Raw genomic sequence first — 72,089 nt, 5'->3', positions numbered from 1 at the left:
CTATAAGCATCTGTCTTCTCGTATGAGTGATAGTATAAATGGTGACTGGAATTAATGTGTTTTTAACTTTTAGGAACAGCTGCAGGTGGTTTTAAGGATGCTCACTTGCATGTGACTTTTTATCCTTCTCAACCACAGTTTGATCCACTGCTCACATGCTGTTAACCTTTATGAATCATTTGAATTGTTGAAGCTTCAGATCCTGGTGCAGAGCCAAAGGAACTGTTGAAATATAAGGTACATTTGAGTCATGTAGCCAAAGAATTAACTTCAGCAATTACTGTGCTGAACAATCTCAGTGTTTGATATTCATCATATGTAAGCTTTAAGTGGATGAGTGTTGTTCAGGTAAATCATCATGACCCAGGGTAGGCCTCTGCCAATCACACTTTGGAAGCTAGAGGGCAATAAAACTGCTCAGTTTTGAATTATGTAAGGTGTTGGTCTCGATTTTAATTTCCAGAGACAGTGTTGTTTGAAGTGTTCATTATCATAAAGCAAAAGATTTTGTTTTCTTCATCACACTGAAAAAAAGTTAGACAGCTTTTCCATTTCAGATACAGGGATTCAATTATCAGAAATTTGTAAATGCATCAGAAAATGTGAAATGTAAATCAGAAGGGATTCCCTTACTTGGATTTGTTTTAATCCAATAGAAGAAAAGCAGGACAATTGGGTGACTTCTTATCCAGGGCCATTTTGGACTATAACTAAGAAAATGGCAGCACCCTACTTAATTGCTCTGCTTTATGTAAGTCCATGCAGTTAGAATCTGGAAGTGTATAAAGTCAGCAGAGCAGGGATGTGTTCCTTCTGTTCTACCTGCAGAATTGCAGAGTCAGTTACAATTGCTTACAGTTACAATCAATCAGAGCTGTGTATATAAAGCCATCACAGGTAATGATGCGTTAGCAAAACACAGCTCTCGACTTGATTTGCTCTGCTTGTATACCATATTATGCTCTGCTTGCATGAGTAGCATTTAATGCAGATATCTTTTCACTTTTATACAGGTCACAGAGAATATGAAGTGCTGAAGACAACAAACACAGGGTTTTTCAGTATAGTTTTATACATCCTTAAGAGTAAATCTTGGCATTAAAATAGAATCTGCTAATGTTATTGATGCACCCTGGAGGAAGAAAGACAGATCACCCATGCAAATGGAGAAGTATAAATCATACAAACTCTGCCAAATTTAAACTGGTATAGTTAGTAAGGAAGCAGTAGTCTGCAATGGTAATAAGTCACTTATCAAACACATAGTGCAATAAGGACAGTAAATTGCTGAGTTCAGGCAGACTGTCCTGATTAATAGCAGCTGAACACGTAGCCAATACATTTCAGTCTCTGTAGTGCTGCCCCACTCACATGAGAGCTGCCAACTCATTTTATGGACGCTGTTTCACATACTACTCAAGGCAAAAGATCTTTTGAATTGCTGCTGTGTGCTGGTGCCAACTTAAAATGGTAAGATAAAATGTAAGCAGATAATCACAGTAACTTCCCATCCTGCAAATCCTGAAGAAGTCATTAATCCATTATAGGAGTTCTGTCAACTAGCTGTGTCAGGACTGATCTAGTTTTCTGAACTTTTGCCTTTGCTTTAGAGTGAGCTTTGCCCTGTGCTTAAGTATTGTCAAAGAGAAGGCTTAATTCTGGTAGCTGAATCAGATAATACTCTTGCCAGTATTACTTTTGGTGGAAGCATGATATTCTTAGTAAATGCAGTATTTATTAGTTCTGTGTCTTCACCTAGTTCTCCAGTCAATCTGCAAACTGCTTTTATATAATAGTTACCCAAGATAAGGCCATATATTGGAACTCTTCCTAAACAGAGACTTTTTTTATTATCACACATTTTTATGGGTTAGGAAAAACAGAACTAATTCACTATCCTCCTGAAAAACCTCAGATAATTTGCAGTTTATGTGTCCTTTATTACTAAATAACAAAAAAAAAATAAATCAATGTCTTTGAGAAATTTAGGAGCTAATAATTTGTGGTTTCACATTGCAATCCCAACTAAATTAATTTAAGAAAAATTGCTTCCCTGTGAAGACCCGACTGTATGTCGTGATCTCCAGAGTCCTTTCAGTGTTTTGTAGCATATTGGTTATTCTTGGAGAAAAGTTATATTTGAGCTCTTTAAAATGGAGTTGGGGCCACTGTTTTTGGTGGGTTTGGGTAGTATCTCTGACCATTTTCTTTAACAAACTTGGAAAGCTGAAGGATAAGAAGAAATAGGCAAGGTATAAACCAAATATGTGTGCTGTATGCAAAAAGACTATTTTAAATAATCTTTTAATGGAAATAACATTGTCACCCTCCTCTCCCTCAGTTATCTGTATAACAAATGCTAATAAAAGTAATATCTGGTGGAAAAGTGTATTTCCTACAGTATTAGTACTCAAGTGGGAGTTTCAACAGGTATGTAGTTATGTTGAACTCAGGTCAAATAACTTGGAATCAAGTTCTCCATGGTGGTCACATATTGTAGTCAGGGAAAGCTATGTAAGCTTTCTTTTGTAGTCACAATTATAAACTGCCTTAAAATGAACTGCCTCCTATTGTTTCCATTGCCACATCTGTAAACAGTGTGTCCACATTGATCAGAATGACAGATGGGTCTGCATTTCCAGCTGTAGATGAATGCTCACTATTAAGAGAGCTGTGCTGGTGGGAGAGGTGCTTTCTGTGAGCTGCTGCTAATCTCTTTTGCCTTTGGAAACTGGCCTGATGGATGTGCCAACAGAACTCATCTTTACTCTTTTGGTACAAAATAATCAGGATTAGACCTGATCAGCTATTTAATCAGCATCAGTTGACCCAGTGATGTGTGATGAAGTCTTCATGGAGCTACATGATCATCTGCACCACTAGATCTGGAAATCTAATTGTCTCAGGCAAAGAGGTGGTGACAAGCAGCTGAGAGCTGGATCTTATACCAGAAAAAAGCTGCCTTTGCAGAAGGCCATCTTCCCATTGCCAATTGCAGGAGCTCTGGGTTGATTCACACACTGGCAGGGAAGATTCTTCTTGCATATTCTCTGCACAATTTTTGCAAACAGGAACAGCAGACACTAAACCTTAATGAATTGTGAAGCTCATTCTGAATTTCTAATGTCACCATCAGGAATAACTAAGTGTTTTTAGATGTCTTGTAAAAATGAAACTACAGTGGAATTAGTTTCCAACACCATTTCTGTCACCACTCTTTTCTCTCTCCAGTCTTTCTGCCTCCCGTTTCCTTATTTACCTCACAATGATGCTGCCAGCATTAATTACATTATAGATACTATGAGTTTTATAAAGGAGAGGTGGAAAAGACACAAAGCTTTTAAGCACAGCCTTCTGTTGGTAAAAGTCACTTGACTGTAGTCTGGGTTATCTGTATGTAACCAGGGATTTCTCTTTCAGTCATGACAACTGAAGTGTCCCAGTGTGGTGGAGACACCCAGTCTCCATGAAAGTCAAAACATATGGAGGGAACAACAAATGAAATGGAAGTATTTCCTAAGTGCCCATGGTAACTGTCCCCTTAGCTGATAATTCTGAACCTGTTAAACTTTGCTGGAAATAGATTTTGGTCTCTGATGATCCTCCTGTTGTGCAAAAATAGGCTTTGTAATTCCACCTCCACACATGATTAGTGTTTCTTAAATTGACCAGTGATCAGCAAAAACTGACTGAAAATGACTGCTCCTAGCATTACATATTCTGTGGAAGGATTTTGGTTTTGGATGGACAAATACCTCACTAAAAATCACTCATGTACCAAATTATATAAATAACAGTACAGCATTGTACTGATGACTGGGAATGGCAGCTAATTAATGCAGATTGACCTCCCACTTAACATCAGCTTTTACTTTCCTGAAAAGCTTCTTATCCATGTCAGCATGTGCTTTTTCTGTTTCAAACAGTTACTGCCAAACCTTTCCTGACAAGCACTGCCACTACACAAAGAGGTGCTGGCTTTCTCCTGTCCCAAATTCCCCCTAACCCTGTGTGGTCAGCAGCTGACAAGTGCTCCTCATTAGTTCATGCAGGTGATCTTTGAAATCTTCTGAAGCAAAGTACCTGTCAATTAAGAACAATGATTTCATGCCCCTTCCCTCCTAAATTTGATGTAAAACACTCTCAGGGTAAATGCTGATGGGGTTAAAAACAAACACCTCATGATGGCTTACACAGTGTTCTGCAAATTGTAGATGTCTAAGGGTTTCATCTCAGACTTCATAAGGGATAGGAAGAATTGTTTTTTCTCTCTGGACCTTGTTCTCCTATTAGTGTAATGATAAAATGTTTTAAATCATTCAGCTCTTATTTCATGGGTATCTCTGTTGACCCAAATAAAGGTGGTAGGGATGACTTTGGCCTGAAAAATGCTATTTTTTTGGTCCCATTGATGATTTTTTTTCCCATTTTTCTTTCCCCGTTTTGGACTGTGAAGGATTAGTTGTCTGGCAGAAGATATTAGACACACTCAGTGATCCATCATGCTTTTGTGGGGAATGGCAGCTGTGCTAATAGCTCAGGCTGCATGAGTTGCTTTTATTCTCAGAGCTGAGACATACTCCATGAGACTGCAATTATCAGCACATATAGCTTTATTTTAAGCCCAGGTACTTACCATGACCACTGGTATAGTCAGATTCTGCTAAACTTCAGCAGAAAAGAGTCATGGCTGCCATGGTGTTTTTAAGTAAGTTTCAAGAATAAAGGCTAAACCAACAGAGTTCTCTCTTACCTCCGGTCTTCCTCAGAACAACCATGTCAAAAGTCTTGCTAGAAATACTGGGATGGAAAGGTTGATGACTGCTTGAATTGATCCCAGTGTCTCAACCTTGAGGTGATCTGAAGTTTGGGAACATGGTATACCTAGAAATGTGTGTGGGGTACAGGTGAGAGGGGGAAAATGGCAGGCACAGTGGTCTTGGGTTGGTTTAAGTTGTTAGGAAGAAGGACAGAAAGAAAATTTCATTATTTCACATTTCACTGGGCTTTAGATTAAATATAACACTTTGCAAGAATGGGGAAAGATGTGAGCATCAAAAAAGTGATATCTTGTTTTTTTTAGTCCCCTTTTGCTTGCACCCTGCAAAGAATTCCCAATGATCCTGCCCTTGAAGCTTTTTTACATGATCAATCATACTGATTCTCATTTACTTTTATGTGGCTTAAGGGAATTAAAGATTTTTGCACAGCTCCAATTAATACTGAGTTTGTGCTTATGTAATCAAAATTTGTCTCTAAGATGGCATTTATTTCTGTGAGGAAGGAGAATAAAGCTAAACAGGAGATTTTACGGGATACTGAGATCTGGGATTTCATGGAGAGCCCATGTTCCTGTGGCTGTTTTTTTCAGCTATAAAATTTTAGTGGTAGAGTAATTTAAGACTAAATAAAATCAGGAGAATAATGAAATCTGAGGACAATTAAAGCAGTGGTTTATTCCAGTAAGAAAGACTAGCACCCTGTTTGGATTCATTTAACTTTAGCATAGCACTGCATACAGCAACTTACTGAGAGCAAACACCTTCTCCCAGTTGCTGTGTAAAGCAAAGTCTCAGTCTTGTACAGGAGCCAGATTAATTCAGTTCCTAGAGCTGAATTGTGAGTGTGTCATGACATAATGAGGTCTTACCAAGCCAGACTTTTCTGAGGTTTCTCTCTCATAAATCTGCTTTCTGAGAGAGAAATTGTTCTTTATAGTTGCTCTCAAACACTTTAATTCACATTAGCTAAAGAGGCCATGAACAACACAGCCAAGAAAACCTAATTAGCTCATAGACAAGTAAGCAAGATCAGTATTTGTTAGGAGAGTGCATGTGCTGGGTAAACACTGTTAATCTTCTAAACCTAATCATTGCATTCTTTGTACAAGGGAGAGATTTTTGTTCCTCATAGTGTTGCTGTTACTTATTGCTAAGGAACCTGTAATGTGCAGTTTTGGCTGTGAGAGGAAAAACTTGCCCTTTTACTTCATTAAGGGAAGATAAGATACAGGTGAAGTGCATCTAGCCAAAGTGTCTGGTGGTTTGGGAAGCCTGTATTAGGGAAGAAATGTAATAGCTTACCTGAAGTGACCTACTCTCATTTGCATCTCTCACACTTTATCTGAATCAGTGCAGTCAATATGCATTAGGGACAAATCAACGTGTAAGCAGTGTAGGCAGTGTTCTCACTGATACCACTCATTGCATGAGGAATGGTTTGTATTGCCAGGTGCCAAAGACTGAAAAGATAGAAGGAACATGTGATGTGTGGAATGTTTTTAAAACAGTGAAGAAAAGAAATCTATCTTCATAGACTTCTGTGTAATAAGCTCTATATTAGCTAACAATGGCATGTACAATCAGTACAAAAAATAAATTAAAAAAATCTTTTTATGAGTAACGCAAAACAAAAATATACCCTGTCTATACTTGCTGAGAAATTACCTATTTATATCATGCTAATACATTATTTATATTTTACCTTGGAGACTTATGTTTTTTTACAGGCAAGCAAAATAAAACACTGCTTTAAAAGGCAAGAATTTAATCACTAAGCATAGCTAAGAGTCTCTTGGCAATTTTACCAAGTCAGAAAAATATCTAAGTCTGAAAAAGTAATTAATTTGCTTAATGGTTCTTTGTGGTATAATAAAAAATAAAACAAATGCCTAAAGTAAGTATTACTGGGCAAATCTAAGTGGTTCACCTACTGCTCCAAAATCTCGTGTATTTCATATAAAAGGCTTATCTACCAGGCCTTGCTTCAAAGAGTTTTTGTTGTAAATGTGTAGGAGATGTCAGATGAGACACCTTTTTGAAGCGTTATTATTTGTACATTGTCACACAATAGTTCTTGTTTCTTCAAAGGCTGTATACCAAAATCTGCACAATGCTGAAACCCCTTGTTTTCCTCAGTGGGAAGATGTACCAGATTCATTTCCAAGCAGGAGATGATGGTACCTTCTCAGGGCTCCTCCCCTTGCTCAGCTTGAGGATATAAAACTGTTGGGATGTTAACAGGCCCTGCAGGGATTCCATCGCTTCAGCCTTAGCAGTTCCTGTGGGAGGAACTTCCACCCTTGGCTGGGGTTTGTTCAGTAGCCTGGTTAATGACATAGCTGTGACATGGGAGCTGCACCCATGCTCTGTTCAAGTCATCTGTGACTCAGGGTGCAACTGGGCCACTCCATCATTGGATTGGTCTCCATAAAGATAGGTGTTGCAGAGTTACAGAGTTGCAGAGGAAATAAGTCCCTTCACACAAAGAGTTTAAATACAGTGGTGTGCTTATTTCTTTCCATACTAACATGGGTGTTTTAAAGATAAATTTCAACTGCCAGATCAATTTTATTCATACATTCTGACACAAGATACAGAAGTCCTGCAGTTCATTGTGAAATCTGTGCTGTGATGCTATGGGACTCACTGCAATCAACATGAGGTGTGATATCTCACAAATTGCTGTGCCAGCATAACTCATGCCTCAGCTGAGCTGAACAAAAGATCTACTTTTAATGTGTGATGCTACAAAGATAACAGGACTTAAAAGTGTTGAATTCTGGCAACCGTTTGTATATTGTTACATTTATAATGAGCTGGGACTCTCACTCAAACTTTGTGTCTTGTCTTAAGAATGGGAAGCCTTCATTGAAAGGCTTTTCTTGCAGACCAGCAATCTTTGAAAGTTTATTCCATGGATAATTCTAATTGATTTTCCATTTCTACTGTTAGAACTGGTGTGTATCTACCAGTGCTGTAGATATGTAGAATTACTAAGAATACTTAGTATTTCTTTTCAATATACATTCTGTTACAATAATGCAACTGTAACAAAATGTGAATTGAAAAGAAATACTAAGTATTTTCAATTTCCATTTTTTGTTGTGTTACTGTGTGACTTGGTACATTTTTCACTGCAATAATTGGGCATATTGCTGATACACATACACATAAATAAGGATAGTCAATCTGCTTTGAGCTTTGGCATGGCAGAACTACTTTACTACATTATAGATCACTTTTCATTTTAATATCTAATGACAGCAATAAAATAAGGATGAACGTGCATTTTCATGACTGCCATGATTTAGAGAAGGTTTGTAAGCTCAAGTTGTAACAGCCAGAAACGTTTTGCATGTTTAAGGGTAGATGGTTTAGAATACTTTTTATATTTTTAAAACTCATATTGGTTATCAAGCCTGAAGCCACCCAGAATGGAAGGCAGAAGAGAAAGAAGAAAGGTAGACCTTTTCCAGGAAAGGAAGTAAGATATGAGCAGTTTTTAAAAATCTGGCACTGTTTTCACTGGAGCTCTATTAGACTTTTGCTGCAGACAAGAAACAGTTGCTCGGTATTATATCATCTGGCCCTGTATGTTCAGTCCAGAGCTTATGGAATTTGTCTATTGAAAAGAAGTCAAGGCTTGTGGTGGAGGGATTTATGCTCCAACTTTGGAAAGGCCCAGAACAAATTCAGGGAGTTGTGCAGATGAACACCATCTCATTTCCCTAGCAACGAGCGCACTGTGAGCACTCTTCAAACACTTTTTGATAAAATAGACATAAATCAAGTTTCACATGAAAGAGTGTCCTTATGGACACTCTGGCTCCTGTGCAGTAGTTCTGCATCTTCCCTCGTGATGTTAGATTAAGTGGAGAGATGCACTTGTTCAGTAATAGTAATAAGAGGCCCATTGGAACCCATGTGACCTTAGTGAGGGTCTCCCACTTAGTACTAATTTCGTACTCTCTGACACATGCTAGGGGTCTCTAAAGATCTGTTTCTTTGCTCAAGTATGGTTTTGGCCTGAAAGGGATGCAGCATGGGGAGCCTCATGACCTTCACCTTCTTTTGTAGATCAGGCCAGAGAACATTTTGCTGCTCTTTCCTGTTACTTTCCCATGTATTCTGTAAATTATTGAGAGAATCAGATGTATCACTCTTGCCAATTCTAACAGAAAGTAAATTACAACTGGAGAATAAATTGTTTCAAATGTGTAAATTGGCTTTCTCTGCAGCCTTTTATTCTTGGAAAGGGAGGCAATCACTTATCTTGCCTAACCTTAAAACCTGCTTGGTCAGGTATCTGCGGGTCTGGGAGCCACCATGGGTCAAGGAGCTGGGAGACAGCCAGAGGAATGCAAATACTTTGTGGCACAATAAACAGCAAAACTGTATTAAAACCCACAAGGCAAAACCAAAACACAAACAAAAACAAAAAAGGAAACTATTTTAATTCACTCTATGCTGTCACTAAACCTACTGGAAACCTTATTGATGTGGCTTGTCAGTGGAAGGACAGCTGCTGATGCTCTAGCCTGATGTGTGTGTATAACTAAGGCTCTTGGCAGTGGCTGAAAGGTGTTTTTCAAGGCTTTTCCCAGTTTTTGTGGTCTTGTTTGATGTAAACTTGAGGACCCATTACATCTATGGAAGCAAGGAGGCAACTACTTTTCTCCAATACATTTGACTGGGAGGGCATACGTATGTGACCCACTGCCAGTGCACTTAGCAAAGCACATCTGCACCCAGTCAGTGATTGATTACAGTGTGCAAAACTGCACAAGGATAGATAGTGTTCATCCTTAAGGCAAAGGCATTGTTGGTGCATGAAAGTGTAAAGAGTTATTGCAAATACCTTGTAATTAATTTCCCACAAAAGACAGTAATGGCTTAAAGGAGCCCTCACAGGCTGTAAAATAAATAAACTGAGTGTTAATAGCTCCCAGGTAGGTCTGCTTAGCACCACTCAGAGTGTATTTTTCAGGAAAGGTTCCATGTGGCTGTCACTATTTAATACTTCCTCATGGCAGGAAGAATATTTGCTCTGAAAGACCGTGGACTATGAATGTGGAAGTGTTTGTGTGTGTATTTCACTTTTTATTTTAAAGGACATAGCCTTTCCTTCAGTTTAAAGGTATTTTAAAGAATAGATTATTATAGGAATAGAAAATGCTTAAACTAGGACAAATGAAAAAGTTTTTAGAGACCCAGCATATTTCAGGTTAAGATGTGAGTGCATAATAACAGAGAAAGCATTTTAATGATCTGTTGATCAAATATTCAGAGTCCAAGGTTATATACTTTTCAGTGTGTACAGGGGCAGAATTTGACCCACTCCTGTAAAATCTCCTTCCTCCTTATGTAATTGGTACAAGGCCATGGAGTCACAGCAGTCCCTGGTTGCTTCCTGTTAAGGGAGAAAATCCCTAGAAAGGTGCTGTGATCTCTTCCTCAGCTTGAGTACCTGGCTGATCCATTCTGGTGAGCAACTGTCATTAGGAATGCATCTCACAGCCCTGTAAAGTTAACTGCGAAATCATCACAGAATTATTCTCAGGTTTCTAATATACTTATCAATGCTTATATAAGAGGTTGTTTATTTTCTATTTTTGAAGGATTTACATCTATGCTTCAAACTACCTTAATCTAAAATCCTGATAGTTTGATCAAGTGTTTTTCTGGTGCCATCAAGTGGCAAAATGTTGGATTGCAAAACTCCCACAGCACCCAAATTAACTGAAATACCTCTTTAACAGCACCAGTGAGGAAAATAATCCCTGACAAGTCTCCAAAAATACATATATAAAAATATATATGAGAAAAATGGATGGAAATACATATGATATAATGATTACTTCTGTTATTTCCAGTTACTTAGATCCAGTTTGATTTGGATTCTAACAAGTAGAAAGGCTAATATTTTTGAGTATTACTCAAAAAAGTATTATTTGAGTTGATAAATATAGGCAACCTATAAAGCAAACTCGGAGATCCTTGTTGAAGAGCTACTTGAACTGAAGAGGCACAGTGCTGTATTCTGAATTTCTTTCCCAACTGTGTCTGCTGTCCTTTGTTACTAGCTAATCCCTTTTTACAGAACATAGCCATTTGATTTCACATCATAGCTGCACTTCACATAATCAGAGTAGAATGAATATTCAGTTTTCTGCTCTATTTACTAACTTCACAATATGGTCAGCTGAAAATTTAAACTTACAGCTCATCATTCATACACATGTTTTTTCCAGCTGAGTGACAGCATAGTGTTGTTCATTAGGAAGCCTCTGTGCAAAGAAAACACATAAATTTATAAAGTTTATTCTCTATTTCCTTATAAAAATCCAAATAAATTGGTATGGTTTTGTCTTGATTTCACAGGGGACTTCTAATATCAAAACTCCTAGATGCTGCTAGTGTGGAAATTATCCTGTTTCAAAATCTACATCATGCAGGGCTGAATTTCGAGAAGTGCTGAGCACCCATGCCTGACTTTAAAGTTTCTGAGAATGCTGAGCATTTCACCCTGTGAAAGCCTGGCTCCTACAGGTCCTTACCACACACACCTAACACTCTACAGGAGCTATGGGAATGCCTCAAATAGGTACAGGCACCAACTTTTTACCCTAAACTAAGTATTTCTACACTCTGGGGACCACTTTCAGCTCCTTCTGATACCAAAGGGCTCACAGAATCCAACCAAACTGCATGGTGCTTTTCACTGACAAGAATCTGAAAACAGCTCCACACCAAAAAAGTAAAACCAAAAACAGAGAGCAAATGAGACTGTGAAACTGATGGAAATGCAGGTGGAAAGATCAGCCATAATCAGTAAGATTTTCAAGGCATTAGAAAAAAGGCCTTACAGTTTAATTAATTCTCGCTGTGGATACTTCCTAAAGTTTTATTTACAGATCCTATTATAAGCATATTTATTTAGGCTTCTTATACTTTTCCCACTGAAATTTGTGCCAGTACTATCAGAGGCACAAACACAAAAACACTTCATTTGAATTTTGCCCACTCCAGCTTTTCACTCTGTAATTATTTGCACTAGATTAAGCTTTTTATTAACATCTAGCCTGTATCTCTGGTACATTTTGAGATCAGTGAAACTGTTACTGTTGGGGTTACTGTAGCTTTGTTGCTTGCCTGTTTTCTGTGTTTTACAGAAAGTTAGTATGGAGAGAAGGTTACTCTCCTTTGCCCAAGAGTAGCACCTTCAGGACTGTGGGTACCTGTGTATGCTTTGAACAACTCTCCTGCAGTAACATTTTACTGTGAGAGTTGTCCAGAACAAACAACAAATAGATGTCATTAACATAGGTTTATGAAGTACTTGCTAGCCTCTTCTCCCTTTCTGACTGCTACACTGGTTTTCTGAGATGGGACATATAGTTGCTATGACTCATCTACTTTCTCATGAGGTACTATGCCTGAGTTGGCCAAAATCTCTCCTGGCTTGCAATGTGAGTGTAGGAATGTAGAGACATAGACTATATTCCACCTAGGCAATTTCCACCTTGTGGAATAGGAAAGATTTGTTTCTGGACCTCTTTTTTCCTCCAGGGTGGGATTCACTTGGATTAGTTAGGGGCTCTACACTTGTGTGCCTGGAGAACAAATAATCCATGCATATTCAGAAAAGACAAACACAAGAGCAATGAAAATTCTTGTTTCAAGCTCATTATACATTCTTGTGCCTGTTCTATCACTGTGAGATCACAGCACCTTGCAATGGTTCTGGGATGGAAATCATGCATCATTTAACAAGTGCAAGTGCTGGACTCTCCCCTGGGATGGGGTAACCCTGGTTATGTGTGCAGACTGGGCAATGAGAGGCTGGAAAGCAGGCCTGAGGAAAGAGATCTGGTGTTTGGGTTGATGGCAAGCTGTACAAGACTCAACAGAGTGCCCTGGCAGCTGAAAGGGCCAGCTGTACCCTGGGCTGCATCCAGCAGAGTGCAGTGAGCCGAGCGAGGGGGCAGTGACTGTCCCCCTCTGCTCTGCACTGGTGCAGCCCCACCTCGAGCACTCTGTGCTGGTTTGGGTGCCTTAATGTGAGAAGCACAACAAACTGTTAGAGAGTGTCCAGAGGAGGGGAGCAAGATGATGAAAGGTCTCCAGAGAAGGACTTACAGGGAGCAGCTGAGGGCACTTGGTTTGTTCAGCTGGGAGAAGAGAAGGCTGAGAGGTGACCTCCATGCAGTCTACACCTTTCTCAAGGGAGGCAGTGGAGGGACAGATGCTGATCTCCTCTGTCTGGTGACCAGAGATGGTAGGATGTGAGAGAACGGCATGAAAGTCCATCAGAGAAAGTTCAGGACAGGTTCTCCACTGGTAAGTGACCAGTCACTGGGAGAGACACCCCAGGGAATGATCATGGTACCAAGTCTGTCAGAGTTCAAGGAGCACCTGGACAATGCTCTTGGTCATGGTTTAGTGTTAGACAGTCCTGTGAGGAGCAGGAGTTGGACTTGGTGATGCATACAGGTTCCTTCCAAATGGAGATATTCTACGATCATTTCACATGAAAGTTAGCTCATGATAACAGAGAGGAGAACAAGGACAGAAAGGCAAGTTTCCAGCCTGAATCATGTTTTTACTCTTTGAGTTCTAGTCTGCATCTTCCATTACTGTTGTTCAGGAAAGGCTGCAGGATGGAGGGCTATCCTTGGACTTTTCTGAGTCAGCCCTAAGCAGTATGCAGTGCTTTCAAAGCTTTCCTGTAAGTCAGTAATGGTGATTGAATCCTACAGGAGCCTCTGAAAAACCGAGATTTGGCATCACTATTTGCTTTTCAGTTAGTCTTTTTTTTTTTTTTTTTTTTAAGTTATGCTGTCATGAAGAAAAAGAAGACTTGGAACTGGTTTCAATGGAGGCCACACCAACCTCAGTATATTTTAAAGAGCAAAGTGGTTGTGGTTACCATCTAGGAAAGGGAACCCTAATTCCAAAAGTATTCCCCAACAGCTCCTCAGCAGCTTCTCAGCACAGTTTTCTAGACATACCTCTTCTTTTATAACAACCTCCTGAAAAAGCTGAGCAGTGACTTTTCATGTGTATGCCTACGGTATGTGTGGATGCTGTAAATTAGGCCAAAAGTTAAATCTTTACGTTTGGGAAGGGTGTTTGGGACAATAGGCAACAGTAAATTGTTATCAGATGATGGGCAAACAATAAATATGGAAATTTGGAAGTTCAAGTGTTTCAGCAAAATACTGTGTAGAGATTTATGAGTACCAATATATTTCCATATTAATATTTAGGGCATTGTAGAAAAAAATTAAACGCTTGAAGTGCCCATGCAGATATTTGTACATCTCAGTCTCAATTGCTGTCCAACAATTTCTCTGCCTGGTGCTTATCTTGGTGAAAGCACTTCACTTAAACATTTTGACTGTGAGAAGTGTGTCTAGCCTGTGTTGGCTGAGGGTCTTCTCAGCTACCATGAGGAGTACATCCTTAACAAATGTACATGGAGATCCTTTTCCCTTGCTCAGTTGTCTTCTGGCAGTACATGTAGAGTAATTCCTCCGTGTTCCTTTCTGCTCTTCAGGGAAGCTTGCAGCAATGAAGGAATTTCCTGAACTCTTTATATCTGAAAGAAAATAAAAACAAAACCAAAATGTCTTTTGATAGCGGCAACACTGATGGTTACCTGAAGTCTTTAAAACAATGACAACTTGGCTCTATTTTCATGACTGACTTTTCAGCTTATTCTGACTAATGCTATTAGGATGAACTGTCACCAGGAGAAGTTAGTACAAGAATGACTGGCAATTGTTTAATGAAGGTTGGGTCAAGTCGATTATGTTTTGGTCAGTGAGAGGAAGAAAGAAGGTGATAGATAATGTGCAGCACGTGCATCTTGCAGTGTAATTGAGTATCAGCTGCCAGCACATACATACCTGCACTCTCAGTGCTACATAAGTAGCATATGGACAGCAAATATATGCAGTAGCACAGATGGAAACTTTAGCATCTCATTCCCACTGATTTCAGAATTTGTTATTTATGCATTTGAATACTTCCCCTCTCCATCTCTAGAGAGGGGTGAGAAATGTTATTGTTTAGTAGCTGTAGCTCATACTGAAGGAAAGCTGTGTTGGGCACTCACATGTATGTGCTAGAGGCTGAGGATAGTCTGTACATTTCCATACATTGGTGTAATTTGAAATCAAGCAATTTGATGTGTATGATGAGCCAAAATAAGAATCTGATGTGCCATAGAGTATCAGGAAACTTTTCTGTTTCTCAGTTTCTGAAGGAACTCAAGCATTCAATTACAAGTTCTATCTAAAATTTTGCCCCCAATCTGAAAGTAGTCAGGTAATGCCAAGTCACCTGTGTGGCTGTGACGTTTGTATTCATTAAGCCAACTCACACTGGAAACATTAATAAATCGTTCCTGTTGACTGCTGTCTATAGGCAACTAAGCTGCAGAACAATCACTTTACCTTAGACATAAAAGAGAAGCGTTGCATACAAAGGTCTAATCATCTATTCGGTTCAAACAGGACTGTGTTAAACTTAAAATATTTATAAGTCTCCTTCTCCCAAAGAAACATTTATAGCCAATGCTGATCCAGTGATATTTGAGATCTCAATCACACATTAAAAAATGTGTCAGCCCAGAGAGTATCAAAAAGGGGCTAAGGTGAACATATTTTTAAAGTGTCTATTGTGACAATCCTTAAGAGTCTCAGTACTATAGACAATGATTTAATAGAGACTATTAGAATTTCTAACTTCCACAATAGTAGATTTATTCTGAATTCTGACAGACAACTTCCAGCTTTCTGTCTCTTTTCTTCTGAGAAAAAACTCACACCACCAAAAAACTAATGTTCTGGGATCAGAACATCAGTTTTCTAGTATCTTCTTTATTATTAAAAAGTTGCATTTTCCCCTTCAGATTTGTTTTGTGTGTCATGTGGATCTCAAACTAGAGTGTAAAAATACAGTGTCTTAAATTATGAGCTTGTGAAAGCCTCCAGTAACTGTTTTATCAGTGCATGAAGCCAACACAATTGAGGATGTGTGCTGTGAACAGCTTCCAGCAGGTCTTGGAAGGAGAGTTCTTATTCCTACTGGCATTTTAATCCAGGACTCCGCTTTTGACATGAATCTTCCAATGGTCTTTGTTTTGCAATACCTTGGTCTTGGAGTACATGAACTGGGTTCCTTATGGATGTAATTATCTGAGAGCTGTGTTCCAGAAATATACCAAGAGGGTACCACAGCCACAAATGAACCCTTAATAGTAAAGAGCATCTGAAATGTATTTTTTCTTCACCTCAGATCCTCAGCGCCCACTGTTTCACTCTACACAGTGTTCACAAAACATGCCAAGAGCCACAGTCACTGAGCAGCATAAAGATTTGAAATTAATTCAAGTTTATTTTGGAGTGGGATTGTCTGAATTTGTTTTTATTAACTGTTTCCCAATAAAGCTATAAATAACTATACACATAATCTTAGGATATCAATGCTGAATCTGACTATCTGATGATAGGGTAAAATACATAGGATACCTTCTTTGTATATATATACACAACCTAACATTATTCAAATAAATGTACATGCTTCTGGTTATTCAGGGGCACTGTCTAGCTAGACAAATGTTGGTAACTAATGCTCCAGTCCAAGAAAATATTGTAATAAAATTAATGGATTAATTATTTTTAAAAGCTGAGAACAACTGTTTTATTTATTTGTTTGTTTATTTGTTTATTTGTATTTATGTGTATGTGTATTTATGTTATATTTATATGTATTTATGTGACTAGGAAAAAAATGCAACATTTTAAAAATATATGATATTATAAAACATGCAGCATCTTCCTTTCAGGTATGGATTGGTGAGTTCATGAGTGTGTTTACAGTAGCAGAAAAATGTAGCTTATAACCTGTGTTACAATACAGATTTTCATGGTCACAGAGAAAAAAAATATTACAGCCTTGCTTTGTATATTTAATGTTTGCGTTTCAGAGTTGGGTCTAACAGTTGTCATCTGAAAGGTGCTTTGCTGTTACATTGCTTAATTTTTCCTTTTACTGGGTATCCTGTGTATCTAACATGATTCTTTCCTGGATTTTCATTAAAATTTAGATCAGGTCTATAATTCAGTAAACTTTCAAGCCTATTAATAATTAAAAGAGTGCAGGTGGAAATCCACCAAATTCCTGCAATGCAAGAAATACCCAAAAACTTGCCTCAGGGCAGATATGTAAGTGGGAGGCATCAAGACAGTCTGACAAGCTTGATAATCCAATAATATCAAAGTATTCTGACTGGAATTCAGATGTTGGATAGGAGACATTACAAATAATGAAAGAATTTATCAATAGTAGTAAACTAGAAGGCTGCCAGAAAGATGGAAATTAAGAACTGATTTTGATAACAATAGAGATAAAATCTCATATGAAAGAACACTGGATGACTTGAGGCTCACTCTGACATTTCTAAGGTATGAAAAAAATACAAATTTAGATTAAAAAATAAAAATAAAAATTCATCAGTAACAAGCAGCATGGAAATTCAGCTTTCCAGACCTTTAAAAATTACAGGATTTCTGCCATATCCTGCCTCCCAGCTAGTAGTATAATTGAGCCTGTAAAATACAGTTAAACACATTGATTCCTGAAACTTCCTGATTACAAGCTGATGATAAAAAAGCTGAATGTAAGCTTCCTTTAATTTTAAACTTCAATTTAAAAGTTCATTTCAGTAATTCTAGGTCAAACTGTAATCTAGGGAAAAAAAGGGTTTAAAACAGGAGTTGAGACTGTGATAAATGTTGGTGATTGATTTGTGAAATATGCTCATTTTTCCCAAATTAGAAATGAAATATACATGTTAATTTTATTCTTTATGAAATTTATTTCAGGAGATTTTGAATGCTAAAGCCACAGTATCATTTATTTTAGCAGTCCTTTTTTCAGCTGTAATGAACATATTTCCCAGGGAACTGACAGACTATTGCACAAAGCAGAAGATACTCTGTTTCATTTGAGCAAAAAGAAAAACATGTGTCTTGCCAGAAAAACATAACCATGAGTAAACACTCTCAGTAACAGTAAATTGATATCAAATACTTCTAATGGAATAATTTTCCTTTGCAAGGTCTGTTCTTACCTGTCTTTTGAGACAGTTGGACAAGCAAGGAATTTGAAATGGAGTTTGCACTACATTCAAATTGAAGGCTCTTAATAGGACTTCAGGTCCCTCATTTTCTTGGTAGTGTTGGGGCACATTATGCAGTAGCATCATGTTTCATATTTGAACTTTTAGGGGAAGATGCAGGATAAAATACCAAATACCAGAGAATTTGTTACTGCATCTGGATACTAAGGAGAAAACAGATGAGTTCTGCCTAATTCTGGAAAGTGTAAACAAGAAACAATGGTTGCTTTTACTACTGCTACTGGTTATTTTTACCAGCTTACAAAATAAACATAAAAGCAAAATGAAAAGAAGCAGATTAAAGAGGTATGATACTATTGCTTTGTGTTACTGATGAACAGAAGCTGGAAATAAGCTTTCAAGTATGAGCAGAAAGTTTGGACTTGCACAGAAAAGGACTTATGCACAGAAAGTCTCACTTGGTGAGTTCAGTTCCACTGTAAAGTTCCAATCTGACTCTGAAAAGGACATTAAACTCATGATACTTTTAACAGAAAGTACTTTTTTCCTTAATTGTGTGGTTTTTGTCTCTACATCTGTGCTTAGGGAAATGCTTCAGTCCTCAAATTGATCAAATTTGCATTTCAATGCTGGTTGATCAGCTGTTCGTGAGGAGAGGAGCTGTATTAGGTCACTATAAACCCCTGAGCTCTCCAGCATTTCATGCAGGCATTTATATCTAAAGAAGTTGCCTCTGTTTTGAGCTGCTCTCTTGTGCAAGACAAAAGCACCAGGACTTTTACTTTCTATCAGATGACGATTTGGTTCACAAATAATCTTCTCAAAAAAACATGAACTACTTAGACAAAGTAGACAAGCACTACTGCTTCCTTTCCCGTCCACCAAGAGCCCGCAGAGCACTCCTTTGTATCTGTGCTTGCTTCTTCTGGGACAATCCTGAGGAAGCCCTCAGGAACCTGTTTGCTCCATGACAATCACCCTGTGTAATAGGGTACCTAGGTGTGACCTAGGTAAGGTCACAAAGGGAAGCACTAAATTCACTTTCCTTTCCACATGCTGTGACAAGACTCCTTTTGACTAAAAACCAATGGCTCATCATGTGAAGAAGGCTGAGAGACCTTTGTTTCAACTCCTTACATTTTGGGAGGAGGAGTCTGAGAAGAGTCTCAAGGAGGAAGAGCCATTTATATTCATCTGACTGGTACATGTTTGCTATCCTGACTTTGGCAAAGCTTTGACAAAAAGGATATTTTAAACAAGTCTTGTTCTCTGGCATATTAGTAAAATGCAAAAGATTTTGCTTTGCTGAATTAAAATAGGGAACTTATTTGAAAATATTTGAAATATGTTATTCTTCCAGGAAGTCTGGGAGTTTTGGCCATATGTTTTTGAAGAAAATAACTTGATATAGCATATTCAAGTGAAAAATCCTAAACTAATTCTATCATGCTGGCAGTTTATAGAGTATTGGGTGAGTCTGCTATAGTATCTATGTGAACACCACAGGAATCTTGCACTGATGACTCAGACTCAAGTACAACTGGCTTGCAATGAGAAAAATGTTCTGAGTTGTTGATCCATAATCTGCAAGTGGGTAAGAAACAGAAATCAGATTTTCCTTCCAGCAGAACTGCTGTGGCTCTATAATGCAATGCAGTTCTGAGTCCACATTGCTCAGACCCCAGTGGAATTCCCTTTCTTTCTGCTTTATTAGCCTTTTATTTCTGGCTGCCAGAATTATGGATGGAGCCTGTGACTAGTAGTTTTTTTGCCCCTGCTTGTTGCACATAGAGGCAGGTACCACATTTCATGTGTTTTCTTTGCAACTCCATGACAGCAGCTGCCCACTGAGGCAGGAATCTATGCCATCAATTTTACTTCATCAGTCTCCTAGCATTCAACAATCATCCATGGCACCAGATCAGGATTTGACTGCACTCATCTTCGAATTTACAGTGTACATACAGACTTAAACCCATCTGCAGTCTTACCCAGTGTACCAGCACCAGGACCACTGATTCACAGTAATCCACACCCCCTCATGAAAAGGGTTCTGAACATATATGTCCCATGTTCCTCCTGCAAAACCACTATTCAAATCCTAAAACTTGCCTTCAGCTTCAGAAAGTTATTTCCTTGCACAGAACTTCCAGGTGGCTGGCTCGGGGACCTCAACTTGTAGTCATTGACACCTCCCTTTAGGTGCAGGACCCAGACCAAGGGTCAGGACATCCTTAAGAGCTGTGCTCTCTGGACACATTCCAGTGCATACAGAGGAGCCCACACTGCCTGTCCAGTTCTGTTCCCTGGCAAACTGGCCCAATTCCTTGGCAGAAGAATCAAAGGGGATTTTAGCTCAGTGACCAGGGTCACAAGTCCTGATTGATCCAGAGGAAATCACCCACAGAGCAAATCAGAAGTTTCAAGGGTGATATCTCTCCAAAGCAGGAGCAACCATCATACACATTTCAGCCGCAGAGCTTTCAGAAATCCATGGTCAAGAGAATGAATTATCTCATTGGGAGGCTTTGCTGAGGAAAAGCTCCCAGTGGGAGTAAGTAGGAAGGTATAGGAAAATGATACATGACTATTTTGAGAAATGATACCTAAGTAAAAATTGATTTCTTAATGTAACAAATATCATGCTTACAGACCCTAAAGAAATACTATTCCAGGAGACAGGAGGAAACAATACTTGGAGACAATCAGCCCCTCTCTTCCCAACCTTCATTGTCTGTTTCTTTGGAAGAAAAGTCTTAATAGGAGATTGTGTAGGGCTGAACTCTGAACTAAGCTTACCTTCTTATTCAGTGCACTGCACTGTGTGTGTGCTTTGGTCTGTGTTCTGGTTGTATTTGACATCACAGCAAGAGCGTATTGGGGGTCTTTTGCCTCATAGGATGAGGCAGCTGCTGATGTCAGCAGGTGTTTGTTGAATGGGGTGGAAGGATGTTAGAGCACACCTGAGAGCTGGGATCCAAGACACACGTAGGTCATGTGCAGTTTTACCTCTCCTGAATGAAGCAATAAATACAGCCACAAATGAGGACAGTTTGTTACAGAAAATTTGTTTGGGAAGAATTGAGCGAAGTCACGTGGATGTTGGTTCATTCCTTAATAAATTGGCTGAGCCTAGTGGATTTCAAGTAAGGCAGGCAGCACAGCAGCAAGACTTCTGTGGAGTGCCAATTTTTATTCCTATTCTTGGAGATATCAATATTCTTTACTAAGGTCTTGTGTGGGATGTTCACACCATCCTTCAAAACAGTTGGAGCTGGCCACCACTGGTGAAGTTTGGATTCTGGTTAGCTGGTTTGCTGGATGTTTTTGCCTTCCTGTGTTTGACAGACATGGTGATAGATTTTGATCTGTTTTACTTTCTTCTGCTGACCTTTTCTTTTCTCTCAATGTTTTTTTTTTTTTTGTTTGGCTTGAATTGGCATCAAATAAAGGGATGCATTTGGAAAGAGTGATTTTTTTTCACCAGTGAGAGCAAAACTAGTTGGAGGTCCTACTTTTCTTGGAAAAGTAGTGGAAAAAAAAGCTGGGAGCATGTCTTTTGGCAGGTGATAATACATAAAGGGCTTTCCTGAATACCTATCAAATGCACTATTGTGTTATTAATAGCCATTTTTAGCCAGTAATTGGTTTATTATGGTTTTGAACCACTGATTTGTTTTTAACCTGGATGTCTTGGCCATCATATTAAAGTGAGCTAAGCTTTAATGTTTGTCCATATGCAAGTGATACAGCTGTATCAATGATTTCCAGAGTTCACAAGTTTAATATATTCTGAAAAAAAATTATTTCAGTATGTCTTTTTCATGCTCCATCTTACTGTAGAACTGAATGTTTGGAAAGGCTCAGCAGAATATTTTCCTTCGTTTCATTAATTACTCAACTGTTGAAAAATGTCTGTTATTTCCTTCCAAAAATATACTGTGGAAGAATTAAGAGTTGTGGTTTCAAGATACAATGAGAATGAGCTACCTCAGCTGTTATAATAGACTGGAGGAAAAAGGCTTAGGACATCAGTTCTGTGCTCCAAATCTTCACACAAAAAGGTCATGTAAACCTATCTATCGCACATATAAATCTATCAGTATCTAAGTTGTGTGTTTTGCTGGCACCTGTATCTCCACATTACTGAATTTCTTTGGAAAAAACTAACTGGGGTGATGAAGGTCCTCGATACATCTCTGTATAGCTTCCTGACCAGGCTGAAGTGGATGTCCTGTGCTGACGGAGCAATGGTGTCAGGGAAAGATGGATATCATAAAATCACAGAATGCTTGAGGTTGGAGGGGATTTCTGATGGTCATCTGCTGCAACCCCTACTCAGGCAAGGCCTCCATGTATCCAAGGAGAGAGACTTCACACCCTGTCTGGGCTCAGTCCTCTTCATGGTCTAAAGTGCTTCCTTATGTTCAGATGGACTATCCTCTGTTTCAGTTGGTGCACATTGCCTCTGGTCTTCTCACTGGGCACAAATGAAAAGAGCCTGGCTCCATCTTCTTCGCAAGCTCCCTTCAGGTGTTTGTGCATGCTGATGAGATCCTCTCTGAGCCTTTTCTTCTCCATGCCTCATAGTTCCTGCTCAGCATTTCATCATATGAGAAATGTGTGACCCTTCATTACCTCAGTGGCTTTTCACTGGACTTGCTCCAGTAGCTCCATCTCCTTTGTTCTGGGCGGTTCTGAACTGGACACAGTACTCCAGATGTGGTCCCACCAGGGCTGAGTAGAGCAGGACCACTTCCCTCTTCACTCCTCCTCATGCAGTCCTGGATACTGTTTCCCTTCCTTCTAGTAAAGGCAGTTTGTTGGCCCCTGTCCCACTTGGTGTCCCACCAGCACCCCCAGTCCTTCCTGCAGAGCTGCTTTCCATCTGCTCAGCTGCAGCATGTGCGGGTCCTCCTCCCAGCATGGGACTGTTCCTCCCTACGTGCAAGACTTTCCATTTACCTTTGTTGACCTGCATGAGTTGTTGAATTGCATGTCAGTCCATTTTTGCAGCCTGTTCAGATCCCCTTGGTTGGCATCATGAACCTCACAATTTTTATCATCAGCTAACTTGCTGAGGATACACCCTGCCCCATCACCCAGATAATTATGACAATATTGAGCAGGTCTGTCCCCAGTATTGGTTCCTGGGGTACACTGCTCATTATTGGCCTCCAATTAGACTTTGTAGCACTGATCATCACCCTCTGGGCCAAGAAATTCAGCCAGTTTTCATTCTCATTCAGGCCATAATTCATCATCTCCCCTGTTTGTGGGTCTTATGGGGAACAGTGTCAAAAGAGTGACTTAAATCAAGGTAGGCAATGTCCATTGTCCTGACCATGTCTGTCATTCATGGTAGAATATCATCAGGTTGGTCAACCATTGCTTTCCCTTGGTGAGTCCATGCTCCTGGTCGTCTTGTCCTTCATGTGCCTGGAAGTGGTTTCCAGCATGAGTGGCTCTGTACCTCCTTAGGGCTGGAAATGAGTCTGACCAGGCTGTAGTTCTGTGGCTCCTTTTTCCTGCCCTTTGCAAAGATACAAATGGCATTTGCTTTCTTCCAGTCCTCAGACATGTCTCCCAGTTGCTGTGATTGTTCAAGATTTAGAGTGGCCTCAAGATATCAGCCAGATTCTTCAGCACTCACTCCAGTAGGGCCCACAGACTCATGTATGTGTGTTTTAAAAGCTTTACAAAGACTCCTAAGTAAAAAAAATTCTTGTGCTTTTGGTCCCGTCTTGTGTCATGAAGAATACAGAGAATAAACTTGTCACGGCTGCTTCTGCTTCTAAAATGCTGTGAAGGTCAGAAGTTAAAAGCAGAAATGAGATGGTATCAAGAAGTATGATCATTCAAGAATTCTTCCCAGGCTATTCAGGAAACCTAAGAAAATGTGACTTCCACCCAGTCCTAAAAATGACAGTTACAAGCCAGACAGCTTTACTACTCCAGCTATCTACCTAAGGATATTAAAAATGTCCTGCAGTGAGTTGTCCTTGTAGTGCTTCCATTTCTACCTCTTTATGGTTTTCCTTGAGTGCTTGCCCACTGCTTTCCTCTCTTACTCCACTGCCCTGCTGATTGCTTGCTCCTATAATCCCAAATTTAAGGCCTGCCCAAGGTTGTTCCCATGCTCTTGCAGTTGTGTGGAAAGTGGGATAAGGAAAATTATCCTTTTTGCTGGGGCAAAGAGAGGAAGGAGCTTTACAATAAGGAACTGAAAGCATAATCCACCTTCTTAAGCAAAATATTCTGCTCCAAGGGATTAAAAATCCCTTGATGGTTCTCACAGACAGGTAAAATATTAATTTGTGTTTAGCTGTGGTATACATATGATCTCAGGGCAGGGATCTTATAACCTTCCCCTTCACTAATGCAGAAAAGGTGAAGATTGCTGAGGTAAGCCAATAGCTCCTCCATGCTGAAATTCAGTATGCTTCAGATGGTGAAATGGGACAGAGCCAGTGGAAACCAAAAATTGAAGCATCGTTTCTAAGTGAAAAAAGTTTTGTTACCTACATAGTAGTGGGTCAAGAAAAGGTGAGGCCAGTTCAGCTAAATAGGGAGAAAAGTAATTTATCTTATTATTTTTGCTTTCCCCCATAATTTTGGTGGAAAAAAAATAGAGGGATGTGAGCATTTCATCACTCTCTCACTGATGGACTTTTCACCGATTTTGATAGCAACAATATTGTGAGGGCTACAGACGCATTCAGATCCAAAAAGAGCTAAAGCAAGCTGTTCACTGAAGTGAGAAATGATGCATATTATTATCCTTAAGCTGGTGTTAAAAGGCAAAAGCTAGAAAGCATTAGTAGGCAGATTAATACACACTGCAACAAATCCTCTCTTCAGGCTTTCTGTCAAATGTCACTGTAATTTATTTTTTTAAAAATTTGTTCTAAGAATGGTTATTAAAAGACTGAAAGTTGAGATGACCAGACTTGTTAAGGTTTAAAGTTCACGAGATAGATTTTGTAAAGCTAATGCTGTAGTTTCCATTTTCCCAACTCCTCCAGGAGTTTGTGGTGCTAATTTACATCCCAGGTTCTAGAAGGGAATGCACGCCTCTCCCCAAAATCCGGCTTCATAAGGAATGTTATTTCTGCCCTCTCGTGGCCACGGAACATTTTGCAGTTTTGCATCGAAGAGAATTCCAGACTTGAATCACATTTCGGTAATTGCAAATTGCTTTTACTTTAGAGAACAGACATAAGTTTTGTATCTCCGAGTCAGTTTTCCTGTATAAAATATATTTATATGTATCTTTAATTTGAATACAATGATTATTTAGATTATCAAATTAATTACATAAAATTCTTCTAGTTTATGTCATAACCCAGAACGTGAATATCGTGACTTGCATGTTAAAAGAAATAGTTAAACAGCTTTTATTTTCTAGTGACTGAAATTATTTTAGTTTTAGGGCCTGTGCCCCACTTTTTGTCTGTTCACATGAAAAATGTTGTATAATTGCATGTGGCAGCTTCTTTAAACTTCAGTGAATCTTTAACTTATTTATAAATTAAATTGCACTCAGTTTCCATGTCATGTCAATCAATCAATCAATCAATCAACTCACTAATTCCACTGGAGTTACTTTAAATTTATCCCAGACTGTTGTCAGGATCAGAGTACAAGGTCAACTTATATTTTAGAAAGATCCTATACAGTGTCAGGGTGACCATGTATCCCATGTATGAATAATGCTGTCCACTACATGATTATAGAGGGTTGAATTGCTTCAGTTAAGGCTGCTCTTATCACATTTTCTAGTAGACAAGTATCCAGAGACAGAATAGGTACCTATTCATTCACAGTGATTTCTCTTGTGCTTATTAGCTGGTGAAGGTCTGAACAAGAAATTTTGTAGCACACATGTAAGACCATATAAAGCAACAGTGACTTAAGAGAAAAGTATTACAAAAAAACAAGAATAGATTATTCACTGTCAAATAATACTAATAGCTGAGAATATTTTTCTGTTACATGTTGGAAAATGGGAAAAAACCCCCATGACTTTATACGTTACCTGCAAACTTTTTCCTATGTGCTCCTTTTCAGTCAATCCAGTTTACTGTATCCACATCTTGGTGATTTCTGGGGTAACTAAGAAAATTGCTACTGCACATGTGTCAGTGCCAAGCTGTGCACCATCTGCAGTTAGCAGCAGAGGGAAATAAGACCCAGAAAGAATTTATCACTAGTTACACATTTGAGGCAGGGGTGGGCTCTGAAATCCTCCAGCTCCCCATGATTCATAAAATCATATGCAATATAAATATGGACAAGAACATATTTGGTAGGAAATGTCTTGAAATGCAGAGCTTCCAGAAACATGTGGTGGTGACTGAGCAGACACAGCAATAACCTTCTGAAAACTGTCTGCTCTTTTCCCCTCCCTTGCTCTTTCCTCAGACTGACACACCAAAAGCAATTCTGAATCACCTGGGTTCACACTTCTTTCAAGATTCCATAAGCCATGTGTGATCCCAGTATAACTAAACTATAGGCTTCTCTGGAGTATCTCCACTGGTATTTAATTTCTTCACAGGAATCTAAATTAAACTTCTGACTTTTCTTTCATAGCTGCCAAAAGAAATCAGCTGCAGAATCAGGCTGTACAATTTCATTTGAAATGCGTCTTGAGGCACAAGCAAACCTGCACCTCTCAGAATGGATGATGGTCTCTAAAAGCAAGTAGGTACTTAGTCAAGATGGTAACTACACTCAAAGACAAGCTCAGCACCAAACATGCTTTTATGTTTTTCTTGAGCCGCTGTCTTCAATGGCAGAGTTCAAAGAAAGTTTGTCTCCATTCTTTTACAAATAAATTTCTCCATATTGGCCATAGAATAAATTCCAAACACTTTTATTGCCCCAAGATGTGGATGTATTTTAAGTACCCACAGAGTTAAGCAGCTAAGAGAAGCAGATGATCTTTCAAAGTTCCCCTCTATTCTCCTTCAGTAATTCATCCAAATAGGAAGTGCTCCAGGATTTGGAGCAGAGATCCCCCTGCATCCTGCAGACCCAGGTGAGGCAGGCTGTCCCCCTACACCCCATGAAGGACCCCATGCCAGAGCAAGTGGATGCCAGGAAGAGGCTGTGACCCACATAAGAAGCCTGTGCTGGAGTGGGTTTGCCGGCAGGACTGACCCACACTGGACATTCTGTTCCTGAAGGACAGCACCCCATGGGAGGGACTCACACTGTGGCAGTTTGTGAAGATGCTCAGCCCATGCATTTATACTGGAGAAGCCCATGGAAGGGTGTCTCCAGGAAAAGGGACTCCACTTTGGAGCAGAAGAATAGTGTGAGGAGTCTTCCCCCTGAAGGGGAAGGAATGGCAGAAACATCACTCGATTAACTGTGGGTTGATTGAGTGATGTGCACCACTGCAGGGGTGGAGAAGGTAGAGGTAGAGAATTTGGGAGTGATATTCCTTATCTTCACCCATGAGGCTTTTGTTAGATTTTTTCCTTAACTGTCCAGCTGGAGATGAAAGTGATATGGTGGTTTTGGTAGGCTCCTTGTGTCCAGCCTGGGTCAGCCCACCACAAGCATCTCCATGAACTGTAAATCTGTTTTCATCTGATAACTTTGATATAAAGCTCCTCAGAGATACAATATGTACTTTGAACCTCAGTGATGCAAACTAATTTAATGTTTTCTTTCATGTGAGCTGGGGTGGCTTTAGGAATTAAGGGTCAAAACCCAAGTAAAATTTTGGTTTACAGTATTCCTAATAGTTGCCTCTGGTTTTGAACCACTTTTCATCTATTACTTGTTACCTGTACATGCACAAATGTGGTATTTGCAAAGATAGCTACATGGCTCTGTGTGCCCTACAAAACTCAGATTGCATTGCTGCATGTCTGTGCATTTGTGCTACAGTATGCAGCATGTGAAGTTTAGCCCCAGTTTCTATTATTTAAACATTTCTTTCAGTGTGGCTGAGGTATCAAATACATGTGAGGAGAGAGGAGGGCACGTTGTCCAACCTCCTGTCGAAAGCATGGCCAACCTCCTTTTGAAAGCATTGCCTTAAAAGAAATAATTATCTGCTGATGTATTGCTGTGTGAGACAAAGCAGTACTTGTGTGCCTCTGAAAATTTGGGATGTAGAAAAATGAATTTTCCTGTGCAAGGTTTTTCTGACCTATGTCTGTCTTAATCACCTGACTCCTTTTTTAAGATCTGCAAACAACGGAAATACCCTTCTGTTTTTCATTTCCCTTTATGCACAATCAGCATGTTGGAGGATGGTAATAAAATAATGGAATGAACTTGAATAGCATTTAAAAAGTTCTAGGTTTAGAAATTTGTCATAACTGTATACTTTTTTCTCAATATTTCAAGTACAGTGGTAGCCTAGAGAGGTATCTGAGTTTTTTGAAAGCCAATCTAGAATATTTCTTCTACCAGTTAATTCTGGGGATCTAAGTGGATAATTTGTATTATCCACTTAGACCACTGTAAGAGAAACCTATTTTTTGTTGGTTTTCACTGTAATTTTAATTGGATACAGTTCTGACTAAGGCCTTAGGACTGACCTTCTGGTTAATCACTGGATAGGATACACTGTGCACAGATATGAAAAGATGAAAAAATATTTTTTTTCCTATCCATTTTTCATGAGATAAAGTACACATAAAGCTACTGTGAGCCTCTCTTTTCTTTCCTAGTAGCACAAATTTTTCTCATCCAAACTCTGTGCTACAAAAGATCTGAGTGGCACAACTGAGGCCCATCTGCGTTATGTCGTCAGGAGAGCATCACAAATGCAAATCAGATATCTATGGCTGTCAATGTAGTGTCAATGTCATCTACCTGTGCCAGATGTACTTCTGTGGGTGGCACTACTGAAAGCACTTCCAATTCCTGCTAGCCCTTGCTCTTAAACTTGGGGACATTTTTAAAATGTCTTGCTTAAAGTTTGGAAATTTCTAGAAGTCTGTCATGACTAAGGGTAGCCCAGTTGTCATATTTTAAAGAAAATGCTAAAGGCAGTTGCAAAATCAATTGAAAGGAAAGTAAGACTGACAGGTTTCAAACATAATTCCTAAGTCTGGCTCTTTCTGATGGTAAACCAAATGTGTCACTTTACACTCCACTAAATCTGTCTAAATGATATATTGAAATCAACCCCATGATGAGCCTTTGGACTTAAAATTAATCAGTACATTGTCAGCTGTCTTCTCTATAAGCTTAAGTCAGAACCTAAAATAAGCCTGGTGTTTTTTGCACAGAGACTTTAGTAATAGGCATAAATATTACTTATTTGGCAAGGAAGGCTGGGAGCTCCTGAACCCTGCAAGAATTCATGCCAGGAAGTCTCAATAGTCTGTCAAATGATTTACTTGTGTCCTTTCCTTGCTTTTTCCCAATTCATGAATAATATCTGTATGTGGATAATAAATAATCCAGTGAGTGATAGCTAGAGCAATGTATGTTGCCTGTTGTCTCCCTTCTCCTCCTGTTGCACTATCCAGTGATTGTTTTCTTGGCTCATGTACTCTCCAGCCAAACTGAAATTTTGCAAAGCATAGCATAATTCCTACTTTATGTACTTTTCACCTAGCAGTTCCCCTGCTGAGGAAAAATAAATCAATAGCCATCTCCAGTATCCATGCTATGAAGCTTGCAATAAGAGGACAACTTAATTGTACCTGCTGCTGGGCCAATGTTTGGGCTTTTGCTTTCCTCCCACAGCAGCTATCATTAATGCCAATTGATATGCACCTTTTCCTTGTTGCTAGGTGATATGTGCCTTAAAAAGGCAGCTTCTATTGAATTCTCACAGGGATTCTCACAAATCTTGTTTGGTTTTGGTTCACATGATGTGCAGTGAGGTTTGCAGGACCAGAAACACAGCTCAAAGTTCAGGGCATTTCCTTTTGCTGTCCATTTGACTGTAAATCACTTAAAGATCCTGATCTTCCTGACTGAAGAATGAATGACACCTGTTCTGGTGGTAGGCAATGGCAAGACTTCTACTTCATAGCCTGGATCTTTGCCTTCCCCACACACAATTTTTTGACCAGTGTCCTTCAGCATGGACTTGGCTGCTGTACCCAAGTGTTATACTGCAAAACTGGTCTTTCAACATCACTTGTTAAGTGAAGTGTTTTCTGTGGCTCAGAGAAAAACCCAAAGATTAGTTTGGGACTCAAACATGCAGAAAATGTAATCTCATTGGTTTTTATCTGTTTAGAATTTCCTATCTCTTTGTTATTTCAGGTATGAGTGAGTAGAGAGAGTAGATCTTCTCTGGACTATAGTCTGATTCATTTAGATTAAATTAGATTCACCAGGTACAGGCTGAATAGAGTTGTGTTTTCTGTAACCTCATTAACTTTGTGGAGGAATGGTAACTCAGCCTCTGTCATATCTATGAATTTATCTGATCAATTTGATAGGGTTTTTTCCAGGTCCTTCTAAAGATATGTGGAATGTAAGGATATGTGGTTACTGGTTTTTCAGCATAAAAACTAAGACAACAGACAGGAGAAGTAATAAACTCTCAGATACCCAAACCTTGGGGAAAGGAGGCAACAGGACAGTAACAAAAAGAGCTCCTGGACCACTTCTTGATGGGACTCGAACAGAACCACTCAATGCCTTGAGGAAGTTCAGCCAGACTCTGAAGGGACACTGTGAACATGTGTGTGTATGATCTGATAGCAAATTTCAAGCCAGGCTAGCTGGAGAGTAGAGTGAGTGGTCTGATTGCCAGCAACCGAGGAGTCACAGGGACCTGGAGGCCTGCGGGCTAGGAACTGGAGAGAGACAGATTGTCTGGTTCCAGGCTATAGAACAGACAGAGCATCAAAGGGCTGCTGATGAAGGAACCCATTTGAGTGTGAGATTCTAATGTCTATTTAAATCTGGACTAGCAGGTGAGCAGAAGAGGTGTAAGAGCCATCTGCCAGAGAGACGAGCTCTAAGATCAATATCTAAGATGACCCATAAAAAACAGGAAAAGTGTTTCTCAATGCTTTCTTTTCTTTGGCAGCTTATCACACAAAGGCTATCCACAGTTTTGATTCTGCTTCTGATTGTTATTCACATCGTAGGCTTCTTTTCACTTGAACCATGCATCTTTATTAATTTTATGCTTCTTTTAATTTGGTTTAAAACACTTTAAATTATATAGCCATTGTTCTGAAATTTGGTTTTACAACCAGTAATTATCACAGAAATAAATAAAATTTATACTACACTGCCACTGAAGTAAACTATTACAACAATCACTACAATTATCATTGCCTTATATGTCAAGGGTTTGTACAGAAAAAAATACATTATGCATACATGAAGGCAGGTTTGCATTTCAATTCACACATGTTTCCTTTACATGGCCTTTAGTTTTGAAAACACATTGCAGCTTTTCCAAGTCTTTCAGATTCTGTCTTCAAAATTTCATTCCAGTATTAACGTAACTGTTGGAATTCATATCCCTAAAAATACCAGACAAATAAAACAAAAGCTGTTATAATTAGGTGAGACAGTGAGAAAGGAATGGAAGGAATCAAATTAAATGAGAGAGAACCTTGGCTTCTAATAGATCTGTTATCTTTTCTGGCCTGAACTTCTACTTTATGCATGTGTCAGATGGAGGTCAGGGGTACGCAACCGAAACTCGGTTACAAGACAAATGGGCAGTTCCAGTAAGGCAGCAGTTATGATAGAAGGACTGTTATTGAAGAACTGGTTAAAATTAATTGTAGTAGTAGCAGGAAATAGTTTTGCTATCCGGAAAAAAATTCTGAGACGTCATAAAATTTTTTTCAAGGTAACATGGAATGAAAAATCAAAATCTCAAACATTGTCGCAGTAAGAAAATATAGAAAAAAAAATAGGATCAGATAAAAAAAAGTTCAGAATGCTGCTGTTCAGCTTGGAATTTTGTCTTTTTTTAACTCTAATTTGTATAAATTTAGAAAATGGAAGAGTAATTTTTATGTAAGTTTGCGATTTTATAGTGCTGAAATGGGATATTTTAATGATTCTGAACCTTCTTCATCAAAGATATAACTTTTCAAAATGTAACCTGATCTAAAAAAGCATCAAACCTAATCCTGTCATGTGAACATTTTCAGATTTGACTATTTGGCACCTTCTCATTAGAAAAGGTTTTATAAAAAGATTACTACTTTTGATGAGACTTTTTGATTTGATGAACTGTAATCTTTCTTTTGGCAAATGGAGCTCATATTGAAATGCTTAAGAATATTCCTAGAGGAATTCTAGCTGTATTTAATCATCTATGCCTATGATTTAATATGCGTTTTAATATGTGGCTTGAACACTTGTGTAGCATTACCTGGTTCAGATTCCTGAATTTCTTGAGGCAGATTGACAGCCAGTGACTTCCCAAATCTCTGTGGCAAATTTAGAAGTGATTGACTAAAACCTTTAACAAGTGGAGATCTCCCAAGCCTGTGTGATACCTTTGAAGCATGATTAGGTATGTTCTCTCCAAAAGCTCTTCCAAATCTCAGGGGCAAATTAGCAAATGGTTTAATGCTTCTTTCTTCTGGATAATTTCTTCCAAATCTAAGAGGTAAATTAGAAACTGAATTTGGCATCTTGCTTGCTGTAAAAGGGTTCATTTTAATAATATCTTTTGATCCCCAGTCTTCCATTTCTTCAAAATTGAGACTCCTCTGCTTTTCTTCCAAAATATTATCCTTTATCTAAAGAAAAATAATTTAAAAAAAGGATATGAACATTTTATAGGGCATTACTCCAGCTACCAGTGACACAAAGTACTCAATTTCATACCTTCTTAGAAAGATGCTGGGTAATCTTATTTTTTTTAATATGTAATATTTTTTGATTCCATTTGCTAAACTCCGTTGTAACTTGAGATCTTTCATATGGATTACCTCATATGCTGACATTGTCCTTCTCACCTTTTCATTACTCGGACCACAAGGGTGTATCTCCATATCAATATCAGCAAATGGCTCAGCTGAAATGGTGTCAGTCAGAAATATTTCTGGGCACAGATGTCAGTACCTGTGCAATCAGTTAAGGTAGGACAGCAGTTGCTGTCAGTTCCACATTTGTAAGTATCACCACCTGAAGTTCTTTAGAGGGGAAGATGCTGAACATATTTAGTGACTTCACACAGACCCAGACTCTTACTCATCTGGTCTGGACTAGAAGAAGGATGGACCAAGCTACCTGAAGGTATAGCTCATTTCTTCCTCAGCATCAGGTGGATGCTTTGGACCCAATATCCATCCAGGCTAACAGACAGGGAAGTGAATGGAAAGCTTTTGGGTCAAGTTCACATTATTCCAGTTCTGGCCTTGCAGCATAGATGTTGCCTGAGCTTTAAATGGCTTTAGTCCTTCACTAGTACACAGGATGCATTGGGAGCTCCTGGACTTCTAATTTTTGTGCAACCAGCACAAAATATACTTTCTGTATCTACGCTGTCATATAGTGAAGAATTGAGACTAGTATATAACTGTCTCATGATGTAAAGAGCAGCTGTTGCCTGAAAAATACCTTTATTAGTATGACCCTTCTTACAGAGCAGTGTACTTCCCTTGGCATATTGAAAATTACTTACTTTTGTGACAAAAATTAGGTTTCCAGGACTTAACAGCAAATATGTACAAATACGGATTTAAATTTCAGTTAAAGGCACAAATGCTACTAATTCTAATTTCAGTTCCTTATCCCTATTTGTCTTCCCTGTGAGCTTCTCCATTTACTAGCAGAGAATGGGAATGAGCCATTCTAGTTCATACTTCATGATTAAAGTTTAAATAAACTATCCCTCTGATTGCACCTGTGCACTGCTTCTGGAAGTATATAAAAGATAATGAGCTAAAGTTCGGAGGATTTGACTAGCATAATTGAAATTGTATTTTGTTTTGAAGGATGTTTATTATACTGATGATGATAAGTTAAAAAGTGAGGTTGGCTCCCATTTCCTAGGGAGTATTTGCAGGGAAGACATGAAAAATAATACAGATGAAATGTGCAAATTTCATTTGGCACCTATTGGGACATAATAAATGTGCAACCCTGCAAATAAATTTTTATAGACAATTTCCAGAGTAAAATGTTAAGACCATTAACTATATTAGATTTAAAATGTTCTCTGTTTATCATTATTCTTTGAGTATTACAAGCATGCCTTTATTAATTTTGGATTAATAATCTATCTGTTATGTGCAAAAAATGCCTGATAGGAATGCTAATTGAGGACTCACTGTGTAAGTAAGAAACATTTCAGAAAAAGTCGCAGCCTAATCACAAAGCTGTACTGCAAGAAAATCAAAACATGAGTTGATTTACACAGGATGTGTGTTTGAGCAAATTAATTTCTTGAAAATTCTTTCAGCAAGCTTTTTTCATGCTGCTAGTGCTGTAATGCTGAATGCTGTGGAATGAGTTTAGGACAGCCTGTGCCAAAACACCCAGTGTGCTCAGGATCTGACCCACAGTTCCCCCAGATAATGTCATAGTAATACAGATCTTACCTCATAATATTTATCATCACTGTCTTCTCTGCTCTGCAGCCTGGACTTCATTGGTTCATTTAGGCACTTGCTGTTTGATGTGAGAAAGACCACTGTAGCTAAAGCAAACAGAATAAACTTCTTGGTTGAAATGGCTTTCATTTTTCCCAAGTTAAGCTTACTTAGAGAGCTCAGAGTCTGTACAGAATATAAAACTGCCATCTTTTTATATAATCAGAAAACAAAACAAAATTTTTTCACCATGACATCAGTCTCTAAAGCTCCAATTCCCAGTATTAATTAGGGAAGTAATTTGAATATATTTGAAGAATGTTGGGAATTTCTTTTGTGAAGCTTTTTACACAACATAACTTCTTGTTAAGGACACTCTGACTTTACAAGTATTTTCTTCTGGTGAAGCATGTCTTAATTAGATAATTTTGAGAGCCACAACAGTGGGGATATACAATAGCTGCAATGCTCCATCACCAGTAGACAAAAGCACCGTGTTTCTTTTTTTGTATCAGTGTCCTCAGAAGGATTATGAAAGGAAGCTTTCCCCCATGTAAGCATTCTTCTGCTCAAACAATCCTTTTGGACCTCAGAATACTTGTTTATACTTATGTACACCTAGGAACATTTGTCCCATTGAAATCAAGTGCTGTCTACTGGAGTTGTTGATCAGATCCTATGAGATGTTATGCATCAGTGTGGTCTATTGATGTACAAAGTGTCTATGCTTTAAATTTGATGCGTTAATTTGCACTGAGAATGGATTAGGTGCATGCTTTTAAAACTCTGCCCACAAGGTAAATTTTTAGAAATTCCAGAGATTATGTTACATCTATATTTTTAAGGCCAAATTTCCAACAGTGGTTTTTAAAAAGGAATCTTCCACTTAGCTGAACACAATGAAAGCACTGGACTTCTCATGCATGTTCTGTCCCTGAAGGAGATTCAGGATGCAGACTAAACCTACCCATAAAGCACACATTGAATTTGTTGCTAGATAGGCTGGTGAGACAGACTGATATTAGAAAAAATGCACATTGTGTTGTTCTTCCATTTGTTATTACTGAATTCTTGAACTGATTTAAATTAGTACTTAAAAACTTTCCATATGGAGGAAATTTGATTGCTCACATTAAGCACTCACACTGAAAACTGGACTCTAGGCATGTTATTTTGCAATTCAACGCCAGAGTTGTAAAATGCCCATTCCATCACAGCACTAGCGATATTGTCCCAAGAGAACATGTTTTATGCTGTGGCCAGCATGGATGCTATGGACTGTTTATTTGTTGACAGTATGTTACTGTCTTTGCTGCACAGCGAAGCTGAAGGATTTGCAAGTAAACTCATTTTTAATTAAGATGGATGTTTTGATGGGTGCACGTATGCAGTCGTTTCTACCTTAGATTCTCTGAAAATGAGATCCTGAAAGCCATAAGCAGCCTTCAGAGGGAAATCCCACTGACAGAGTTGGAAGTGAAAAAGGGACAGTTTCTCTTAGATGAACTTCCCCAGGTGGAGAGGATGTCAAAGATTCTGCTCATTTTTTATGTGACAGAGACCATCAAATTGCTAAAATAGATGAGAATGGTATCAGTAAGAGAATTAAGAGCTCCTGTGAGAAAAGAGTGTATTTTAATAATTTACTGGCTTTTGTGTGTCACTTTGTTGTTATACATTTACATTTACATTTTTACATTTTCATTTTTGTACTCCTTCTTTATTTGTGGTGTGCAATCCTTCTGGCCCTGGTTGACAGCAAAAAAGGTTGGATTTGAGGAGCATAGAATCATAGATGATTTTGAGTTGGAAGGGACCTTAAAGAACATCTAGTTCCAACCCCCCCATGCCATAGTCAGGGGTGCTTTCCCCTAGATCAGGCTGCTCTGAGCCCCATCCAAGCTGACCATGCACTTCCAGGGATGGGACATCCACAACTTTTCGTGGCAATCTGTTCCAGTGCCTCACCATCCTCACAGTGAAGAATTTCTTCCCTGTATCTAATCCAAATCCACTCTCTTTAAGTTTAAAGCTATCCCCTCTTTCACTAGAGGCCCTAGAGGCCCTTGTAAAAAGTCTCTTTCCAGCTTTGTTGCAGGCCCCCTTTAGGTACTGAAAGGTGCTTCAGGTCTCCCTGGAGCCTTCCTTTCTTCAGGCTGAACAACCCCAACTCTCTCAGCCTGTCTTCACAGGAGAGGTTCTCCAGCCCTCTGATGATCTTCATTGCCCTCCTCTGGACACAATCCAGCAGGCCCACGTACTTATTATGTCAACGGGCCCAGAGCTGGATGCCATGATTCAGGTGGAATCTCATGAGAGTGGAGTAGGGGGCAAAGTCACCTCCCCAGCCTTCGGGACACACTTCCTTTAATGCAGCCCAGGTTATGGTTGGTTTTCTGGGCTGCAAGATCACTTTTGTTGCTCATGTGATGAGAATAAGTGCAGTTCTGTATAGCCTCAAGGGGCAGTGGTTCCCATTGCATTCTCTGAGTCTGTACTACAAGGTGCTTTAGAGTAGGGTGTGATGGGACACCTCCTTTAGGGAGGGTAAAGATACTGTTCCAGCAGTGATTCATGAAGAGGGCTTGCATGAGCACACATAAACCATGTAGGCAGCGAAGTAAGAATGCATGATGATGCATTTGTCCTCAGAGTACCTTGCTATGAGCCCTCTTCTCAGAGTAGGTGACTTGTCTTCTGTTTTTAAATAATATTTATGGCAGGGAAATTAAATTCTGGGGGGGATATAAAAATTTTTGTATTTGCAAATCTGAGCCAAATTCTTTGGAAAACAGAAGGAATAAAATGTCAGTGGAAAAGACCTCTAGAAGGAGCCCGTGTCCTTTTAGTGCTCTGGCAGGTCAGGGGCAGCAATTGTTTCTTTTCACCAAGGGCTGAATGTGGATTCCTGACTCTCTGGAGCCTCAATCTGTGGGAGCAGACAGATTTTCCAAGTTCCTTTACTTTATAGTAACAATAAGGACATATAATAATAATAAAGAGTGCAATTAATACTCTAATATCCGCCTATTCTGAAAATGTGATCATTTACCATTGGGCCTTCCTTTTATCTAACTGCTGCTTTATGAACCTCTCTTGATCAATGATCTCACAGTTAACTCTGTGAAGATATTTGCCTTCTAAATTAAATAGTATTGGTAAGATCCAAAAATTCTCTCTTACATTGTTTGGCATAAATACAAATTGTGCTTTTCCTGGACAGAAAATGTATTGCTGTTGTCCAAGCCAAACCAGGCTTTCTTGACATTTAGCTTGTCTCCTATGCATGTTGATTTTCTAATCAACATAAAGGGAAGTTTTCAGGTGTTTTGTAGGCCAGGGAGTTGTGTATCCTTGTACTTTCTAATGAATTAATTTGTCTTTGATGGCTCTACAGCAGGAACTCCTTGGAAGTTTCAAGTTAAGAAATTACAATGATTATTCATTATCTTCCTGAGGAAGGACTTGTCAGACCCTACTGCTAAAGTACTGGAATGGATAACATAAGTACTCTTCATCAATGTGATCATGATTTCAGTAGCAGCATAAGCTGGCCCAGCTGACTTCCAACTGAGGCAGCTGAGGCATCCTGTCATAATCTATTAAAATTATTTATTTGCAGAGGGAAGACACATTTGTTGGTGACACATTGTGTTGTAGAAGTGGGCTATTTATTCTTTAATTGCTTCTGCTTGATCCACAAAGGGTCTGATGAAGGCACATGGAAGGGAAACAGATCTGGGTATTGTTGAAAATAATTTTTGAGTTCTTAACCTTTGGTCCTACACTTATTTTTTTCTTGCCATATTGCATCACTCATTGGTCAAGCTATTCAGAGGACTTTAACATAAATGGACTTCTGTTTTGAAAATTCCCCAGTTCAATAGGAATGGAGCTGTGCCATCTACATGTGAAACAAACCTCACAGGCAGTGACAATTTTAAGAGTTTTTCCACTGCTGCATACTAGAGACCAGGGCAAGATAGTGTTTGCTTCTGGTTTTCCCTGCATTTAATGTAGGTAGGTACATTTTGGCACATAAATATAAGTATTTTGGCTTAGTGGTATAAGAGTAAGGTGGATCTGATCTGTGACAAGTTGATGGATATCTACTTAAAAAATTTGACATTAATATATAATTAGTAGTAATGGTAAAATAGCTCAATTTCAAAAGCAACTCCATGCACCGTTATTTGATTCTGGTGAAAGAACAAGTTTTAATATTGCTCTTTTTTCATATGAGAATATACCAATAAATTCTTATCCATTATTAACAACATATTGTATGAAAATTGCATGTTATATGACTCATGACACCAATAAGCATCTGTGCATTTCCATAATGATAAATCATTCATAATATATTCATTTTGCCATTATGCATTGTATGACCTATCCTATGGCTCATTTTGAAGTAAGAAGATATAAAAATTTGTAAAACTTTTCATTGGCAAGCAATTCTATTAATTTTTTACCCGTTCCTATGGCATGCAGGGCATTGTGTCGGTTTTGCTGTGTTGTGCTCCAGTTCTGGTGCACAATTCAAGGAATATTTGCCTGGAATATATATGACTCTAAGTAGATAGATATAGCTCCACTTCACTCAGTATCCTGACTCTGTATGCAGATGTAGGTCTGGTGTCCCTCTCATACTGGTGATAAATATTTCAGTGATCAGGGGAACCAGTGAAGCTTGCTTTCCCGTAACTTACTGATTGAATATTAAATGACAGTGGGTAATCTCTGAGATCCAGTAGGGTCTAACCTTACTGTAGGATCTCTCAGTGAGCGGTATCACTATCCTCTCTTGCTGTGCCTGTTATTTCAGAGAGATTTTTGCCTGCAATATTCCACTGAACTTGATGTCTAGAATTGAAAGTTATCAGGGGTGACTGACAGACACACAGGCACAGAGAAACAGACTTGCCACATTTCATTAGAAAACCGATACCAAATCAGGAATGTCTCTGCTGAAACATCACAGATATAAAGCATCAACATCTGTAAATTTACTGTGGACACAGTGAGAATTTTGATCTTTATTAATGAGGCATTAGCTCAGCTTTTGGGGTTTTGCAGAATAGGAGAACTTACTCTACTGTGAAAGCCCCATTCTTTGTGTACTGTAGCTTGGTATGGAAAAATAACTTTTATGAAACAGTCCTCTCTGTTTTGCAGAATCAGACCTTTAGTTTTAAACCATATTGTCCCCTACATGTACCTCTGAGCTTTCCTGTTAGCTGAAAAAAAGACAAATGCATGCAAATATCAAGGTACAAATAATCTTAGTTTTAGGTTAACCCTTATGAATTACCCACCAATGTTAGAAGATATTTTCCCTCTTGATTCCCTGAATCCAGACTATAGATGCATAACTTTACATTTTAATTTTTCTTTTCCTTGAGCTTTTGGAGCAGCAGGACAGCATGAGAGACAGGAAAACAATGAGAGGATTGAGCTGTTATGGTAACAAGCTGAAAACTACTTTGTCTTCTTGGTAAATAAGGTGTGAACAATAATTCCAGATTAGACAGGTTCTTCAATTATACATTTGTGTTAGTAATGAAATAAACATGTTTTCAATAACATTTAAGATATAAATATGTCCCTTTTTACTAACTGCTCTGCAGAGTGTAATACCATACTTACCAATCTACTATAGCTTGTAGCACTCTTGCCCATTCTTGTCTATTAAAAATTAAACCCTTTTACCATACATTATTAAAAGTGCTTTGGTTGGCTGCAAATCAAGAAAGACTTCATAAAGTCTTACAAGAACAAGAAATCTGATTAAATACAGAGTCCACAGGCAGCAATGGAAAGTGCATGAGAAAAAATACGACATTAAATTATGCCTTAAAAACTCCTTCAGGACTTTAAAAAATCATTAGTAGATTTTATTCAAGTTAACAATTAACCAAGGGACTTCTAATAGATTCATTATTCCATGTTTTCCCTTCACTTTTTTAGTTTGGAACTTCTGTTAGTTATAGATACAAATACCTTCATTCCTTGTTCTCCTCTTATTCAGAATGGTTTTTGTTCTTAGAAATATTACGCTTTTTTTAATAGTTGCTCTGTGCCTTGTATATAAACACAGGAATTTGAAGATTAAATTATGTTAGCTGAATTGGGGGTTGCAGGCACTGCTTTTCACTTTAGGAAAAAAATGTAAACAATTCAGGAGAGGAAAAAAATTAAGGGAAAACACCTGTGTTTTGTGGAGTAAGAAAAAGAGTGCAAGCACTTTACTGACAAAGCTGGAGATGCAAGTCCAGCTTATTTGAGCAAGCCTTTTGCCAGGGCCACCTCCCAGGAAGAGGGTCAAGAGCTTCTCAGCTGGTTGATATAGGGCTGGGGAAGGGAGATACCAACTTGATGGAAAAGAGACAAGATTAACAGTGCAGACAGTGCCCCAGTTAATGCTGATTTTGTGTGGCTTTCTTTGACACTTATCAAAGAGTTATCAGTTATCTTGTACTAGATATTCCTGGACAGTTTGGCTGCTTTAGTACTGCAATTTTTATTGTCTCACGAAAAGAAAAAAAAAAAAGTATTTTTTCCCCTGCATTCTCTCCCTCTTAATTTATGCTTTTTTGTTGGTGGTTTTTTTTTGTTTGTTTTTGTTTTTTTTTTTTTTTCTGTAATTGTGCTTCCCTCTTCATCTGAAATACAGATGATTGATTCTTGTGAAGATCTGATCCTTATGGAGTGACTATGGGATCAGGCTTCTCATGGGAAGACTGGGAATGGTAAGGTGCAAGTCAGTACTGGAACCTGTGCACTGGCTGTTCTATGGTATCTCAGGGCAGTTGAAGCCCATGAAGAAATAAATAAGAAAAAAAACCACTGAGATGACAAACCTAAAACCTGAATACAGGATAGGGCATTTCATTTTCAAATAAAAGGATCTAGAGGAAAACACCAGGATTACTCAGTTTAAATTCCTGTGGTAGTTTGGGCCCATGTGTGCTGAGACAGCTGTGTTCAACCTCACTCTGTTTTGAAGGTGAGCACTTCAAAACTGTTACAGAGGTGTCCCTAATTTATTTTATTGTCTGATGAATTGGAAGAAACTCATCACTATCACTGAGTCCAACTCCTGGCCCCTTGAAGGACATACTAAGTTACACTATGTACCTGAGAGCATTGTCTAAACATTTAGGAGTAAAAAACATTTTTTGGTCCTTCTAGGAGTTATCAGTGGCATCCAGCATTTCTGGGTTCAGCTGACAATGGCCTGGAAGTGTCAGTCCTAAATGCTTGACATATTAGTTTGGGCATCAAGAACTTTTAATAGAATGCTGTTCCTCAAAATCCTTATCAAATGCCAAGTCAGCTCATTTGCTACTCAGTTCCCCGAACCTTGCATGGATTTTCTTAAAAGACAAAACCAAGGAGTTTTAGTCCCAAAAGCAAAGGAGCTCTGGTGGTGGTTGCTGCATTGTAAGGGAAGTACTAGGAGCAATGAGAGCTGTGTGTGGTGCCAGGACAGTAAAAGACTAAAAGGCAGAAAGCACAGGAAGAGAAGAGCAAATCTGGACAGTCTGTGCAGGCTGTCAACCTAAAGCTTAGTTTTTTTTGCTCTTGAGTATGAGAACTAAGTAAATTTTGAGTTATAGGGCTATAATTCCATTGCTGCATTGTGGAGAGTGTATAAGGCCACTTGAGCTCTGCTCTTATAGTTTATGATTTCACCGCAATCCCCTGGTGAAATACAGCCCTGTAATTTTTTACAGTAGTGAGCTGCTTATTTTCCTGTTTACAACAATATATCACTGGAGAGGTTGGTAATGGTCACCTAGTCCTATCATATAGTCCCTTATACTCTTGTATTTGTTTTTGAAGAAAAAATTAAAATTGTTCTTTAGAAGCAGCCTGACAGGCTGGGCACAGAGGAAGGAAGCTCCTTTTCTGCCTCTCTATCTCTTTAAAGATTGTTTAATTTAGCAACTATTTGTCTAGATGCAGGAGAGCATAATGACTACGAATTTCACATCTCTGTATGGCAAACAGCTGTAAGACTCCTGCTTTCACATATTTTCCTTTCTCTTTCTTGCCCTCCTGCTGTATAATAATTTCTCAATTAAAGCTCATCCCACCAGCCTCTTGCAACCATGGATGTCACCATAATAGAAGGCTGAGGGGAGGTCAGTGTGAATCACTGCAGCTGCATGCCAGGACTGAGGAAGAAACAGTTCTTGGGCTGGATTCCACCCTAGCACCATGCCATGCATTTTGGTCCAGAACAGATGGACGTAACCATTAATTTGATTAGTTGTGAATGTGGAAGGGAGGGAGTCACAGCAAAAGGGGATGGGCACAGTAGGCAGGTAATTTAAGTGTCATATGCTTGTTTGCTGTAGCGTCACAGCCATATTCTGCTCCACAGGTAGTGGTGCCAATTGCTTAGGGCACATAAATAAATAGAAGCATTTAACAATAAGCACGGCTGGCCAATCTACCCACTGTACCCTGAGTACTGGGAGAGAAGGCATCACAGTCTTGCCAACACATTTGGGGAGCTGCTTAGGAGAGTTAAGTGTTTGAATAGAGAGGTAGGGGATACCCAGAAGCTTTTGATTTTGATAGAAATACTGACCTTGGCATTTAGAAAACCTTGGTGTCTCTATTAACAACTTTCAGTACAACTTTCATTAATTTTGCGGGAGGTCAAAACCCATGTCTGTGGCCAGAAGGCACCGAACCTGTCTCCACATGCAGACTAAGGGGTGTATAATAGACATGTCTGCAGGACTGAATTTTAGATGAATACAAATTATTGAAATGTGTTTGATTACAATTACTGAATTACCACTAACTCTAATCTAGAAAATTACCATTGTATTGTCATAGGACCAGTTACATGTGGAGACTCCTTTGTTTATTTTCATTGTAGACAACAAAGTACTGGATGTGACACACGATAATAATTCTTTTTCTTGAGTGTGGGATGTGAAGAAGTATACTAAAAAATCTATCTTGATATCTGCTTTGCCAAGACTCATAAGATTGGACATTTGCTTTGGGAAAAAGCTCACACATCCACCTCCTTGGCACTGAATCTACTGATTTATAACATGAGCTGGTATTTACAGGCCATATTTTTGATTAAACTATAGATATATTTTTAATTAAACTATAGATATAGAATGTCTAAGATACCTAGACATTAAGAAGTGGGTTGTAGGTGGTGCCCTCCAAGCACTGGTCAATGCAATACATGCTGCAATTTCAGGTGAGGCATTTTTAGTGAGATTTTAATACAGTCTATCATAGGTTGTCCATGGTAGTTCCTAAAACAGCTCAGAATTTTCTATATTGTGTTTATTTGTAGATGTTCATTATAGGTATAATATCTAAATTAGGATCTTACACAGTTTGGCCACCTTCTTCCTTTGGGCACACTCTGCTGTGTGCAAATAAAGGGAAGGAGAAAAGCCATGCTGAAGGATTTACTCAGTAGTGTTTCCATTTAACCACATGGGGGCATGAGATATTTATTTAAGAGAGCTTTTTAGGCATATGATTGGGAAATGTGGGGAGAGGAAGCCTTCCTGGTAATCAAAATTGTCACTTGCTTTTTCAGATCTTTGTTAGCAATCAAAATACTTCGTAAACAGTTATTGCAAATGACATTAACCTAAAATATAGTAGCAAACAAAAATGTAACATGGGCAGTAAAGAATATCAAAATAGATTTTCAATATCCCCATTAGTCAATCTGGCCTCTAAATATATTTTTATGGTGCTATTTTGGGGCCTCAGTGAGCAAAATCTGAAATCTTCCAAGTAACACTGCCTGTGTGACTTAAATAGCCTAAGTATTTATATTAGATGAGAAGGAGGCTGCTCTGAAATATAGCAACCTATATCTGGAGTAAATCCATTTCATTAATTGCCTAGATGACATTAGTTTTTGTCATTCACTTGCAAGATGAGTACTGCTCTATACTTTACGGCCCAGATCCAGCAAAGCACATGAAATCATAGCTTGAATAGATCTCCTTGAGCACATGCCTTAAGCTGAGTATGTATTGAAGTGCATTCCAACACAGAGAAAGTAGCACAATCAACCTTTAATTAGTTTTAAAATGGAGTTCAAAATTCAATGCAATTCTTTGTACTTTACATTGAAAAAAAAAATGCATGCTTTGAGACTCTCTCGGGACAGACATGACTAAACCTATTTATCCACTTTGGTTTCTGAAGGGAATGAATGCTCATTGTTTTCTGCTGCTTTTCTCCCCTAAATTAATAAATTTATTTTGCTCAGTCAACTGGTTTGTTTACAGCAGAATATTTATATGACTATTTCCAAGACTTTTTTTATGTGGATTTTTTTATTTGTAAGATAATTCACACATTTTATTGGTATTTAAAAGGCTAGAATATTTTTGCTTCTGCTCCTGTAGTTTTAAATCAAAGCAAAAATGAGCAGCAGTAACACTGTATAAGCAAGTGCTCACAAGCTTGTTTATTTTCAAAATGGGTAGAAAATCAGGATTTTGTTCTGCACGTTTCTGTCCCAGATATTTTATGCTCACACAGGTCAAAGGAGCCATAAATCTGGGTCTTGTATTTTGAGCCATTCTGCAGTGTTCAGCATGTGCTTTTGACATACTGATGTCTGTCTAAACAAGATTGCTGCACACAGGTGAATTCCAGGTCTGAGAGGGAATGCTGTCCTCCTGTTCCTCTCAGAGAGAACTGAGAAAAGGACCCCAAATTCAAGCCATACTTCAACAAAACTTGGAGTACTTGTTTTCTTTAGCTTTGTATTGAACCCTTTTTTGTGGTAAATATATTTCTACAGAAAGCCTAAATATTTCCCAGCATCAGCAGACAGAGGTAAAACCATTTCAGAACATAATGTGGGTTGTACAACACAGCAGAATTTATTCTAGCAGACTACAGCTGCTGGGTACTTTTCCTAAGATATGAAACTTTCTTATGTCAATGGCTAGGCTTGGGTCCATTCAGCTTGCTCCAAAGTTTAATCTTGACATCTTGCATTTTTAAGTGCTCTGTAGAAGCTTGCCTGAAAATCCTTCCCCAAAAATGCTGACATAACTTGAGCCTGCTGATCCAGTTGTACAACAAAGGAGCTCGCGTGTCTCCTGACTGTGCTCTAGGAACACAAGCACATGAGAGGAATTGTGACAAGCAGAGGATGAGTCCACATTGCACACTCTTAACCTGACAAAATGCCCACTGACACTAACTGTGCACCTTCTGTCCCCAAAAGAGTCCGTAGTAGGTTTGACTGCATTCCTTTTATGTTCACTAAAATGTCTGTTCCTTGCTAACAACGAAGCACTTGTGTGTATTAATCTCTAAAGCTATCAGCTCATCTCTATCCTCTCTAAAATGAATGAGGCAATGAATGTGGTGTCAAATGCTTTTTTCCAGTAAGCTTTTCTGATCCACTAATGCATCAAATATATTTGAATTTACTATTCACATAACTTTTTATGGAACACTATTAAGCCAATTTGGTTGATAACCACTGTAACCTTTTTAGTAAGTTACAGCACAGTGAGGTCACTATTCCTGGATGTGGTTTGCTGTATCATGCACTACGTACTGATGCCATGACATCCTTGTATGAAGCAGGTGAGCACAGTTAGTTGGTTTTGTTTGTGGGTTTTTTTTTAAGATTGCTTGTTCTTAAATCAATAACTGATTAGAGAGAATGATTTAATACTGCTTTTCCTCAAAAGCAACATTTCCTTTCTCAGGAAAGGATCAAACAGTTCCCTCTAAGCTGGCTACCACCTTCCTGACTTCATGTTGTTTTTAAATGAAACATCTGACACATTCTCCAACTGGGATGTCATTTTGTTCTTCTTGACAAAGCAATTCAAGATTCACTGAAAAACAAGCTGAATGGAAGGGGGATTTTTTAATTTTTTTTTTTTCCATAGACATCTGTAGCTTTCTTTCAAAGCTGATGTGATCTTTCATCCGGACAAGAAAGGCTTTGATCCAAACTCTAAGATCCCCATATCTCCCCGTTAATTGGTGTTAGTGAGGTAGGTTTGACAGTCCTTAACACAGTCTGTGGAATTCTTTACTGCGTTAAGACCTGTCTATTGTGGCTCAGTCAGCTCAAAGACATCAGCTTTCTCTTGTTTGACTTCTGTTCCACTGGGGATGTTTACAGGTTTTATGTGCTTTCATTATTTTCTCTTGTAAAACCACTGAATGCCAACAAAGCAAAACTCTTGTGAAACTGAACAAAAACAATGTCCTACAGACATTCCTGTAACCTTTGGTTTTCACATAAACTCACAGATGAGAGGAGAGGGGCCTCACACTAAAAATGGAGCTCTTCATTTTTTAATAACTTGCTTGCTTTTGGGGATAACCATGTCTGTAATATATTTGTTAATTGAAACGACAGAAGCAAGCATCATAGCTCCTACCATGTATATATGAGATGAACACTGTGCATAATAAAGTATTATTCTCTAATGAAAAGTGCTCATTTTAAAGTCCACATTTTAGTGTGATTAATTTAAACAAAATCTGTGCCCTTACTTTGTGGTATGACACAGCAGAATAAAGAAAATCTTCTCCACTGTGTAGCATTTGGCATTGAGGGTAATAACTTGGCAAATAATTCTTACTGTATAGGGCTCTTTCACAGGCTCCTGTGTTAATGTGGGCTGTACACAGTGACTGGACACAGCCTCACAGCCACACTGGTATTGGAATTAGAGAGGAGACAGGAAAAAATGCATAAAAATAATTTCCCTTTCTGGTTCAGGGCAGGGGCACTACAAAAACCCTTGTCACTTCTCCCTCAGGGTGCACTGCAACTTCATGTTCCCATACTTAGACTTCAAGAAATATCACAACTAAAAAGGAAAAGAACACTAATAATTACAATAGCAGAGCATTAATATTATGACTAAAGAGCACTTAGAATTTCCTGAGTAGATAGTCCAGTTTTCTACAGATTAAAAACTTGATGCTTTGTAATCCATCTGTTTTCCAATGGAGCTTTTACTCTCAGACAGTCTAATAATTACAATTATCCAGCTAAACTTCATATTTGAAAAAATATGTACCCAAAAATGCACCAATTTTTTCCCTACAACAACTGTTAATATCATAAATTATATTATGCTTTTGCTTAGAGCCTACTCAGTTCTTCACCTTTGCAACTAAGTGCTTCTGGTGAAGCTAAAATTTCACTAGAAAATACAACTTCCTCACTTGTCTGTGAGACAGTGGGAGTGGACATCCTCTCATGAAAAATAATATGTGAAAAGTATTGTTAAGTAGGTGACCTAATCAAATACTATCAGAACATTCAGCTGTCATATTCCTGAGGATCTCTGGGCAGTGACAATTTGCCAGCTATTCTTTAAACTACAGTAAGCAATGTAATAGAGAACAATTCCCTTTTAAGTATCACGCTGAGCTGTAGCAGCATTGTTTTGGGTGCTGGCAGACAAACCAAAAGCTATTCACCATACTGAAAATACCAGTACTGAAAAGTCTCTGACTTCAAATTACCTCAGCATTCCAGAACTACATTTTGGAAGGAGTGGAGGATCTTTGTTGTGTGTTTATTGTCTGTTAAGCTAGAGGGTAAGCTTCCTCAGGTCCTGATACCTGATCATGACAGCATAATATGAATTTCAATATTGAAAATATTAAAGATGAAAGTAGAGATTCTTCATCCACCAGGCATAAAAAGCACAAAGCAAAAATCATTATTAGCTGATATGTTTGAGAAACTATGCGACAGCTATGACCCTGCAGCTGTTATTGATTTTGGCAGTTAGAGGTTTAATATTGATTAGAAACTGATATACCACTGACATGCACATATCCATTTCTTTCTGAATATATGTCTCATCCTTTTTTCTTCAGGTTCATCTCTAGAGCAAAGATCTCAGAGTTCAATGCACTACTCAATAGTAGCTTCTGCATCCCACAGTTATATTTTTTTTTTTAGTGCAGACTATTTCTAAAAGTTGTTAGGAAGGCAGTGCCTTTGAACTACAGTGAATGTGGATATCTGCAGATGATAAGGTTTGATTTTAAGTAGGAAACTCAGGTTTGCGGGAAAAAAAGGAAGAAAAATTAAATGAGGCTGTAAAAAAATGATTTTTACATTGATGAAAATAGTCCAATTCACCATTGTAAATAGGAAGAGAAGGCAGCATATAAATGGAGACACAGAATTATGATTGGTTTTTAATCAGGGCTGTGACAGAAGACTGTTAAAAGAGCTGTTCCTATGCTCAGAGAAGAAGAGATATTTCAGGATAAAAACTCTTTTCACGAGTAATGCTGACATGCCCACACTGTAACTCTCTGTGGCAAATGCATCAGGGGACAATGAGATTGTTCAGGTGTGGGTGACTTGCTGGTTTTGAGGAGAAAGGGAGAGACATACAGATGGAGTGGTTGGCTCCTTAGGTGAGAAGGTCACTTAGTCCATGCTGAGATCCATGACCCTGTGAGTGCTGTACCTCAGAGGGCTTGGCCTGCCATGGTCTGATCTGTTGTCCACACCAGCAGCTTCTGCCTCCTGTGGGATGGAGCACCTATGTGAGATTTGCAGCCTTTAAGCCATGCTGCTCCAAGGGCTTCCTGGCTCTTTCAAACAGCCACAGACTGCCTTTTTCAGAAATCATGGTAGCAAATGTAGGACACGAGAATCATTACTCCAGTCTTGTAGCTGTGAGAGGCTGCTCTAGAGTCTGTAGAAGAAAACATACTTAACAAAGTGCATTAAGCAACCACTGCAGGAGTTGCCACCCGTTTTGGACTGAGGATTTTTGTTTGTTTGATTGTATTTAAGAGGTGCAATAATTTATTTTTAGCACAGTAGTGTGTAATTTTTCCATTGGCTGACTTCTTTAGGAAAGTGTAACAAATGTAGTGATTATTCTCTGGTATCCTGAGACTGGTGCCTGGCTGTTTCCATATCACTACTGAAATCTGAAACCAATGAGAGATTTGGGGCAGTTGTTAAGTTACATACATAAAATCTCCTACATGAGCTTAGGGTTTTTCACATGTTTAAGCACCTAGGGTTGATTCAAAGTGACTGATGGAATAACCAGGCTTTATGCATTAGACATGAAAGGCATTTGAATAAATTCCAGTTCGGCATTTACGTCTGGCATTTTCAAGATTTACTCTTATCTCACTTCCTTTCAAGAAAATTGGGATTGTGCTTTACCCAGCTTTTCAAGCATTTCCAGATAAATACCTTTGGTGAAAAGAAATCTGGCTAAAGAATGTACTTGCTTCCTTTACTTATTCACAATTTCAGCGACAAACCCAGGCAGCTTTTTATTTTTAACCTCTTCAGGGCTGAATGTGTCAGAAAGTTCAGTCACAGTCCAAGGAGTTTCATTTACTTATTGCTAACATTTTGGATTGGCATAGATGTAATCTCATTAGGGTATCCGTGGAGAATGACATGCAGAGGGAAGTAGTTTCTATTGTTTACTTGTACTCTATGTTGGGATAAACTGTGAAGCCTTAGTGGAGCTGTAACTCTGAACATGCTGATCAGAAGCATTAAGGAAATTAACATAAAGCTCTATTAATGGCTTAAGGGAATCTGACTAAACAAACAAGGCCACACTGAGCAATAAATGTGAGTCTCAGACTGCATGACTTTCCTCATAACTGCTCTAATTAATTGCTACAAAAGATTAATTTTATAATACAGCATGCATATCAAAGGGAATAGCTTTGTGATTTAAGTGTTACATGTCTCCCTGGGAGATTCAGGTTCAGTTCTTCATGCAGCTGTTGTCAGCCTTCCAAAATATAATAGCTAAAATGAATTTCTTGGATTTTACTGCTGGAGTTTCTATGGAATAAAGACCTCAGACCATCTTCCGTTGAAGTCAGTGGCAGGTTGCTATTAATTTCAGTGGAAGCAGAAGCAGGTACAAAAATACTAAAACCAAATTCTGCTTTGAATTTGCTCTGTGTTTGTATGTTTTCATAAATTTAAAACCATGTTATCTCACACAAAATATCCCTGCCAAAACCCTACTTTCCAGTAGTGGTTCAACTATACATGGTGACATGAGCTCTGTACACCTCCTTTACAAGTTGGATGCATAATTAGCTGAAATTGATTGCATTGGTTTCTGAATCACAATGTGGCAGAATTGTGATTTAGTGTGTTTGGAAATGCAGCAGAGCTATGCTATAAAATTTCTTGTGAAATATGTTAGAGGAGATGACTGTTATGGACTGCCTTTGCATGACCTCTTCTTTGGTCAGTAGTTAAATTCTGCCTTGTCCAGAAAAAAAGAGAGGTGGAGTTCCTTGGAGGAGTTTAAGCCCAGTGTGTGCTTTCTTTTTGGACTGGAGCAAAGGACATCCATGACACTTTTTTATATGCTGCTCTACTGCTGTATCTTAACCTGTACATAGAAGTAAAAAATGGAAATTTCAGGTTATTAGAAGAGCAGTTGTCTAAGAACTCAGGCACACACATGAGGACTCCTACCAGATAAAGATATTTTCTTCCAATCTAGTTATCTTACTGATATCTACCTTCATGGTCCATAGAGAAAAATATGCACTTTTCAAGTGCAATTCCTCTGACTTCAAGACTTTTAGGATTATAGGAGAATGTGGATGGCACCCAGACTGACTCACTAACTCTGATTTTGGTTCTATGAATCCCAGCTGCAACCAATCTGTTGCTTGAAATAGCTGCCAGTGTTGTCTTTCCGTGCCACAACTGAGCTTGTGGTACCTATACAAATGGTTTAAGTGACAGCAAATGTAAGACAACATGGCTTTGATTAGTCCCAGTGAAGAGGGTGAAGCCAAGTCACATAATTTTATATTTGCAAGGCCATGCACATAGGAAGTGTGCTGATAGCTCAGCTGATGTGTGATACCCCAACTGTACATCTCAGCCCAAAGGGGCATCAGCCAGGCTTGTTAATCACCTCAGTTAAGAACTGTCAAGCAGAACAATGACCCTCTACTTGTAGATCTTGGCTGAAGCTGTTATTTGATGGTTGGCCTGATCTTTCCTCTCCAAAAACTTGTGAATGGAATCCAATAATTATTCTTGGTTTATTTTGACAAGTGTTTCCATTGCTTCCCCCTCACTTAATATTTATCTCCATGAGCCAAGTTGGAGGCTTATGTTTTAAAGAAAATTAATGGTGAAATAGGACTCTGCATTCAGAATAAGCAGCCTGACTAGGTGACCTGATTTTCAAAAATGCCAATTGCCCAGAAAAGACTTCCAGCCCTAGAGACCATTAAAAAAAAATCTTAGCTTTGTAACTGTTATTACAATTATTATTTATGGTATGTATTGCAGTAGTATTCTGGCAGCGCACAAAGACCCATTGTGTGAGGCACTGTACGACCACAGAGACGAAAGTTACACAGATTAAAATTCCAACTGCCTGTTCCATGGTGGAAACAAACTCAGAATATGCCATCCCCTCCTTGGAAAATGTCTGTCAGCTATTCAAATGCTCTACTTTTTAAATGAATCAGTCAGCCAGTAGCCTTTGCAAGGAAGAAGAGGAGCCAGGAAACTTTGTCCTGTGCACCCCATAATTTCTGAGACCCCTCTGAACACCGGTGAAGGGCCCTCTCTGCTGCTCTCCATCCCTGGGCATGTCACAGTCACTCAGTATGAGCCCAGCCAGTTTACTCCATGCAGCACTAATGGCTTTGGCTAAAGTGACAGGTCCCCTTATTTGTGGCTGCTTCTGTGCCTTTCACGCCCAATCAAAAATGTTTACAAAAGTGCAGTCAGGGAATGAAGGAGAGGGGAGCAGAAGAAAAGAAATCCAATTTTGTTTGGAAACAGTTTCAGAGCTTAATTAGTAAAGAGGGGGGTGGGAAGGGGGGCTGAACAGGTGGTGTATTATTCTGCCAGGGATCTTCAAAAGCGAGGGAGTGCATATTGTTAGTTTTCTGCAGAATGAAAAATGAGAAGGTCGACAGTACCTGGATACCAAAGAGCAGGTGAGCTGCTGAAGTAAGGTCAGAGTTATACACACATACACACTCAAAAAATCTGCATAGAAAAAAAATTTCCTTTTTACCCACAAGGGGACAGATCCCAGCTCCGCATCGGAGATTTACATGGATTCATATTCATTACATTAGCAGTAGCCACATTTAGCAGCGATTCCCAAAGGAGCAGGAAAATGATGGCCTTGAAGAAAGCTGCCACATTTCAAACTCTCCAGCTGTGCCTTGCCACCATTGCTACATTCCACTGCCAAATGCAGTAATTTATGAATTTGTCTTTTTTATCTGAAAAAAATGTTAATTTACAGAATGAAGAGAAGAATAGGAAAGCACTAACATGTCTGGAAAAGAAATGTCTGTATTTTCCTTTAACTGCTTTATAACTATTTCTCTGATGCTGTAAATGTTATTTGTGTTCATAATGTCATTATTATCTTGCATTAGATGTGTAAGAGAAAGCAGGGGTGCCAGCAGATAGAGCATTCCAGCTTACAAAAGAGTCATTCTAAAGACATGGTAGCCTACCACAGAGTTTGAAAACATAGAGAATGAATTATGAGCAGTAATGATTTTTTGCTTTGTTTATGTAAGTACTGAGCATGTGCCATAAAAGAATAATAGATATTGCAGTTGTTTCAAAAAAGCTATTTTATGTTGTATCAGATGGAACTACATACACATACATCTGTTCTGGTAGGGCAGACTAGGACTTATACTTTTTTTAAAAATCAAATTATTAGTAAAGAAAAGTCTTTGTAATTTGTCTGACACCTAAAGGAAAAAAAGATTATTCCTAATTAAATTTCTGTCCTTCCCTTAGCATTGTTGCTGAAAGCATCAAGCAGAGCTGTCTACAGGATCACTGAAAGAGTTTGCAGGCTGAAAAATATATGCATAATAGTCTTTGTTGTGGGTTGATTCTATTTTGCAGTGTTTCAGTTTTCAGTCTAAGGGAATTAAATTGCACTGTATACATTTTTTGATTTTGTGGAGTATCTTCAGGCAGGAGATCCAAAGTATGGCTTTCTGTAAAAGTTTCTGTACCTTGTGAGGCACCTTGGTAGAGCTTGTTAGAGTCCAAGAGCAGCTCTGCTAAGACTTTCATATACTGCAGTTTAATAAGTTCAGCACTATCACTGAGACCCAGGATAGAACCTTTCTAATTCAAAGAGTTTTGCTACTGAAAGGAATGAAGATCCTGTTTAAGTGAGAGTAGTTCACATCCAGGGATGTCTGACAGCAGATCAGCAAGTAGAGCTGTATCAAAACCTTTATGTGCTCCTTTGTGAAACCAGGCATTTATAATGTTGACTAATTACACTGTCTTCCCCCTGGTGCTCAATTATTCCCAGTATTATGTGCTACTTAATGAAGCAAAATTCTCCACTAGTTTTTAAAATATCTTTACCATCTAATGCTAGGGACTGTCTTCTCAAAATGATGTCTACCTGGACCAAAGCCTCTTGCTTTATTGACAAAATGGAGGCAAGACATTGATAGAATGAAATAATCAGCTCAAGACTCCAGGAAGGAAAGGTACACTTTTTACCTGGCTGGTGAAAAAGAAACTGGGGTGAAAAATACCTCTTTATGGTGACTCAGCCCATCTTGCTCTGCACCAAGGTAACAAGTAAGACTAATAGCTCAAGTGGAGACAGGACCCCTCCAGTGGTCTCTATCCTGAAACCCTGTAGGTGAGAAAAGCCTGCTGCATGCTGCACGTGGCACAGCAACCAGGTGGCATCTATGAGCAAGGTCCTCAAGTGCCCTTGAGAGCAGGCAGAAAGTGTTTTGCTATGAGTCAAGAGGCAGGCTGGCACTGTGGCCCGTCTCATGGGGCTTAGTCAACACTGAATTCTCTAAATATCTCTAGACATCTCCTAGGTTCCCTGGCCAGTGAAGAAAGGAACAAAACAGATCGTGGTTTTGTCTTCTACCTCAAAAGGTCATTCTAATACATCACTGATCCTTCTCATTGAACATGGTTCCCTTTATTTCACTTCAGGGTTTCACCTGTTCACTTTGTGCTATTCCTTTACCTTGCTCCCATACTGAAAATAACAATCTCCTGAGCTTTCAAGTTTGTTTGCTGCTAGTGATTAGGAACTGTGAATCAAAGTCTTCTTTCACTTTTAAGCCTTTCATAATGCCTCTGATTTTGGTCATGGTATGTAGGATTTACACCCATGTAAATGAAATCAGTACATGACCCATGACAGGGGCTCCTTAGCGGTCTTTTTTTTTAGGCTGTGTAAATTAATTTTTCTTGAGTTTCCTCTCAGGATAGCATAAATTATGAGACAAAACCCCATAATTCACTGCTAGGCGAGCAGCAGTTACTCCCCCTCTACCACTTTCCTGCCAAAATTATAGGAGAATAGCTGGTGATCTCAGCTCATATTTGCATGGCATGAACAAGAAAAAGACAGAAATGTGCTTGCTCAAGGTGTCATGAAGACATGAACCCATTGTTTCTGCTGCTTTTTTTCCAGTGGGAAAAACATGGGAGAGCAGAGGCATTGTGCCCTCTTGCTTCTTGGTTTCTCTTAATATGCAAAGGAGAAGAGATTATTGTCACATAGAAATTGTGTGCTGATAAATGCACAAAATATTATACTGGATGTTCCTGGTTGCTGAAATTTCTTCATCAAGGTTTCTTTTTTTCTTTCTTCTTATTTGATTCAAGAGCTCACTCTGTAAATATTAACTATCAAGAGCTATCAAGAGACAGAGGAGAGTTTCAGGAGACCTGGCTATTAGATGTCAGCCCTTTAAATCATGTTTCTTCTTGCACTGTGTACTAAAGGTTATGCCCTGCATTTGGCCCACACGGAGACTGCTACGTGATGGAAGTCCTAAAAAATGCAAGGCTCATCATTCCACCTGGTCTGAGGGCTACATCTGCAGATATTGAGAGTGGCTGTGAGTGCCTCTGATGGCTCACCAGCCATGCATCAGCCACCCCCACAGAAGAGCTGGAGTGGCTCAGGTGTCAAAGAGCAGAGCTTGAGAGACAAGAAGCTCTGCAAACCCCCCATTTCACAGAAGCAATGTCACTGCACAGGCTGCTGAATCAGGTGGTAAAAGGGAAGGAGCAGATTACTGTGTTGGCTGACACAGTCCCTGTTGTACTGAAGTCAGAACTACCCAGCTCGCTGAAGATGTTCCTGGCTTCTAGCATAAATCCAGTAGTTCCTTGCATTATGCAGGTGGAGATCTCATCAGCTTGGATTTTTTTGGTGACTTCTCTGCTTCATTTCTATTTGCTAATGTATCATCATGCTTCTGAAATATGTTTAAGTTTCTTTATTGACTTCCCAATGTAAAAGTATTATTATAAGCCCACTTATATTTAGCAACAACTGAATTTTTTCATCTTGAGATTCATCCCTTACTCACTGCTGAACTGTGGGAGTGAGTTACTACCTTGTAAGTGACTCACAGGTATTTATTATTCTGTGTATAAAGGTCAGGTTTTAATGTTCCAAGTGATATACGGACATGGCTCAAGATCAGGCAGTCTTGAATGATAGGTCTTAAATTATGATCCTGTGGAAGAGGAAAGAAATAAGAAATCACAGCTTTTGTTAAACAAGCCTGAAAAAACACTTGTACGTATGTGAGCTGGTGGTGGAAACCCGCCAATTTCAGAGGCCAATTTGCTAAGCCATGGTATTGTGGGTCATGGAGCCCAGCTCAGAGAACTGAGATTAAATTTTTAAAAGCCATATCCATGTCTATCTATGCTTGCTTTCTTCTAGTCTCTCAAAGTGGAAAGATTCAGTATTAATAGATAGCAGGGCTGATAACAGATTGTAGAAGGAGAATCCCCAAATACCCTTCTGAGTATGTCTTGACACTCTCACATCTGCCAGGGACCTCTAGGTGACCTTGCCTACACCATGCAACAGAGTTGACCTCAGGTATCTTGCTTCCTTATGCATGTGCATGGCTTTTAGGCATCTTTCTGTTGAGTGGATCAAAAACTAAAGTACCTTTGTGGGTCCTCCTGTGAATGCACGTACCCTGTGATACAATTTTCAAGAATTCAGATTTTGGTCTCCAGGGTGTGTAGGGGATAGAAACTCAGCAGTGGCACTTCTCTGCTTTCTGTCTTCCTGCAGGAGGGAAGAACAGTGGTTACAAGAGGGCACTTGTAACCACTTTTTGCATAAATATTATGTTGCACAAATAGTGTGACTTTCAAAGGTAGAGGCAGCACCAAAGTGTAACACAACTCCTGGTGCTCCAAGAGGTTGGCAGTCCATGTGAGCTCTGCCAACAGTGTAATACAAAACAGTCCAGGCCACTGTATGGAAAAAACGTTGAAAACTGGTACAAAGGTGCCTTCTTATCTCTCCTCCTGAGCTCCTCTAAGGCAGAGTTTCTTGTAGTGGAAGATTTAGCCACAAGCCTTACATTTTAAAATTGTTTTACACTGGCAGCGTTCTCGCCCTCAAGAGACTCTAGAATTAAAAGTAAAAAAAATTATGTGGTTTTATATCTGGTACAGCTGAAGAATTCTTCTATTCTATTAATCTGCTTTTAATGTTGGTGCCAGGAGGTCAAACCTTGCTCACAAAGTGATAGTTTTGGCTGTCAGCACCAATATGGCCTGACTTTATTTAGAAATCAAGCATCTAAGAGATATTCCTTACGTATAGCTGTTGTGGGTTTGGCTGTCTGAAAGAAAATATGGAATTGGAGGAGAATGTAATCCATGAGCTCTTTTAACCTTCAGCTCTATGTATCTTCATGTCTTTTACTACCTGAGAACAGGAATTTTATGTGGGTTTTTATACCAAGGCTGTGATAAACTAAGTGCAGAAATGCATAATGAAACTAAGATTACTCAAAATCTTGAATTTGGGAGCTGGGACTTATACAAAAAACTGAGTGGAAATTATTTTAATGACTTTCAATTCTTTATGTAGATTTTTGTTACTGCACTTTCTCTGTCCTGTCAGTAGCAATGGGATTATTCTGCGTTCATACAGCCATGAGGGAGAATAGAATTTCATGCAACTCCGTCTACTTTTGGGAAAGTATTCTCCTTAGAAAAATAATAATAATATAATTAAATGTGGGATCAGTGTTTGACTGGAATAGTCCAGAAGCTGTTATTCTTATTAATAGAAAAAATCCTACTTACTCTGTCATGTGTATGGAAATATGATTTCCTTTTAAACTAGGTAAGGAAATTACAATAATGAGATTGGTTATTTAGAAAGGGAAATGTTAGCTGCTTGTAGAATATGGGGGCTTCCTGCTCCTTTCATTTTGGATGCATTCTACAGACGTGGTCCTTGTTGTTTTTAGTCTCAAGTATAATTATTTAGATTTGATTTACAGTTATGATACTTCTGAGACGGTAAAGAAATCAGAAGTGAAAATTCTTAAAAAGCAATTTCTTACAGGTTCTTAAGCAAAAAGAAACATCTTTTGTGAGAAACCTGGTAATTAAGTACACCATAGGAATGATTTTTTTTTGCCTTAAGTTATCTTTCTATAACTATGACTGCTGTATACATGAGTTCCAAACCAGTATCTTTGTCTAAGTAGTGATTTCTTGTATCTCATCACTGTCTAGCCAACTTTGGTTATGTTCTTAATTTCAGCTTAATGAATAATTTTTTTTTTGTGCACTCAGTTTACAAAAAAATACTACTATTTCTTCTTAATAAGTCTGAGAATTCAAAATAAGAAAGTGTTTAAAATAGCCCCCAAGTGTCAAAATCAGACTATATTTGATGAAGACAAAACAATGAGCACTCCTGTGTCGCAACATTTTGATTTTGCCTTTAAATCAGATTGAATCTGTTTTTTTTCTGTTTCCATTGCATGGCATCTTGCAAATCTTATTCAGCATTTCATCAGGGCTGTAGCATAGATTTCTATGAGAGAGGCCAGACCTGTCATTATATACTGGGGGCATCTGAATCCTTTGATGCCTATCAGTAGGTAGAAGGGTTACCCAGGAAAGATAATTTAGCAAAAGTATTCAGCCTTCAGAGAAAAGAAAGAACATGGAAAACTCAAATGAGAGCTCTGATCTAGCACTGTGGCAATCAGCTGAGCCCCCACTAATTTCAAGGAATCATAGAATGGTCTGGGTTGGAAGGGACCTTAAAGATCATCTTGTTCCGGCCCCTCTGCCATAGTCAGGGACACCTTCCACTAGACCAGGCTGCTTAGGGCCCCATCCAGCTTTTCCTTGAGCACCTCCAGGGATGGGACACTCACAGCTTCCCTGGGCAACCTGTGCCAGTGCCTCACCACCCTCATAGTAAGGAATTTTTTTCCTAATACTTAGCCTAAACCTACTATTGTTCAGCTTGAATCCATTCCTCCTTGTCTTGTCACTATGTGCTCTTGTAAATAGTCTCTGTCCATTTTTCTTGTAGGCACCCTTCAGATACTGGAAGGTACTGGGCAATTAGGGCACCCTGAAGCCTTCTCTTTTAAACTGATCCAAAATATTTTCTTTTGATTTGGAGAAAAAACCAAACCTGCCATCATTCCATGCAAACTGCGCTTGCCAAACTGCACTTTGCTTGCATTTTTTCTATCAAAATGTTGTAGACATATTAAAATAAATTTGGACATAATTGTTATCTTTCTCCTCCCAGATTCCTCATGAACAGATAAAACTCAATCACTTCTAATAAAAATGTTATGGGTCTGATCTGCTAATCCTGGTTGAAAAAAATTGCAATCCTTATAACTACACTGGCAGCTGTGTTTAATGCACAAAACTTAGTGAACACATGCACTCTGCCTGGATTTGTCAGATGTCAGATAGGCCTGAGTAGCTGAGATTTCTGTGCTTGTGGGTGGTGTAATGCAGCAGGGCCATGTGCAGCAGGCTTTGTCAGGGCTAGCCTAGCTGGTGGCTCCATGGTCTCCATGGACCAGCTCTGCACTTTATAGAACCTGAGCAGATCTCACACAGAAAAGGTCTTCATGGGAACAGCATACCAAGGGCTGGGAAACGTCCTTCCACCTCCCCTGCCAGCCCTAGCCCAGTTGCCAGAACCTGACTCATTGTTTATTTATTGGCATCAAAACTGTCTCTGCAGAGTGACATGCATAATGGAGACAGCCTTGAAAGTAAATAGCTCTCTGCCCTTGCTGATATACCTAGGCAACATCATAAGATGATGTTTATAGGATTTATTCATTGTAATCTATTATGCAAAACAGAGAAATAGTTGGGTCAAATGGATATAAAGGGGTTTGGAATCATCAAAAACATATTCTCTCATCAGTACTATTTACAGAAACAGAAAATGATTTAAAAATCCCAATGTCTTACTTCCAAAATTAATTGCAATTTCTTTTCTATATTACCAAGATTCCAGAAGCCTTTTTTAGTTCCATACATTTCAGGTTTTAAGGACTGTTGCATTAGCTTGGAAATGAAATCTCAAACCTCAACTGTGCTCTCATTTTATTAGAGTGATACAGTGATAATCTCACAAGGATCCTAATAAGTACATGAGAAAAAAAAAAAGAATCAGCTAAATGGGAGATGTGAAAATTTTCTAGCCCAGTGCTATTTACATAGGTCTTATACTTTTTTCTGCCTGCTCCATAATAGGATATTTGCAAATTCTTCTCTCAGCAGGTTTTGAACATGAACTTGCATTATTGTTCTTACAAAATAATAAACAGCTCTGGGCTATAAAATCTCTCAAATTGTTTTCCACAGAAGGGATTTGCATGCTGACTCATTCCTACTATATTTATCACCTATCGCCAAAGCACTGCAACTGCAGGATTTCTAATAAAGCTATGGAAATTACATGCATTGCAATGGGAGTTGAATACATTTACATTTGTAGTATTTTACCATTTCAAAATTTATGGCAGATTACCTTGTTTGTGCATGTCTGGACTTTAATGGTTATTTTTTATAGCAGAAAATAGTAGTTTATGGTGATATTCCCAGTAGAAGGCTTTTACGGATCTACCATATGGAATATTACATAAAACTAAACTTGTATCAGCGGTGATTTTATGTAGAGTAAGACAGTGAACATTATCAAGAATTAGTGATTACAGAACATGTCTGAAAACTTGAAATTTTATGAACATGGGGTTGTTTGGTTTTTGGTTGTTTAGTGGTTGTTTTTTTATTTTGTTTTGTTTTGGTTTTTTTGTTGTTGTTTGTTTGTTTGTTTGGGTTTTTTAAAATGTATTTTAACTTCTATTAATAGCAGCCCAAATCCCTCCTTCTTCATACAGAAGAAATCTTCATTGTCTGCAGCAAATCCTGGGCAACTCAAAGCAAACAATATTTACTGTTGCTGACCATCTCTCCCTACTGCCTCCCTTTAAGGTGCCCTTCATGGAGTCTGGCAAAAGAGAGATGTGGTGATTTATGCAGAAGAAATACATAAAGTCTTCCCATTTTTCCAAACACCCCTGTCAGTTCATATATTTCAACCACAGCTACTTTCTTCAGCAGTGATAGCAGAAAACAGTTTTTTTCCCTGTGGCTTCCTACTAAAGGAAGGAAAAACTTTTGCTAGCAAAAGCTGCATCCAGGAAAAGTATCACAATTCCATAGGAAAAAATAGAGATTAGCAAGGCTATTCTCATGGAAATATGTGTTTGCATAAGTATTGACATCAGGAGACGTTACACAGCTTTGTCAAAGAGGACCTCATGGATTTGGGAGCCATTTGGCCAGGAAAAAAGAAATGTACCATGAAAAGTAGGTAACCAGTCACACCGAGAGAGCAGCAGATGGTGCATGCGTGAAGCAATTGTCACTGCCAAGAGCCTGGCATGTTCTGCAGGCTGGAATGTATCTGCCTCATTAATGGAGCAAGCACTTGGGCAGGGAATGTCTATGGGAATCTATATATGGTTGCAAGTACAAGCTGTGAAGTTTGTATCTGAGCTGTAAAGAAAGAGAATGGGAAGGAGAAGCAGCTGTAGATATCCAATCCTGCTTCTTTTACTGGTCCCAATCCTGGCAGAAACTCCTGGGCAGCACACAGCAGGTTCTGATTCCCAGGCACAGTGCAATAGGGATGGTGACCCAGGTAACCACTGATTTTCTACATTTTTCTATATACTTTCTACACTTTCCCACTCCCTGTGTGGCAACTTCCTTGTTACATCAAATTTATTTAGGAATGAGGGTGTAAGGCCAGCTTTGCTCACTGTGGGGAATTAATACATAAAGGCAATTGTGCATTTTCTAGCAGTAGAAAAGGCCTAAATCTTAAAGGCCGGTCAGTCCTTAGGACTTGGTAATCATATCTGTAGAATAGCACCAAAACCATATGGTCTGCTGTATATCTTTGGGACAATCTGTGTGACCTGTGCAAAATTTCCTCTTCTTCATTGTTTTCCTGCAGAAATCCTCCTTGCTTGAGACAGTCTTGAAATCAGAGAGGCTGGTGCATATCTATCAACATATCCTGGGTAGCTGTCAAGGCTACATCTGAAACATTTTAAGGTCACATAGAGGGTCATTTTATAATCTTGTCTGACATTTTAGAAACCTGGTGCCTCTGTGACTCAGAAATCTTGCCGTTTATGCCCATGGGAAGGATATTGCATTAGAGAGGTCCCTCAGCCCTATGCTCTAGGAGAAATCCTCAACTGGGTTCTGGGCTCAGGAACCCAGGAGTGTGTGCTACTATCCCTGTTCCCATCAGCTAAGAAGCTGCCTCTTAGCCTCTCTACTGATTTGAATCACACCCTCTCTGCTTTTTCATTAGCTGATGTATCATAGTCTTACAGCTGTCTTCTCTCAGTCTAAATTGCACACTAATACTGTACATTATTGATTAAATGAGTCTACAAATGTCTTTTTAATACTGTATGGGTTGATCAGTTTTCTCAGTTAATGTGCAGCACCTCCAGTGGGCTTTAAAATCTGGTGAAGCAGCTTTTAACCAGATCTTACTGGGAAAGAAAAAACTGCCTGAGACGCTGTGCTCACACGCAGGCTGAGGTATGTGTTTTGGCAGTGGGGAATTAGTAATGATTTCACTTACTATGCTAAAAAGCTCCCTGTGTTCACAGATTCTTAATATGATAATCACAACTGCTGATCTTTCTCTTTGCAACTAAAACAATTCACAGGAGATTGTTGTTATACACGCCAGTGGCAAGGCTGCGCTGTAACAGTTGAGTTACTTAGCAACTAATTTGGCTTTTTTGTGTAACGTTTTTGGAGGAAAGATTTCAAAGTTTTTTTAGCCTTTTTTCAGCCTTTCAAAAATTTTATATACACAGCACTGTAATAACTACATTGCCCATGTTTGATATTTGATAGAAAAAATAGTAGTATTCTGTCTGTTTCAAGTGTTAACATTACATAAGCAGCATTCAGGAATGACTCTAGTTTCTACCTCTAATTAATTATCATAATTTTCCTTTTGCTTTCATTTCTTGAATTTAAATTCCTCTTTATCACCTTCACAATCCAATCTACAGGCAAGTACTGCTCCTTTTATTACACAGTAGGAGAAGCATGTTTGCGTTTTTGGGTAGGTATCATGCATATCTGGTTTCATAGTATTATAGAGCTGAAAGAGATATCACCTAAATCCACACCATTTTATTTTGAACAGGGAGACAAAAATGAGGTTTTCTATGCACATATTTGCTGAAATATTAACTTTACCTCAAATCTGTGTGCCGAAGGCATTGCACAAATAGCAACAGAGCTCTAGTCCAATGGACGAGGTCTTGTGGGGGTATTTGTGCTTTCTGTGTACGCTTCTCATGAGGGGCTTTGCCATACGGGTGTAGTCAAAATCAACCCAAAATATTTACCCTCCTTTGTCATTATTCAGATAGACATCTGCATTACTACCAAAAAAGCCCCAAACCTCTATGCAAAATGGTCAGTATGGATACATTTAGTCTGTACAAAGTTTTGAAAAGCAAAGAAGTGGTTTCAATTCTTAAATGGTAACTGTGCTGGGAAGTGGCAGCTGCCTGGTGACTGGTGGCTGAGCCTTATGGTGTCCTTCTTTGGGATGCTGGACACAGCTTTGTGGTGTTTAGAAAAACAATGCAAAAATAAACAGTGAGAAAAAGAATCCTCAAGGCAGAGCAGCAGATCTGGATTAAATGCAAAGGCAGCAGCTAGACTGAAGAGACTGGGCTATGCACAGCAGCAGGAATAATACTGCAAAGGTGGTTGGTTCCTGCCCCTACTCCTGGATGATGGGCAGCTCCAGAATTCATGTAAGTCTTAAAAGATGGAAAATTTTACTTTCGTCTCAGTAAAGTAGCTTCTCCCAGGGAATCAAACATTTAGTTCCTTGTCAGATCCTTTGAGCCATACATTAGCAATGAAAGAGTGATATTGCCACTGTCTTCCTGATGATTCAGCAAAGAGCAAAACATGATAGCCTTTCTAACAAGGCTGTTATTCAGATATATCACTTGGCATCCCCACTCCAACTGCTCACTGGTTCAGAGTGTTAATGCTCTGCATATTGTGCTTAATAGAATTTTAAATTATTTTGATTAAAGTGTCAAGGGATGAGGATTTAAGATTGATCAAAACTACTTGCTTGTGCTGTGGCAGTTGTTAACCAGCCACTTTCAGAACATTATTGCACAGCCTTAAGTGATGTAACATTCAGACATGAGAAATATGAGGAAGTACTTCTCCTAAGTTCATGCTGGGGAAGAAGAGGGCAAGGAGTATATATATTTCATAAACACTGATTGACTTGGTGTCCCAGTCCTTCATTAATGGAAGCTGATATGACCTTTACCATTGCCTTCAATTTAATGTAATTCAATCATTGTATCATGCATACCATGGATGCATGATAGCAAAAATCCAGTATGGAAAGCTTTCAATTCTTTAAGAAGACATTTTAAGCATTAAAATAAGATTCTATAATGAAGAAAATAAATAATGGAGGGTTGTCTGGCTCTGAGGTTAGGTTTCTGGAAGTAGAGTCAGTCAGAACAAAGTTCTCACCTTGAAGCTCACCTAGTTGGGGGCAGAGGTCTTAAGTGATGATTGTTTAATTATGATGACAAGAAAAGATGAGGATGTTCCCATTGCATACAGCTTTCAGCTAAAACAAAGTACTTCAGCATGCATATATCTACTAGTGTATATAAATACTAGTATGCAAATAAATCCACTGAAGCTAATGTAAGGAGAACATCTCACAATATCCAAATGTGTCCATGTGCCTCAGACATCCTCTGAGTGGAACCTTACAGTACATGGTTCCCAAATCATTGTCTCAGCTCACGTGTTTGTTAATATTTTGAGCTGAATCAGAGTGCAGTGGCTCAGCTATGCCATGAAATCATCATCTATTCCAGTCCTTTTCAAGGTGATGCAGCTCAGTTTATAAAATAAAGAATAACACCCTATCCAGCTCTTGCTTAGCATTTCACTAAAAGATAATTGCTTACAATCTCAGTAGACTTTGCATCCAGCTCTGTAAATGACCATATGGCACTTTATGGTAGACTATCCTGAGCCAGATGGGTTGGTAAGCTCTAGCTGCCCATGTTCCTTTAATAATGCAAAGCAGTCATAAACTCACCTTAAGTGGCTGCTTAAGTCAGGGTTACAGCCAGTGAGTGACTGTGCTGCTGAAGCCACCTCTTGCACTACATGCAGGTTGTTTAGACAAGCACTTTATTGAAATGACAAGTTTGATGTGAAATAGTGTTATCTTCTGCCTGGTGTAACCTAAAGAATAATAATACGTGAAGCTGCTACTGACTAGAGTTATTCTGATAGGAACAAATGTTTTGACTGCTGTCCTGTTCAGCAATTCAGTGTGAACTATAATAACAGCTAAAGACCATTTACCTAAAATGGTTTTGTGGTGGAGTCAGCAGCACTAGGCTAAAGATGGGACTTGATCTTAAAGGTTTCTTCCTATGTAAGTAATTTTATGGTTCTGTGAAAATTGGATTAATTTAGCTCAAAGATAACACTATTTTCTGTTCACAAAATCTCAAAGGAAATCTCAAACTAAAATGAGAGGTATAGCTTATACTATGAAAATTGTTTAATAGTTTAAGCTAAAAAATATAGAAGGTCCAGAAGCTGAAAATAAAATTGTATGGTAAAAGTCAATCTTGACAGCTCTTGATTCGTGTGAGTGGGCATATCTGTGCTCTGTTACACAATACAGAAAGAGCAGGAAAAGAGCATTCAAAGTACAGTTGTGTTTTCTGTAGACCCTTTCATAGTAGCTCCTCAAAGCATTCTTCAGAGAAAAAACAGACACAAGTATTTTTTATCAATCCACAAAAAAATACCTAGCTATTTTTCCATGATGCAAAATCTCAGCTTATTCACTCCCCATCCAGCCATTAAAGAGAGTCTGGTGGGCTGAAGGTATCTGATGTATGAGTTTCATCCTGTTTCCAGTGGGGATGTCCAGAACTGCAGCCATTTAACAGACAAATGAATATACAGAGCCATTAAAACGTATTCCTGCATGTGTTTAGCTGCAAGTATATGACTAATCTTTTTTGACTCCAGAGGCAGCAAGGCATACATCTTAAGCAGGTACTTAAGAATTTTGTTGAATGGAGCTCACAGAACTTTAGCTCCTTTACTGGCATGTTAGCTGGTGTAATTGTCAAGGATTATGATGCAGGGAGCAGGAGAGCAGGGTTGCAGTCACAGGCCCCTCTTTGTGCACTCTCACTGCATCCAGCACATAGCAGTGTCCTCCAAGGACTGTTTGGACCACATACAGGCACTTGTAGGGCAGACCCTAGAGAAAATACATGATGACTTCTGTCACTTGTCCAAATTGACCTCACACTGGCTAGGAGAAAAGCTTGATGAAATGGAAATCAGAGAGAAACAAAAAATAATTCAGATTTGGGGGACTCTGCACATAGAAGCAGCACTGAAGTTATTGTGCTGTACTTCACAGTAAGGAGCAACTTCCACCTCTGTACAAAAATCAGGGTGCAGCGAGCACCAGGTCTGGGCTAAGCTGGCACTGCTGCTACTGCCAGACCAATGCACACCTCATGGCTGCTGCTATTGAATGGACTCACACACCTTATAAAACAGGGCAGATCTGCAAGAATTGGTTGAGTCAATGATGGCATTGCCTGTCATTCATGGTCTTTGGAGCCTGGCCTAACGAGGGAGCTAATGATGCAAAGAAAGAGCAAAGCTAGTTTTCTGGAGAAAAGTTACATCATATTTTACAGAGTAACCTTTACATGGTGAGCAAAAGGATTTTTCACAGAGTCAAAAGGCAAGGACTTGGATCTCATTGTGAAACTTTCCATTCTTTTTACTTCTGCCTCCATTTAAATGAAATAGGAAGACCCATTTGCAGCCAACAAAATTAGCTAAAAGCTATTCACATATAGACAGAAATTTCATTGAAATCAAATCCATATATTATCTCACAGGAACAGTTGTCCAGAGTTAATTTCCAGGTTAATAGGCTGTTATTGCCATTTTCAAATAAAGCAATTAAAAGTAATATTCTTATATTACCGATAAGGAAGATCATACTGCATTGGATTGTCAGCTTATTTTGTTCAATGTTCTTCATCAAAAATTATCTAGTACAAATTACTCTAGGCCAAAGTGGAAAAAGACTGCCTAGACAAAAAAAAAAAACTCTCTGAAGTAAAAGGTAGATTTTTTTTATTAAATTTTCAAGCAATGAACTCTATTCCTTAACTTGTGAGACATCATTTGCTGTCTAAATGTTCTTTTATCAGTTTTTCTGAACTGAAAAGCAGAGGTAAAACAAGATGTTAAATATACATCAGACATGTTTTCCTGTAGATGTTGAATGCTTTCCATGGAGCATGTGTAGTATGTTAAACCATAATCTGTTCCACAAAAACATTTTGTGGAATCTCCCAGTATTCCTAGTTATTTACTGCAAGAAGATCTGTACCATATAGGCAAAAATCTAATCAAGGAGAAGAAATATAATTTCTCATGGGGAATTATCATAACCTGTGAACAAGAAAACCTGACTTTCCTTTTCTAAAATGGCATGACTGTAACATATGCCCTGCTCCAATTAGAAGCTGTCTTTTTTAGATTATCCTCATGTCAGCCTACACTTGTGAAAGCAATTTTGATGGATCTGGGGCAAATTTAAAATCAAAGGAGAGAGCTAAGCGTAGAATTTAAAAGGAGACATTAATTTTTCACAGAAGGTATTTTTTGTCTGTTTGAAGAAGACAAAGTGCTAAGCAAATCCCCCATATTCATGCTGCTTTGGTGGATAAATGCCTGTGTAGTTTGCAACAGCCAAACAACCGTATTCAGCTGTTTTGAGGGATTACTGGACTAGAGCAATGGAAAGTTTCTGACTTGACATTGTTTCTGTCTGATGAATCTCCAACTTGCTGTTTCTCTAGGGTGACTGGTCTAGCATAAGAGCTTGTAGTTGCCACTGTCCTGGAAAAGCTTTACGGAACAGGGTGACTGCAGTTGGTCATCAGTCATGGGCCATGCAGGGAACCCTGACCTGGGAATGTGCCTCATGGTGATGAGAACCTGATGTTTCTGTGTCTTCATGGATCTACAGCGCAGATTTGGAGTACAGCAAGAGAGAGTCAGTTCCTGACATTCGTCTTCACAGGCCTCCAGACAGTCTTTGGATTTATGGGACATATTGCTTCAACATCCCCCATGTCAGTAAACCTTTTCATCCCTGAGAAAACACCTGTGCTTTATGTTTAATCCTTAAGACTTGTGAAAGTTTTGACATGTGCCTAAATAATGCTCGGCTTTGAAAGGTATAAAAAATGACTTTGCAGTGCAACCTTCCCAGTCACTGGCATGTATTCACCAAGTGGGGCAACATAAATAAGAAAGTGGCAAAGGTCTCTGTTGATTTCAGTCATTCTAGGATATGAAATTCTTGATAAAATGAATCCTCTGGGATCCTATTCAAAGACTCAGATGTGAAATGCACCTGTCTTTTGAGAATTCTGAGTCCAGCCCATGCCAAACAAAATTAATTGGAAAGCCAGATTAAACACTGCTGATTTGAAGCATATGCTGCTTTGCTCAGTGGTATGGGGCAGGGACACAAGAGAGGGGACTTCCTAGTCCCAGGGAAGTTGTGTTTGAAGAGCACAGGATACTTTGGGTTTGTGCTCTTCATAGGTAGTGACATTTCTTCATCCCCAAAGGCCAGCTCAAGACCTGTGCTCTCCTCAGCTCTCACATCAAACTTGCTTTCACAGTGTAAATTTTAGGTTTGCCTTCAGACAGGGCTTTGCCAGAGGGACAGGATGGTGCTGAGAAGGATGTAAGCTGTCTTCTGCTCCACGCAGGGCTTCAAGAGCACATGAGAAGCACAAAGTAGTACTTCTCTCTGTCAGCAAGTCACACTTTGCCTTTCAGATTGAAGTTTGTAATTAAAATGGGAATTTCTTGACTGAATATTGGCAGCCACAGGACTGCTGAAATGTGACATCATTTATGACTCTGGCAGTAAGGAGTTCACTGTCCATGATCATAAAGCAGATTCCAGTCTTGATTTGGTATCGATTTAACAGTCAGCATAAGTTTGCCCTTTAATATTGAACAAAATACGTCAGATCAAAGCATTAATAGTATTCTTCCTCTGGTTCCTCCATGGATGTTATCTCCAGTTCTTCCAAGCAGAGATATCTGGCAGAGAGCAAGCTTCAGACCTCTGTCCTGCAACACCACATTCTGGAGCAGTGGTTCCTGCTATCCTGCACTGCCACTGTACAGTGTCATTCTCTCACCACTCTTTTTCTCCCTAACACAGACTAAGGCCATTTCTGCTACAAACCTGTTACAGTTATTGCCAAAGACTGGCAAATCCAGTCTTCATTTCTTTCTGCAGAGACTCTGCAGCTCTGTGCTCATCCCTGTTCTAATGGCTTCAGTCTATTCTTGCAAGTCTCATTTATTTTCTTGCTTCTTTTTGACACGAGTAATACAATATGTGACCTCTGACATGTGTCCTGATTTGTCTGTCTCCTGCCCCCATATTTCTGATATTCATAAAGTGATATTCACTTTTCCAGTTCTGCTTTGCCCCTTAGTGAGGTATGCTGAGAGACTCACATCAATGTCTTTTTAAACTGAATTTTTTTATTGCCATATCTGAATTTAATCTCCAGTATATTTCTTCTTGGCTTTATCTGTAATTCTTCTTCCTTTGTTTAAAAAAGTAACCAAAATAATGCAGTAATTTTTGAGTTCTGAGATATCAGAAGGAACCTGGTCTATTTGGAAAAGCAGTAAATCCCATGAGAACTCCAGAACTACACTTTAGACAGCTCTCCTGACATCAAGTGACGTCAGTTTTGATAACTTACTGTCACTGTGAGCTAAAATATCCTGTTAGCTGTATATAATTTTTTCTCTCTCTACTGCCTCCAAGACAAAGTTCCTACTTAGCAATAGAGGCAACACTGATGTGACACAGAGCTTGAATAGCCCCTTCCTGTACTGTTCTCTGAGAGACTATTTTGGGGGAGCTGAGGAGGAAAGGTCATTTCTTTTAATTGTAAGGATGTGGCAGTTGGGAAAATTTGTATTCATACTGTATTGTACAGCTGTTAGGATGGGAAGACTCGTGGGAAATGTGATACACTTTGAAAGTTTTTTACTTTAGGTTTTCATTAGATATCAGGGCTACTGAAAATACAAGATAATATTATCTATAATATAAATGGAGGTAAACAGATGCATTAGCAGCCTGCTTGTGTACTTAAACATATCTTGCCCTTGCATATGTCTGTACTTGCTACCATTTCCTTTTGTTTGCCACAGTGAACTGGGATTAATTTGATCTGACATTTTAAATCCAGGCTTGGTCAGTAATGCTGGCTTTCTGAACACAAAAAGTAGTTTTCTCTATCAGTATGCAGAAGTTTATGGATGATAGATGTGTAAACTCCATTTTGGTCTTCTGCTTATTCTCCTTATGAAGTCATAGGTGGAAGCAGCTGTTCTGTGATATTTTTCCTGCCACTTATATAACAGATCTTGGAAGTGAAGCTGAGGTTAAATAAAAGCTTTGTGAAAATTTGATTGATTTTTACTGCTCATAGAGGAAATCATGGAAGTGGAAAAGACACAATACAATCAGAGACAGACAGGAACTACTAGTTTGTAAAATGATTTCTACATTAATTCTCCTGCTGTTAAGAATACAGAAAAATCCTTGTTGGTGATTGTAGTACAGGGGTTTCAACTCTAGCAGTCAGTGTGTTTGCTGCCTGTGGCTTAGGTACTTTGCCTCCTCACCGCTTTTGGTGGCATTTCCTCATGCACTTCATGTCACTTGCTCATGTCCAGCCCACAGTCACTGCTGTCAAGGCTGGATGCCAAGAAAGGCAAACTTCACCCACAAATTTCCACCCAGACAAAGCTTAAATCCAGTTACATGAACCAGGATTCTCACTTTAGACCCTGATGCTCTGAAGTGATACTTAACCCACACCGACTTCAAGAAAACCCAATTGGTGAATAAGTTTAATTTTACTCTCTGATCACCCAAAAGTAATCTACCCAAAAGCACTCATATTTCCATCGTCTTGGTCTGATGAGAGCCCATGATTTACATGCAGCAATGTGGTTCTGAGGGGTCTCAGAACCATCTGAATATAAAGGTTTAATGATTGGATTATATATTCTCTCTCCATGATAGAAAATAAGACAACTGACTCATCTTTCAGGCAGATTACATAAGCCCAAGTTAAGTGGTAGAATAAAAATGACTGATATTCCCTCTTGACTTAAATACAGCACTAAGTAGTATGCCCTTGAATTCTGCATAAAGCAATTTCCTCCTCTTTGGTAACAGCTAGGGGGCATTCCGAATGCAAATAGAGTCAGCTTTGCATTTTTAATATTTCTTATATACATAATTCACTGCCTCGGTTTAGAAACGTTATTGCTACCTCTTCTGTGCATTTAAATTATTTTGCACCCCTGAACTTTCAAATTAACTTTAATGTCAGCTCTTAAAGTGTATTTTGTACAGGCAAGCTTGTGCTCATGGCTCTTGAAATCCACAGATTGCACAAATGCTCATGCAGGCATAAATACACTGTACAGTTTAACCTGTGTCACTTCACTGGGGTGTGTGGGGGTTCACTGACTGCACACATGGTTATACCAAAGCCCTGAAAATCAATAGGTAGCAAATGGGAGCAAAGCAAGAGCAATTAGTATTAAAATATTGCATTTGTGTGCAGTCTACTCTGCATACATAACCCATAGGCATAATGAGGATTCCGGCTGATCAATAGGAAAAAATGCTTCTTTTAAAGCAGCTTTCAAAGTAATAGAAATTATGGATGGTAGAATCTGACCACAATGGAAGGAAATCCATCCCCTTGCTAATGTGGAATTAATTAATGCATTCCATGAAGACAGAGAGTATGAGACAATTCTGAGCAAGATTTACTACATTACATTTTTCAGAAGAGAGAGGTGGTTGTAGCCATCTCCTGTGAATGTTCCTGAGAAATTTTTTTATTCCAGAGGAATGGAGGTGAAGATTTACAGCATCTTGTTTGATTCATCAAACTTTTTCTGTTACTGGCTGACATTGTCTACTGCTTGAAACCACAGATCTCAGGGAGGTGACTGGTTAATGGCTTTGTTCATCGCTGCTGATACTGTTTGTGGGGGCATAGATC

At 38.8% G+C, this 72,089-nt stretch overlaps 1 protein-coding gene across 1 annotated transcript; it reads right to left on the bottom strand.

Annotated features, from left to right (window-relative positions):
• Nucleotides 1–31,021: 31,021 nt before the first annotated feature.
• On the bottom strand, nucleotides 31,022–34,620 carry NPVF (neuropeptide VF precursor). The gene is made up of 3 exons (XM_023920606.2): nucleotides 34,446–34,620; nucleotides 32,267–32,639; nucleotides 31,022–31,400 (listed from the first exon to the last, which is right to left on the bottom strand). Exons 1-3 carry the CDS (start codon nucleotides 34,584–34,586, stop codon nucleotides 31,393–31,395), a joined length of 522 nt encoding a protein of 173 aa, XP_023776374.1. The 5' UTR covers nucleotides 34,587–34,620; the 3' UTR covers nucleotides 31,022–31,392.
• Between the last annotated feature and the right edge of the window lie 37,469 nt (nucleotides 34,621–72,089).

The sequence above is a fragment of the Cyanistes caeruleus genome, chromosome 1, assembly GCF_971803275.1.
Source record: "Cyanistes caeruleus chromosome 1, bCyaCae1.hap1.1, whole genome shotgun sequence".
Classification (NCBI taxonomy): domain Eukaryota; kingdom Metazoa; phylum Chordata; class Aves; order Passeriformes; family Paridae; genus Cyanistes; species Cyanistes caeruleus.
This window is presented reverse-complemented; position numbering and strand designations above follow the sequence as displayed.

What these genes read in the sequence shown, in the direction of transcription:
- NPVF (XM_023920606.2), bottom strand. Translation starts at nt 34,586, where the DNA reads ATGAAAGCCATTTCAACCAAGAAGTTTATTCTGTTTGCTTTAGCTACA. An exon ending in GTGATGATAAATATTATGAG is followed by an intron (nt 32,640 to 34,445) that starts GTAAGATCTGTA and finishes ATTTTTCTTTAG; the next exon opens with ATAAAGGATAATATTTTGGA.